Source organism: Panthera onca, chromosome B3 (assembly GCF_046562875.1).
Source record: "Panthera onca isolate mPanOnc1 chromosome B3, mPanOnc1 haplotype 2, whole genome shotgun sequence".
In the NCBI taxonomy this organism is placed as follows: Eukaryota; Metazoa; Chordata; class Mammalia; order Carnivora; family Felidae; genus Panthera; species Panthera onca.
In genome coordinates this window covers 83,346,385-83,418,473 of record NC_138344.1, presented here as the reverse complement: position 1 = coordinate 83,418,473, position 72,089 = coordinate 83,346,385, and the positions used below count along the sequence as shown (strand labels likewise).

The 72,089-nt window shown below is 41.9% G+C and overlaps 1 protein-coding gene across 3 annotated transcripts; it reads right to left on the bottom strand.

Moving 5' to 3' along the window:
* Positions 1–32,457: 32,457 nt before the first annotated feature.
* SPTSSA (serine palmitoyltransferase small subunit A) lies at positions 32,458–53,392 on the bottom strand. Of its 3 annotated transcripts, none has more exons than XR_013556157.2 (3): positions 51,618–53,222; positions 44,595–51,344; positions 33,505–33,615 (listed from the first exon to the last, which is right to left on the bottom strand). XR_013556157.2 is itself a non-coding variant. In XM_078448330.1 (2 exons), exons 1-2 carry the CDS (start codon positions 53,329–53,331, stop codon positions 33,512–33,514), a joined length of 207 nt encoding a protein of 68 aa, XP_078304456.1. In that variant the 5' UTR covers positions 53,332–53,392; the 3' UTR covers positions 32,458–33,511. The 3 variants fall into 3 exon arrangements, 1 of the variants encoding a protein (XP_078304456.1); XR_013556158.2 differs by having other exon boundaries at positions 44,595–44,724; positions 51,618–53,218; XM_078448330.1 differs by lacking the exons at positions 44,595–51,344; positions 51,618–53,222 and adding an exon at positions 53,229–53,392 and having other exon boundaries at positions 32,458–33,615.
* Positions 53,393–72,089: the final 18,697 nt, after the last annotated feature.

The following is a 72,089-nucleotide window of genomic DNA, read 5'->3' as shown; positions in this document are numbered from 1 at the left end:
CCCATCTTTAAAAAAAAAAAAAAACCACCTCATCTTCATAAAGTACCCAAGTGCAAACATGGGATTTCATTCATTATTCCTTATAACAACCCTGTGAAAAAAAAGTCAGCACTGTGAAAATTCTATAATTAGGGAAACAGAAAACACAAGACTCTTGCCCAAATGTCCATGATAAACAGCTAAATGAGGATTAGAATGCTCTGTTCACATGTTTCTAGTCCATTTTCTCCTGCAGACTTTTTCTGAAAATTCTGTTCTCGTGTACCTGACCTTCTCTGGGCAGCTCACATCAATCATTAACCACCATTAAACCAATAAACTGCTGCTGCTTCCTCCCTGAGCCCAGCCTGCTCTTGGGAGAGTGTCGTTGTCAGAATTCAGTGCCTGATTCTGCTCTGAATACAGCCGCCTCTCTCTTGCAAGGATCCCCTCCTCAGGATCTCCCGGAATAAATTTCCTTTATCCTTTCTTTTAAGTCAGACAAACCCAAACATACTCTTCTAATTTGGTGAAAATCTATCCAGTGGTTTTCCTTTAATGAAATAAAGAACAGGCAGAGGGACACCTGGCTGTTGGCAGAGCATGTGACTCTTGATCTCAAGGTCTTAGGAGTACTCACATTGGGAGTAGAGATTACTTAAAAAATAATAATAAAATAAAGTGGGGCACCTAGCTGGCTCAGTCGGTAGAACACATGACTCTTAATCACAGCGTCAAGAGTTCAAGCCCCACATTGGGCGTGGAGCCTACTCTAAAAAAAAAAAAAAAAAATCAGTTAAAAAATAAAAGAACAGGAAGAAACTTTGTTGTATCCAAATGGCTGAGTAGTATCGTCCAAGATCGGGGGTAAACTCTGTAGCAGTCAATAATGCATGAGCTAGGGGGCGCCCGGCTGGCTCAGTGGGTTAAGCCTCTAACTCTTCATTTCAACTAAGGTCATAATCTCACAATTCATGGGATCAAGTCCCGAGTCAGTCTCCAAGCTGACAGTGTGGAGACTGCTTGGGATTCTCTCTCTCTCCACCTCTCTCTGTCCCTCCCCTGCTCGCTCTCTCTCTCTCTCTCTCTCAAAATAAATAAATGTTGAAAGAAAGAACAAAGGAACGAGAGAAAGAAAGAGCTAAGGTATTAAAACTGCTTGGGGTGTGGGGCACCTGGATGCCTCAGTGATTAAGAAGAGTCTGAGTCTTGATTTTAGCTCAGGTCATGATTTCACTGTTTGTGGGATAAAGCCCTCCATCAAGCTCTGTGCAGACAGTGCGGATCCTGCTTGGGATTCTCTCTCCCTCTCTCTCTCTGCCCCTGCCCTCCCCTGCCCCCCACTCTCTCTCTCTCTCAAAATAAATAAACATTTTTAAAAAATGCTTTGGTGTATGGTGCTGGTTAGAAGGCTGGATTATTATTTCTCCATCAGTGGTCTTAGAAAAGGGGACTTGTTCAAATGCAGATTCCTAGGTCCCAACCAAGACCTACTGAATCAGAGGCACTACTGTGATTCTTAGACGACCTGAAGTAAGAAAGCCCCAGGCTCACCTGGGACTTCTCAAACTAGACTGCATGCTCTTCGAGGGCAGGAACTGGTTTGTGTCCAAAATCTTTTACGTTAGAATTAGTTCGTGCATAGTGTGAAACAATTTCAATCTAAAATCCAACCAGAGGATATAAAACAGGGAGTCTCAGGGGCACCTGGGTGGCTCAGCTGGTTGAGCATCCGACTTCCGCTCAGGTCACGATCTCACGGCTTGTGGGTTCAAGCCCCGAGTCAGGCTCTGTGCTGACAGCTCAGAGCCTGGAGCCTGCTTCGGATCTGTGTCTCCTTCTCTCTCTGTCTCTCCCCTGCTCACGCTCTCTCTCTCTCTCTCTCTTTCAAAAATAAACATTAAAAAAATTAAAAACAAAATGACAGGGAGTCTCACAACAGTGCCCTCAGGAAGACAAAACTAAGAGTGATTCCCAGTAAATATCCGACTTACAGAAAATGGATAGGGCTGGAATTTTCTTAGCTGATTGGAGGTTGATCAGAGAGATTCTCTGTTAATCGACTGTGAGAAGTGTCACCAGAGGCATAAACTGGAGGCGACCGACCCAGGTCTGGTTGGTCCCGCAAAGTGGGCTGAATTCAGCTTTGTGTGTGGGACTGGACTGATTCTGTCTGCTCGGGAAATTTTTCAAGGCAGGTCTTTGTTTGCTTTTCGCTTTAACTGACTCTAACTGAACTTCCCCTTCTTCCGTTCCCTGCCCATAGATAGAGCCAGCCCCAGCCCTCAACAGACCCACCTGCAGCTTGCTTCAGTTTGCTTGTCCTGAATAGCGATCCCTTTGCCCTTCCTGAATAAGCTCATCTTTTTGAGCTTGACTCATTTTGCCTCTTTACTTAGGTCAACAATAGTTACTGAGGAAGAAGTGTAAACATTTATAAACCCTTTAAACTGATTTTTTGCTTTGTGCAATTCCCAGTGTGTGGAGTGCAGAACTGAATGAGCCAAAGGCAGGACTACCTCTGCAAATCCACCTGCAGACCTGCTCTTTCCCAGCCCGAGGCCCATAGATTCTCTAGTCACTCAGAAAATAAAAATCCTTCGGTCACTTCTAGGCAAAAAAAAAATTTGCTCAAACAGCTAATCTACAAACACTCTATGTCCCCAGTAGGAAAACCTGCTGGGGTTGGGGTGCATGGGGCCTCACCCACTCCCCCCATGCCTACCCTGCCCCTACCCTGTACCCTCTGCTGCTTCTGGCTCCTCCAGAGCGAGGGGAGGGCTGGGAGGGAAAACAGGTAGGGACACCAAAGTCCTATGCTGGTGGGGTTGTAATCTGAAATCAGGCCTCAGCGCAACAGATTAGCATTACTGGCTCTTCTTCCTCACAGGGACCCTCCTCCCCACTGAGGACCTTGATGTAGTCACCAGTATAGGTGGGAGCTCCTCCCACTGGTCACCGGTGCTGTCCCTCAGCTCTGGTTCCCCAGACTACCCACATCCGGCCTCTTTTTTTTACATTTTTTTATGTTTATTTATTTTGAGAGAGTGACAGAGACAGAGCACGAGCGGGGGAGGGGCAGAGACAGAGGGAGACAGAATCCAAAGCAGGCTCCTGGGCTGACAGCTCAGAGCCTGATGTGGGGCTTGAACTTGCTAACCATGAGATCATGACCTGAGCCAAAGTCGAACGCTTAACTGACTGGGCCACCCAGGCGCTCCCCCACCTCCAGCCTCTTAACGCTGGGTTCACCTTGCCCTCCAGGAGATTGTCCTTTTTGAGATAAGCCAAGTCCCACCTCCTTTTCCCTGGGGCCTCACCTGTTCAGACCTGTACTCCACTGCTGGGAGTACATTTTTTCCATCTTCACTTTCTTGCCTTACTCTGTGGGCTTTGGCCAGAAACACCTACCAATCCCTTCACCTGAATCTCTGAAGCCTCCCTCATTCGCCTTACAACCCCGGGAGGGTGGGCTCTCTCTTCTCCCCCAGTAAGGCACCTCGATGACTCTCTTCAAAGAATTCTCATTGCCCACGCCCATGGTGATTCTTCACCATCTGCACCCTCGCCTGGAGCACTTGAGGGGTGAATGCTGGCAACACCGGTTCTACAGTCTCTCAGCACGTCCTCCACAGGTGGTCGGACATTTCACGGAGGAAGTGGGGGCATTTGTCACCTGCCATACATAGCACCTGGGCAGACAACTAAAAAGTCATTCTAACGTCCTGTTACATTAGTGGGACTCTCAGTTACAAGAAAAAAAAAAAAAGGACTGACTCAATTCATCCTCATTAGTGGGGGTTTCAGATAAGAATACTCACAAAAATAAGAAACACTAAAATATTATGGCAGCTGTGCCCAGAACTCACAACGGCTGGAAGGCAGTTCAGAGGGTGAAACAGATAAAACGCCCAGGAAGTCCTGTCACCCCCTTAGCCAAGGAGTGCCCTGGCTCCCCCGAAAGGAGGACAGACCTGCCTCTCTGTTTCTGCGGCCATCCTTCCATTAGTTTCCACCCTCTGCTGCCAGCCTCTACTCTGAACTCTGTTCCATGGAACATGGTATTATAAAAGATGGTTAGAGGGGAGGGGCGCCTGGGTGGCTCAGTCGGTTAAGCATCCAACTCGACTCTTGATTTCGGCTCAGGTCATGATCTCACAGTCGTGGGTTCAAGCCCTGTGTTGGGCTCTGTGCTGACAGCAGAGAGCCCACTTGGGATACTCGCTCTCCCTCTCTCTCTTTGCCCCTCCCCACTCATGCACTCTTTCTCTCTCTCTCCCCCACACACACACAATAAATAAAGTGTACAAAAAAAATGTGTTAACAGGTAAGAGTTCTGTTGTCAGGTAGGTCTGAGAAACACTGAGTTAACATTAGACAAGCTTCTTACTTTCCCAAATGCACTGGCCTCGGAAATCCCATTCAAGGAACAGCTGCTACCGGCTGTGAGACACAGTTCAGGCTAGGTGGCTGGGGCTTATCCATGCCCCTCCTCTTCCTCTTGACCTCAGCTTCCTCACAGCTTTGAGGAAGCCGTGGCATCTGCAGACCTCCTTCTCTCAGTATTTTCAGCTCCCGCACCCACAACCAGTCAACTCTCTGTATCTTAATCCTCTTAAAGACAAAGACATTGCTCATTCCAGTGTGGTCACCATCAGAACAATCTGCTCTCTCTCTCAAAAATAAACATTAAGGGGTGCCTGGGTGGCTCAGTCGGTTAAGCGTCCGACTTCGGCTCAGGTCATGATCTCACAGTTCGTGAGTTCGAGCCCCATGTCGGGCTCTGTGCTGACAGCTCAGAGCCTGGAGCCTGCTTCACATTCTGTGTCTCCCTCTCTCTCTGCCCCTTCCCTGCTCATGCTGTGTCTCTCTCTGTCTCAAAAAATAAAATAAACATTTTTTTTTAAAAATAAACATTAAGGGGCGCCTGGGTGGCGCAGTCGGTTAAGCGTCCGACTTCAGCCAGGTCACGATCTCGCGGTCCGTGGGTTCAAGCCCCGCGTCAGGCTCTGGGCTGATGGCTCGGAGCCTGGAGCCTGTTTCCGATTCTGTGTCTCCCTCTCTCTCTGACCCTCCCCCGTTCATGCTCTGTCTCTCTCTGTCCCAAAAATAAATAAAAAACATTGAAAAAAAAAATTAAAAAAAAAAATTAAAAAAAAAATAAACATTAAAACAAACAAAAAAATTTAATGAGTCCCTCTCTATCAAAAGTAAATAAACATTAAAAAAAATTTTTTTAAAAAGAACAATTTAGGCAGATCCTGGGTATCAAGCCATCTTATAGGCCATTGATCAATTTGGAGCCTGACTCACCTTGGCCTAGGTGCTCACTTCTGAGTAGGAAAACTCAGGTGCTCACTTCTGAGTAGGAAAATCTCCTCCCTTACTGGGAGATGGCTAAGGGACACTACCATGATTGGCCAGCCTATAAAGAATTGCAGTCTTTCTAACCCTTTTGTGAGAGCCAGCCACTAATTGAAGGAGTATAACCAGGAGACTTAAGTTAAATAAATGTTTTTCAAGTACCTTGGCAGTCCCCCAACCTAGCAAAGTATACTGTAATCAAAATGAGACCAGGATCCATATAACACCTTCAAGTTTGGGATCCTGGGTGGCTCAGTCGGTTGAGCATCGACTTTGGTTTGGGTCATGATTTCACAGTTCATGAGTTCAAGCCCCACATCCGACTCTCTGCTGTCACCACAGACCCTGCTTCGGATCCTCTGTCTGCCCCCATTCTGTCCATCCCTCACTTCTGTGCACATGTGCTCTCTTGCTCTCTCTCTCTCTCAAAAATAAACATTAAAAAAAGAAAACCTCCAAGTTTCTTCGCCGAATATGTGAGCCACATTTTAAGTATAGACAACATTTTCAATGTGTGTATGTGTATGGTGTATGTTAAGTACTATATATATATAGTAAGTTTTAAGTATATCTAGTATATTTAAGTATACAACATTGACTCCTTCCCTTAAGCCACTATATAGCTCATATGTCAAGGCTAAATTATATTTCTGTGTTTTTGATTACTATTTACCCATATGTTTAAAGTCTTTAACAGCTAGTGGCAAACCAATAGCAAATGACTTTTTAAGTTAAGCAACCCAAAGTAAAAAGCCAGATGCAAACGTGTTTTGAGGGCTTCGATTTTTTTTAACGTTTATTTGCAACACTGAATTCAACGTCGGTAGATGGCTTTGGTCTTCCTGGAGGGGGCAGCCCTACTACTCTTAAACAGCTCAGCCCCCCTTATCTTCATCTCAGCGGGGTACATTCGGCCCCTGGTGGGAAAGTACCGGTTCATTAACCCCATTCCACAGACTGGATCATAAAAATGCACCTTCCACATTATGAAAACATAAGTTGGCCAATGTGACTGAAGGTCAATTATATAAGTCATGCACTCATCCAGCCACTCCTCCACAGGGTCATTTGTGAGCCGTAATTACTGGGCAATGGTGAGACAGAGGACTCCCCAGCCCAGAGAAGGCAGCGTGAGGTAAAGCACACACCTGGTGTCAGACAGGCTAGCTCCATGACTTCAAGCAAGAGCGTTAAACTGCCCAAGTGTCAGTTTCCTCTTCTTGAAAATGGTGTCATGTGTAATATTCAGAAATAACCTGTATACATAAAGGAACTGCCCTGTGCCTATAACACAGCAGGTGCTCGATAACGGTGGTGGTGGTCGTAATAGTGGTGGTGATGATAGCAGTATAGACATCACTTTGGCTACCTTTTTTTTTTTCTATCTGTCCAATAGGTTTTTTGTCCATATTCTAATAGTAGCACCCCTATTTCTTTGGGTAACTACCCCTCCAAGTCTATGTGGTTCTGGATGAATGCCAATCACATTGTCCCCCACCCTTGACGGTAGGGATGAGCTTCTGATCCAGCCCTTTGTAATCAGTGTCCCCCTTCCTCCTGGCCCCAGGGATTGGAGGGCAGGGGGTGAACTGAAGCAAGGACAAATTAGGAAACAGAACCAATTAGAGCATTTCCTCGGGATTTTATGGAGAGACATTGAGAGAAGCTCCCATTCCTCTGGGGTGGACAAGGGAGACATAAACTCGGAGCTGCCTGTGGCCCTGCTGCCCTTCACCTCCTACACCCAGGGAATACATCTTGAAATAGGAGAGAATGTAGCCAACACAGAGAGTAGCAACACAGAAAGGGAGAGAGAGAATAATAATATTTATATCCCTGGATCCAGCTCTACCCCTAGATTTACCAGTTCAATAAGTCAATAAATTCCCTTTTTAGGCTTAAGTTAATTTGAACTGAGTTTCTGCCCTTTGCATTAAAAGGTTCCTGTCTAGTCTACCTGGGTGGTGCAGTTAGTTGAGCATCTGACTCTTGATTTTGGCACAGGTCATGATCTCAGGGCTGTGGGATTGACCCACGTTGGGCTCTGCGCTGAGCATGGGGCCTGCTTGGGATTCTCTCTCTCTCTCTCTCTCTCTCTCTCTCTCTCTCTCTCTCTCTCTCCCCTCCCCCTACTCTCTATCATAAAATAAAATAAAATAAAATAAAATAAAATAAAATAAAATAAAATAGGTTCCTGTCTAATATAAGTATAATTTTTATGAAAGAGAGAGGAGAGAAAAGGAAGGGAGGGAGGGAGAGAGGAAGGGATTAGAGGCAAGAGGCCAGAAACAGTACCCAGAGGCATCCTCACACATTCATTCCAGCACAGAAAACAGAAGCCAGCGGGCCTGCATCAATGCTACCCTGCTGTGAGCAGTGGCTAAAGTTGCACAGCCACTAAATCAGAGGTAGGTAACCTGCTGGAAGGCATAGAAAACAATGTGGCATCACTGCAATTTCTTGCCTGCAGGTTAATCGGTGGAGGGAGGAGGTGAACCCTCGTCTTGTTTCCCTGGCCAGAGTTGCCCCCCGGTCTCACCGCAGGATAGAGAGACAGTGGCCAGCAAAGCTGGAGAAGTTAATAAAGACCATATCACAGTGGCCTCACTATGAAATAAAGGAGCTTGGATTTTCTCCAGTAAGCCATGGGAACCACTGAGAAGTTTTAAGAAGGAAAATGGCATGATTTTTGTGGTTTTGGAAGCTTTCTCTGGCCTAGAGAGGCTTCTTTGTTTAGAAGGTCAAATCTACAAGACTTGGTGATGGATTGTATGGGGTGAGGTGGGGACATGGAGGCAGGAAAAAGGAAGGAACCCAGGACCTGACTTCAGGGATCCAGAAAGGAGGTCTGAAGTGAGACGCAGAAGAAGGGAAGGCGTGCATGTTGGAACGTGCTCAGCGGGAGAATCCATGGGGACATCCAGGGAAGGGGTCCGGGAGAAAAGTAGGTCATTTGAGTCACAGGTTCTGTGATCATGGGCAGGCTACTTAAATTCTTAGAGCCTCAGTCTCCTTATTTGTCAAATGGGAATAATATTCTCTAATCAGAGATTTTAATTACCTTGTCCAAGTCCAGCCAGCATAAAACATTGTGCTTAAATAGAACTGGTAGAGGGTCCTAATTACTCTGAGGGGGTCACTGGTCCTGGGAGAGTACTCTGTTTGCGCCAGTCACCCATGCCCTAACTCCTGCCTTATCCTAGGGAAGCCCCAAGACTTGGGTAGCTTTGCCCTGAGTGCAACTCAGCCCATTTAAGGGTTTGGGCCCTCTTTTTGGCCTTTGCACCTGTTGTTCCTCCTGACTGGGACACCCTTCTTCCACTAGGTAGTGGTTAGTTCTTCCACTGGTTCTTCCACTGCCCAAGGAACTCCTTTTCATCCTTCCAGACTCACTTCCTATCACCAGCCCGGTGATGTCTTATCTGCCTCATCCCTCTGGAACATTTCACATGTCATGTGGCAACAAAGCATTCTTCCTTTAGTCACCAGATGGTCCCTTAAAAAATTGAAGTCTGTAGGCCTTACCTATGAGGCTGGCTGAGACAACATGAAACTATCTGAATTTAGAACTGCTGAGGTATGTGCCAATTACTATGCTGTATAGCCTCACATCTCCACACCCATCTTTGCTGCCCTGCCCTGTGGCACTGGGACCGGGACGCTGCAAACCACATTTCTGCTTGGCCAGCAGTCTCCCAGTTAGGCTCTGTTCTGCTAGAGGAGGACTGGGAGGCTGGAGGAAGGAGAAGGGACTCCTTCCCGTCTGTTTACAAGTCCTGTGAGCATCACACACACCAGCAACGCTTCTGCTCCCGTAGCAGCATTTAAATCCAGTTGGCAGGTTTTTTCCAATGCTTGCAGTACTAGTCTCATCCTGGCTGTTTTCTCCTTCCCGGAGGTCTGGTTCTCCAGCCCACGGGGTCCCCGCTCCAAGCTGAGACACTGTTTCCAGCAGAGCTATGCCCCTTCCCCAGAGGTGTAAACTCCATTCCATACGGCCCCTCCTCCAAGTTTCTAAATTTTAATAATCCCCGTCTTTATTCCCCAAACCCTGGAAGTATTAACTGCTTCCTGCAATTGCTAACTCTGTGATGCATTGATGCTCCTTTCTGTCCTTTAGGCTACCTAGTTAACAACAATCTAGACATTGAATTCTCCTTGTTCAAACAATTGGTATGGTCTCTGACTCTTGACTGGACAGCGATGGTACCAGGTTTTTTTAATATAATCATATAATTGGCTTAGATCCATTATTTTAGAAGGTTAATGAGTCATCGTTATCTAGGGAGCCCCAGCTCCTGAGTGTCTGGCCACCCTTAATGTGACTGTGTAGCCCGACTCCTAAATGCCTGGCCAACTGGATATAATCAGGCTGCCCAACCCACCTGCATTAATTCTTTCTGGATTCTGGACCCCACCAATTGACCCTATGCAAGGAATAGCCTGAGGCAATGGAACACACATGTGACTATGGTGCCAGCTGCAATGTGCTGACAGGGTCTTCTTTCCACAGGAAGATAAGAAATACCAGGCTTTGTCCAGTACTTATGGCCCGTTAGGACATCATCACTTTCCCTTTTTACTGTCAGTGTGGGTGGAACTTTGCCCTCTAAGGCTTTGTCCCTCTGCCTAGGGACCCTGCCCTTCCTTCTCCACTGAGTCTAGGAAGGTAAGGGACAGCATAGAAAGACAAATACCATATCATTTCACTCATATGTAGAACTTAAAAAATAAACGAGCAAAGGAAACAAAAATAATAAAGAGAGACAGTGGCAAACCAAGAAACAGAATCTTAACTGTAGAGAACAAACTGATGGTTACCAGAGGGGAGATGGGTAGGGGATGGGTAAAATAGGTGATGGGGATTAAGGAGTGTATTTGTTGTGAGTTGTGATGAGCACCAGGTGATGTATGGAATTGTTGAGTCTCTATATTGCACACCTGAAACTAATATCACACTGTATGTTAACTAACTGGAATTTAAATTAAAACTTTTTTTTTAAAAAAAAGAGGCAGCATAAAAATTTGCCTGTGTTTTACCCATTTTCCCTGCATATTATTGTCTCATCAGAAAGGTCCTCTTCTTTGGAGGGAAAAGACTAATCTGTTTCCCCTTCCACCTCTGGAACCAACCAATCCGTCCTGAACGAGACCAGCACAACTGGTTACTAAGACATGGGGCCCAACTTCAAGGAGCTTGAGTAGACTCGGGAAAACAGACAATCAGGTTGTAATTAGAATACAGGTTCAGCTGCATGAAGCAAAGGCCCAAAACTGCAGTGAGTCAAATAAGAATAAACCTATTTCTCTCTCATGAAACAGTGCAGATATAGGTGGAGGGTTGGTAGGCTTGCTCTATTCCATGAGATTGTCCAGAGAACAAGGCGAACTTGTTATACCACCACCCCTTGAGGGATGCCATTGTCCACAAGGTCTAAGATCTAAGATGCCTGGCTGTCAAGTTCACATCATACTCAGTGTGGCGGTATGCATGCCCTCTCCCTGGAAGCCACACATGTCACTTTCCTCACATCCCAACTGGCCAGAATGGAGTCACATGGTCATAACCAGCTGCAAATGATGCAGGGAAATATAGTCTTTATTCTCAAGGCAACCATGTATCCAGCCAAAAATTAGAAAGTTTATCTTTACAGAAGAAAGATAAAAATGACATTGACGGGAAATAGCCATCTGTATGATAACAGGCAACTATAATAGTGTGGCAGGCAGTTCATGTAGAAGATGGGCATAGCAAGGAGAGGGCCTGGGGAAGTTTGAAGGGATAGAACATGTCCCAGAGCTTAAGACTTCTAAGATGGAACATTTCCACATACTGACAACGTCCACATGTAGCGTGGGGTGAGTGGCTAGAGTAGTAAAGGGAAATCAATTAGACCTGAGACAAAGATTTTCAAGGTAACATGTTGAGTGATTGTTTACTTGGGCTTTGAAACTCACTGGAATAATGTTGTGCATTAGGATGGAAAGATCGTGTGGAAAGATCAAGAGCAGTTGACCAAACATAATAGAGGTGAGGAAAGAGTCAAAGACTTCTTTGAATATTCACTCTTGGGAAAAGATAGAATAAAAGTCCTACCCACAAAAATAAAATGTTGGGATGTTTCTATACATTTTCTATATATTACACGAAGTTAAAGTGGGATACCTGAGTACAACAATCCTCAGTCGATGACTGGAAACCCAGGTCACCCTGAGTCTAGAAAGCTGACTTACAAACCGTGCCCGTCTCTGAAAGTGACAACATCAACCATAAACCATTGTGCATAAGAGGGGACAGTGGTAGGTGGCCCAGTTTGAACCTACTTGGGAACTGCCAGAAATGTAGCCAAGTTGCCTAAAAGACTGACGTGCCTTCTCGGTGGGAGAAATCACGCTATGTTTTTGCTAAACTTTGCATAAATTTTTATTATGTCTCCTGAGCTGATGGAAGAACCAAACTGAAATTTATTTGGTAGGAGCCTGGGGATCCCTCCTGCAAGAAACTTTTCCTACAAGGAAAGCACTTGGCACCAGGAAGTAATGCAATAAATAAGCTTTGGTTATTAGAGGCTGGGGTGATGCTGAAAACAGTCATGTTTTAGTGATTAAGATAGGAGATTGGAGGTCAGGCTGTCAGTACTTACTCCGCTACTTGGGCAAGTAAATTAACTTCTGAAGCCTTGATTTCCTCCTCTGTAAAATGGAAATAATAATAGAACCTATATTAAAGGGCTTATCACATAGCTACACACATAGTAAATGCTCAATAATTGTTAACTATGTAGGCAAACCATAAGAGAATCTTAAATACAGAGAATAAAATGAGCGTTGCTGGAGGGGAGGTAAGCGGGGGATGGGCTAAATAGGTGATGGGCATTAAGGAGGGCACTTGTTGGGATGAGCACTGGGTGTTATATATGTAAGTGATGAATCACTAAACTCTATTCCTGATATCATTATTACACTCTATGTTAACCAACTTGGATTCCAATTTAAAAAAATTTTTTTTTAATTTTTTTTATATTTATTTATTTTTGAGAGACAGAGTGAGACAAAGTGAGAGTGGGGGAGGGGCAGAGAGAGAGGGAGACACAGGATTGGAAACAGGCTCCAGGCTCTGAGCCGTCAGCACAGAGCCTGATGCGGGGCTCGAACCCACAGACTGTGAGATCCTGACCTGAGCTGAAGTCGGACGCTCAACCGACTGAGCCACCCAGGTGCCCCTAAAAAATTTTTTAATAAAAAATAAAATGAAATAACAATATTATACCATGTTTACTACCAGGTTGGCAAAGCTTACAAACTGGAGATCCCAGATGCACACTGCTGATAAGCACACAGGCTGGCACGACTGTTTTGGATGGCATTTTCATAGTATCTATCTGAATTTCAAATATACTTACTTGTTGACCCAGCAATTCCATTTCTAGAAATCTGTCTTACAGACACATCACATAAGCGTGCACGATTGTATATCACAAGGTTATTTATGATAGCAGTGTTTGCAATAGTGAAAAAACTCAAATTATTCTAATTGTCATTCAATGAACAGTTATATATAAGACATAGTAAAAAATAATAATAATAATAATTGCTGACTATCTATAATAACAACCCCACCCCCACCCCCTTCCGGTGGATGCATACCTGGGACCTAAGATATACAGGTAACAGAAAAAGGAAACAGTTCTGGTGGTACGTTTGGGTAAGTCATGCCGTGCAGCCCCTCTGGCTGAGAGCAACCTCAGGCTCCGAAGTGAGAGGGCATTCTTTCCCACCTCACGGATGCCACACAGCTCTGGCTTGTGAAAGCCCAGGGACATCAGGACTCAGGACTCAGACATGGCACTGGGGCCCAGCGGGGGACAGCAGGACCCAAAGGGTACCCTGTGGAGGTGGCGAAGCTAGCAGCAGTGCAGGCTGGAGTGTGTTCATTCACGCGCACTTCAGACAAACCTCCCGGAGATGTCTAAAAATATTTTACAGGGCAAAGTCCTGTTGGAGTGGGTGGGATAAGACTCAATGTCATCTGGGTCATTAGGATTGACGTGATTCCATCTGGACTAATAGGTAGGTATCTTGGGTCACATGTGAGATGTTGCCTAAGAACCAATCATAATCATGCTGCAATCAATGTTGTCTTTGACGGTAAGAGGACTTACACTTAATATGACAACCAAAACACACTGCTTCACTTCAATATAAAGTGTCTTCATCTCCCTGAGCCCAAGAAAGGTTTAACACATGTGGTCTTATTTAGGCAACAAATCTGTACAAACACAAAAACAAACAGGAGTTTGGATGAAAAAAATTGAACTTCAGATACAAACTGAATTGAAATCAAGTACTACCAAGCCAAAGTCAGGGAAAAAATATATAAAAAGGTACCACTGTGGTAGGGCTGGATATCAGGACGTAAGATCACTTCCTGCCCCAGCTACTTGTACACGTTAATATTAAATCCGATATTATCCATGATTCAGTACTTTAAAGGGCATGCCAAGAGATTTTCACTTTTGGACAGGCCAGAAGCACAAAGACCTTGACCCTAAGGCTCCTCAAATTCATAAGTAATAACTTATTAAAAATTTTTTTTAACGTATATTTATTTTTGAGACCGAGAGAGACAAAGCATGAACGGGGGAGGGTCAGAGAGAGGGAGAGACACAGAATCTGAAACAGGCTCCAGGCCCTGAGCTGTCAGCACAGAGCCTGACGCGGGGCTTGAACTCACGGACTGCAAAATCATGACCTGAGCTGAAGACAGACATTTAACCACCTGAGCTCCCCAGGCGCCCCAATGATAACTTCTCTAAATGAGGGTATCCAGACTATTGCATCCTCATTTCTACTGATGACTAAGATATCCTTTGATCCTGGATCACGTAGAAAAATAAGTTTGGGTTTCTCCTTGCCCAGAGTGTCGGTCAGCTATGCCTGAAAGATGAAACAGTTTGAAGTATTCCACAGGATCACCAATAACAGTCATTTCTTTTTTTCTCTCAAATTCATTAAAAGGGAAACCAAATGTCTTGGCTGAGGAAAGAGATGACCCTTTACTAAATTTATAGAAGAAAACGCCTCTTGGCCATGCAGAGTTCCGTCAATCAAAGGGAAACGCAAGGCCACTGCTTTTGTAGATAACAAATTGGTTCAGTCACGGAAAGACTGTAGATCTGACAAGGAAAAAATGGCATGCTCAAGAGAAGATGAATTTTTACCATATTTCAGTCCAGAAGACCACAATGAAAGAAAAATGACTTCATCCACCCCAATTCTGGGAGCCCTGGTGAGGCTAAGGATAAAAGGGGAAAGCCCCTGGAACTGACTTCCTGTCATACAAGTTGCATCCATCAATTCAGGGCAGCTTCAGAGGGGCGCATGCAATCACAGCTGACAGTGGATAAATCACAATTATCAAGACCTTATTAGCTATTGCCCTAGAGTTAAAGAGGGTCATTTGCTTCTATCAGATAGCAATCGGTTGCTTTGTATGGGCTACAACTTATGAGGCGAAGGTCAAGGTATGGTGATGGAAAATTGGGTTAGATATCATAAATCCTCCAGCGCCAATCCTTCTTATCTGAACGAGAGTGCCATAAACTATTAACTCCGAAGATAGGTTTGTGGGAAATATAACAGAACCCAGAATCATAGCAAACTTTCTGATGGATAATACAGTATATCAGAAAAACTGAGGAAGGCTGAACTTTCTTCAGTTGATAAGAAGAAAAGAAATTGAATTCACCCTGCCTTGATGCACACGGTTAATTCTTCAGATCAGCAAGCACTCAGCAAAAGGGGTCAAAAGACACTTTATAGAGGAAAGATACTCCTCTTCTCTTGCTATGATCCAAGAGAACCCATGCCCTAAATGAATGGCTCATAAGTAGTCCATACCATGAGGCTGGCACTGAAGGAAGGTAGGGGATAATTCTGTTACAGTGTCTTTTTGTCTCTGTCACTAATCACCAAGAAACAAACTAACAAAAAAATGCAATTCTCATCTATCCAAATAAAAGATGCATTGTTACTTTTTAGAATTGTCAGAAAATACAATTCAGAAATCCAGGTAAAGGGCATATAGTGTTACTTGCACCATTCTTTCAACTTTTCTGACTCAAAATATTCCAATTAAGAAGTTGGGAAAAGATCTTATCATAGTTGGTACTAAAGTAAAAGTAGCTTTAACTCATAAAAATAATTTTATGTACTCTTTATCTTTCCGTTTTTCTTATAGTTACTTGCATTTTTATTGGCATAATAAATGGTATCTATTTTTGTTATACTGAAGGTTTTTTTTAAGTTTATTTATTTACTTTGAGAGAGGGAGAGACATCATGAGTGGGGGAGGGGCAGAGACAGAGGGAGAGAGAAAATCCCAAGCTGGGTCCGTGCTGTCAGCACAGAGCCCAATGGGGGGGGGTGGGGGGGGGGGCTGGAATTCACAAAACCATTAGATCATGACCTGAGCTGAAACCAACAGTCAGACGCTTAACCGACTGAGCCACCCAGGCAGCCCTATACTGAAGTTTTTATACCTAGCATTGTACCAGCTAGAAATACCCATAAATCAGCATTTTCATATTGATCACAACAAATGTTCAATCAATGAACTTACTTATGTCTTTGTACGGCAATTTCAAAAAACTTTGAAGAAGACAAAAAAGCAAAAATTAATGTTATCTCTGATAATGGTCTTTAACATTGGTGAATGAAGCAAGAAAAAAATGAATCAATTTCCTAAACTTTATCCTGCTGAAAAAGCATAAAGTTTTAGTAAGTCCATGAGAAATGACATAAATTTCTCAAATGAACTTTATTTACAAATGTCATTAGGGATTGTTCTTTAAAAACTAATGGGCAATGAGAATGAATCTGATAAATTCTCTAAGCCAAGGAAGGGAAACAAGAAAATGTAAATCCAAAGTTGCGTCTGGATTCCTATCCAGTTGAACAAACCTTGATACCGCAAGAAATTTTTCTTAAATCAAAACTGAATTTTTCTGTACATTTCTATAAAGGCAAAAGCAGAAAGCTCCAGAAGCAGATGGGCATGAAAACTTTCAAAGGTTCAAACTTTATTACCTTGCAATCTCCCATTGCTTTCTCTCACTGTTGTTGGACACTATTATCTCCCAAAATGATCTATAAAATGCTAGCTTTATCATGTTACTACGTCTCCAAGTCTCACTATGTATATTTCTAATTACTCAGTGACAATTTATGTCTGCTCTAGTAATCTTTCAGCTGTAAGTATAATTTTTTTAACCAGATTCTTGTGTTAAAAAATACTGTGAGTGGCACCTGACTGGCTTAGTCAGTTAAGCAGCCAACTCTTGATCTTGGCTTGGGTCTTGAGATCAGGGTCATGGGTTCAGGCCCCAAGTTCGGTTCTACACTGGGCATGAGGCCGAATTAAAAAAAAAAAAACAAAACAAAACAAAAAAAAAAACCCTCCATACCATGACAAGTTAAAAATAAAGCAAAACTCTGGTTGCACCAACTGTAAGTTCTAGATTTGGGGAAGGTGCTCATTTCGGCAGCACATATACTAAAAGTCAGAAGATTTGGGGAAGGTATAAAAGTTTCTTAGACTTAATTTTATTTTTACATTATGTATGTTGCAGCTTTAGTGAAAACACATAAGTATAAGGGAAAATTTGTCCTGGAAATGTAGTTTCTCCTGCTAACCAAACTTTAATGATAAATAACAAAGTGAGCTTTATCTTCCCAGGTGCCTAACTAAAAGACAAAAAGAGTGTTTCAGGAAAGACTCTTCTTAAAAAATGAGTATGAGAGATAGATAGCAGGAATGGAGAGTAAAGGCAAATCCCCAGAAACCCAAAAAGGTAGGCAGCTGATCTGTAAAGCAAGGAGAGGTACCCAATCACTACTCTGTAAACCTTAAACTAATAGAAAGGTAGATGTCAATTCTATCTCATTAAAACTGGAGGGGAGAAGCAAACATTACAGAACTACGCAGTATAGAAAGGGGAAGTCACCTAGAACCCACCCCTGGAGACTGCCCACTGCCAGCCATTTAGCACATCTTCCTGATGTTCTCTTCTACATATATACTAACATACATATGTAGTGAGGTTGCAAAATTTAATTTGCTACAATGCATACTTGCGGAGAACATGAATTTGACTGTGTTACATTTCTCAGGGACTAACTGCCCACACACTAACAGACAAACAAATATTTTACTAAACATCTACTGCAGCTTAAACATTTGGATCCAGTATTTTAAACAGTCTTTTCACTTTTGCTTTTAATTCCATTGCCCTTGGAGATGTGTCAAGTAAGAAATTGCTGCGGCTGAGGTCCGAAAGGTTTCTTTCCTGCTTTCTCCTCTAGGGTTTTGATGGTTTCCTGTCTCACATTCAGGTCCTTTATCCATTTTGAGTTTATTTTTGTGAATGGTGTGAGAAAGTGGTCTAGTTTCAACCTTCTGCATGTTGCTGTCCAGTTCTCCCAGCACCATTTGTTAAAGAGACTGTCTTTTTTCCATTGGATATTCTTTCCTGCTTTGTCAAAGATTAGTTGGCCATACTTTTGTGGGTCTAATTCTGGGGTTTCTATTCAATTCCATTGGTCTGTGTGTCTGTTTTTGTGCCAGTACCATGCTGTCTTGATGATGACAGCTTTGTAGTAGAGGCAAAAGTCTGGGATTGTGAAGCCTCCTGCTTTGGTCTTCTTCTTCAATATTGCTTTGGCTATTCGGGGTCTTTTGTGGTTCCATACAAATTTTAGGATTGCTTGTTGTAGCTTCAAGAAGAATGCTGGTGCAATTTTGATTGGGATTGCATTGAATGTGTATATTGCTTTGGGTAGTATTGACATTTTAATAATATTTATTCTTCCAACCCATGAGCCCGGATGTTTTTCCATTTCTTTATATCTTCTTCAATTTCCTTCATATGCTTTCTATAGTTTTCGCATGCAGATCTTTTACATCTTTGGTTAGGCTTATTCCTAGCTATTTTATGATTCTTGGTGCAATTGTGAATGGGATCAGTCTTTTTGTCTTTCCGTTGCTTCATGATTAGTGTATAAAAATGCAACTGATTTCTGTACATTAATGTTGTATCTTGCGACTACTGAATTCACGTATCAGTTCTAGCAGACTTGGTGGAGTCTATAGGGTTTTCCATGTATAATATGATGTCATCTGCAAAAAGTGAAAGCTTCACTTCATCTTTGCCAATTTTGATGCCTTTGATTTCCTTTTGTTGTCTGGTTGCTGATGCTAGAACTTCCAACACTGTATTAAACAACAGCGTTGAGAGTGGACATCCCTGTCATGTTCCTGATCTCAGGGGGAAAGCTCTCAGTTTTTCCCCATTGAGGATGATATTAGCTGTGGGCTTTTCATAAATGTCTTTTATGATGTTTAAGTATGTTCTTTCTATCCCGACTTAAAAGCAAAAATGAACTATTGGGACCTCATGAAGATAAAAAGCTTCTGCACTGCAAAGGAAACAATCAACAAAATAATCAACAATCAACCAACCGATGGATTGGGAAAAGATATTTGCAAATGACATATCAGACAAAGGGCTAGTATCCAAAATCTATAAAGAACTCACCAAACACCACACCCAAAAAACAAATAACCCAGTGAAGAAATGGGCAGAAAACATGAATAGACACTTGTCTAAAGAAGACATCCAGATGGCCAACAGGCACATGAAAAGATGTTCAACGTCACTCCTCATCAGGGAAATTCAAATCAAAACCACACTGAGATATCACCTCATGCCAGTCAGAAGGGCTAAAATGAACAAATCAGGAGACTACAGATGCTGGAGAGGATATGGAGAAACAGGAACCCTCTTGCACTGTCGGTGGGAATGCAAACTGGTGCAGCCACTCTGGACAACAATGTGGAGTTTCCTCAAAAAATTAAAAATATATCTACCCTATGACCCAGCAATAGCACTGCTAGGAATTTACCCAGGAGTGCTGAGGCATAGGGGCACTTGTACCCCAATGTTTATAGCAGCACTTTCAACAATAGCCAAATTAAGGAAAGAGCCTAAATGTCCATCTATTGATGAATAAAGAAGTTGTGGTTTATATATACAATGGAATACTACTTGGCAATGAGAAAGCATGAAATATGGCCTTTTGTAGCAACATGGATGGAACTGGAGAGCATGATGCTAAGTGAAATAAGTCATACAGAGAAAGACAGATACCATATGTTTTCACTCTTATGTGGATCCTGAGAAACTTAACAGAAGCCCGTGGGGGAGGGGAAGGAAAAAAAAAGAGAGGAAGGGAGCCAACCCATAAGAGACTCTTAAAAACTGAGAACAAACTGAGGGTTGATGGGGGGTGGGAGGGAGGGGAAAGTGGGTGATGGGTATTGAGGAGGTCTCCAGTTGGGATGAGCACTGGGTGTTGTATGGAAACCAATTTGACAATAAATTTCATATTTAAAAAGTAAAATAAAATAAAATAGTCTTTTCAGTCTTCTGTGTGAATAAAGATGCCCAGGATCTCAGAAGGCTTCCTCCCACTGAAATAGGCTTACACATCCTTGGAGAGTATCGGGAGGAAAGGGAGTTGCGGCCTTGTGCTGGTCCTTGGGTTTATATGCCTCCTGTGTCCTGAGCTTCAGGGTCACTCTCTTTGTCTGCTGGATGGCCCTTATACAACTTGTCTGCTGGCCTCCCCGAAGACTCCACATTCTGTTCTTTTTGGTTCACCCAATATTCTCAAGGATTATTAGCCAACTCTTTGTTGATTCAACCTCCTCTTAGTTTATGCTATCCCAATAGGCCTCTCTAATTTCTCACTGTGACCCCTACGAGGTCCTAGCCTGGAGGTGCCACTCCATAGCCCTCCTCCCTAACATACACAGATACTTCCCCCTGCCTTAGGAAGTCCCCTCTGACTCTCCAATCTGTCTCTTAGCAATTTCTGGGTCCAATCTAGACCCCAAGGGAACTAGAGCAGCCCAGAGAGATGCAAATTCAATGCCTTCCTTTGGCAATGTCCCAAGCTGGCAATGCACAGCCTGAGAGGTAGTCTTTTCTCAGATCCCTCCTGTCTTCAGTGCTCCCCTCACCTGATCACCATAGCTCCCCACCTCCAGTTACATAAAAGCCTCTGAGCCACTTCACTCTCGACTCCTCTCTTGTACAATCTGAGGCTCTCAAGCCTATCGTTTTGTTGCAGAAACTTCATTGCACTTCTAGACTTGCTCTTATGTCCAGGTATAGGGTTGGTTGTTTTTAGCGGGATGATTCTATAAATCTATTTTATAACTTTTTGGTTTTTGTTGTTGTTGTTGTTGTTTTCTGTTTCACAATATATCATGGACATCGTTTCAAGTCATTTCAGGGGAAGTTAGCTCACTCTTTTCAACAATTGTATGCCATTTCATTGCATAAATGTACCATTTACCTTCCAATCCTTACTAATGCACATTTGTGATGTTTCCAGTTTTTCACTATTAAAAACAATGTTGTAGGGGCGCATGATCTCATGGTTCGTGAGTTCAAGCCCCGCAACCAACTCCCTGCTATCCCAAGAGTCTGCTTGGGAATCTCTCTCTCTGCCCCTCCCTTGCATGTGTGCTCGCTCTCTCTCTCTCTCTCTCTCTCTCTCTCAAAATAAATATACTTTAAAAATGCTATAATTCTTATACATTGCTGGTAGGAGTATAAATTAGCACAGTAGAATGGATAGTGTATACTCACAAAATGGAATACTACATACAACAATGAAAATGAATGAATTACATGTAAGAACAGGATTAATTATACAAACATAAGCAAAAGAAACAAGATACAAAAGAATACATAAAGCATTTTCCACTTATATAAATTTTTAAAAATAGGTGAAACTACATTATTTTGTGGATGCATATACAAGTGGTAAAAATCTAAAGAAAAGAAAATTATTATCAAAAAGTCAAGACAGTGGTTACTTGTAGAGCTATGTTGTCCAATATAAACATAATATGAGCCACAGAAACAAACCATAAATGTAATTTTAAATTTTCTTTTTTCTTTTTTTTTTATTTTTTTAATGTTTGTGTTTATTTTTGAGAGACAGAGTGAGAGTGGGGGAGGGGCAGAGAGAGAGGGAGACATAGAATCTGAAATAGGCTCCAGGCTCTGAGCTGTCAGCACAGAGCCCAACATGGGGCTCGAACCCACAGATCACAAGATCATGACCTGAGCTGAAGTCAGACGCTTAACCAACTGAGCCACTCAGGTGCCCTTAAATTTTCTAATAGTCATATTAAATGAAGAGAAGGAAAAGAAGGTAAAAGTAATATATATTTTATTTAACCCGATATATTCAAAATATTGTCATTTCAGCATGTAATCAACGCTAAAACTTATTGATATGCTTTACATTCTTTTTCTGACACTAAATCTTCACAACCCAGGGTGAACTTTACACTTGCAGTACATCAGAATTCCAATTAGCCACATTTCAATGCTTACTTGCCACAGGTGGCTACTGGCCTACCACATTGGACAGCCCAGAGCTAGCAGACAGGAGAGTCGGGAAAGAAGTTAGCTCTATAGGAGAAAAGTAGGCCATAACTGGGAATGACATGTGGGAAATTCTGGGGAACCGGCATCGTTATTTTCCTTGAGATGAGTGCTGATCATATATTTGCGTTATATTTATTAAATCGGACATGTGAGTCTCATGAACTTTTTTGAATGTGTTTTGTTTTATCCCCCCCAAAAATGTTTCAAAAATACTAAATGTATATTCCTGTACGTGTATCATTATAAACGTGAGAAAGTACTTCTGAAGGATAAATTTATACCAAAAGATACAAACATTAGAACGTTCAATAGTACTAAATTACCTTCCATGTGCGTATACCAATTCTCACTTCGAACAGGACCAATGAATGAGAACTCCCATTTCTCTAAATACTTACCAACACTTTCATTTTAAGACATTTTTGACAGATGTAAGAAGATATTTGAAGAGTTAGAGTCACTCAGTGACCGTTTCAAGAAATTACAAAATATATTCCATTCGGGACAGGTTCTGCCCTACCATCCATAGACGCTAACAATCAGGTCCTTCCGGTGCCCCTGAAACAGATGGCGGGGGCGGAGGAGGGTGGGAGGTGGGGGGCTCGCGGTCCGGGATTGTCACTGCCCTACACCAGCAACTTCACCCTGTGGCTACATAGTATCTGAAATGGACTTGCCTTGAAAGAGCATACACCAACCTGCATTCTGACTGAGCGTTTCAGACTTTGACACCTCATTTCGGGGCTGTCCATGCTGTCCAGGGTTGGCTTGAGTGGTGGTAGCCAAATGCAAAGACTTCAAAGCCAAAGATGACCTTGATTTGACAGAATTATTTTAAAATCTTTTCATCTTGGCACTAGGCCAAACTTTCTCCTCTAGCATGGCATTTTGTTTCCTTTTATGTGACAATCTGAAACGTTTAAAATAAATGTTTGGGACTCCTCTAGTAAAACTGTCCTCGGAGATGGATTATCAGCCATATGAGAAAAATGAGATTTATTAGTCTATAATCACAAAATACTCCTTTATTTGTCAGATTCTTCTCTCTCCCTCTCTCCTTCTTTCTTCCTTCCCTTTCCTCTTCCTTCTCTCTCCCTTTTATTTCCCAATGTTGCCTGGCTTAATTCTGATCTCTCCTTCCTTGCTCTTCAACTTGAGCCCACGACCTAAGAATCCCAAGAGGTCACAGTCTACAGGCAAGATGCACCAGGATGAAAGGTGGGCAGCAGAGACGTACAGAACCCTGGAGATAAAATGAGACCTTAACCACAGAAGGACATGCCCAGGAGCATTAGCAGGCAGGTCTATGGAGGAGGGGCCCTACATTTAGTGCTTATGTGCTGACAGGAGTCAATAAGATGCACACAAACAACTTGGCAACTTCAGTGAAATGATCAGGTATTAAGTCAGGCGTGCTTGTACTTTTCTCTAAATTAAGAAAAGACTGTCTGGTATTATAGAACTATAACTGTAAGGGCACCCGGGTGACTCAGTCGGTTAAGCGTCTGACTTTGGCTCAGGTCATGATCTCACAGTTTGTGAGTTCGAGCCCTGTGTCGGACTCTGTGCTGACAGCTCAGCACATTCTGTGTCTCCCTCTTTCTCTGTCCCTTCCCTCCTCTCACTCTGTCTCTCCCTCTCTCTCTCTCTCTCAAGAATAAACATTAAAGGGGCGCCTGGGTGGCTCAGTCGGTTAAGCGTCCGACTTCGGCTCAGGTCACGATCTCGCGGTATGTGAGTTCGAGCCCCGCGTTGGGCTCTGTGCTGACTGCTCAGAGCCTGGAGCCTGTTTCAGATTCTGTGCCTCCCTCTCTCTCTGACCCTCCCCCGTTCATGCTCTATCTCTCTCTGTTTCAAAAATAAATAAACGTTAAAAAAAAAAAAAAACTTAAAAAAAAAAAGAATAAACATTAAAAAAATTAAAAGGAAAAGAAATATAAGTGTAGAACCACAGGACTGATTAGTACGGATTTGCAGGCTCAGTGGCAGATCTGAATCAAAACCATCAAGGATTATCATGCTGGTTAGGAACCACTTAACATTGGGAGACAGAGTTTCTAGCTTAATAGCCCTGGGCATAAATCCGCAGACATACACATACACAACACTTATTAGTATGTGACCTTTGGAAGTACTAATCTTGCTTTCCCTATCATAGGATAGAGATAATGCCTACCAGGCAGGACTATTTTAAGGACTCTGTAGGTAAAGCACTTGCACATAATAGATTCTCAACAGTAAGTACTGATGATAATAATGATGATTTTAACAAAATGAAAGCACCATCCAATTTTACTGAAATTTTGTACAATAAATTTCTTTTTTTTTTCAATGTTTATTTACTTTTGAGACAGACAGAGACAGAGCATGAACGGGGGAGGGTCAGAGAGAGAGGGAGACACAGAATCCGAAGCAGGCTCCAGGCTCCGAGCTGTCAGAACAGAGCTGGATGCGGGGCCTGAACTCACGGACTGTGAGATCATGACCTGACCTAAGCCAAAGTCTGACGCTCAACCGAATGAGCCACCCAGGAGCCCCTTGTACAATAAATTTCTACCATTGTTATACTTAGGGGAAAAAATAAAACTACTTCTATTTTTAATAGGTCTGGCTTTTTCAAAAGCATGGTCTTTAAGTATCCATTATTGAATCTGCTATTAAAATATTAAAGAGGAGGGGGAATGTGGGTCAGTTTCACAGAATAGGAACTAGGAGAAAAAGTACATTTCGTATCTTCAAAACATAAATTTTTTCATCCCATGTATATTTACAGACATTGAAATAGAAAAGAACAAAACAGACACAAGACCTACTCTCAAAGTTTTTACAGACTAGTAGGAAAGAGACAACTTATAACAGAAATCACTAAAAGTGTGCTAAGTGACGCTGTGTTGTGCACAGGGCCCTTCCCCTGGTCTGGAGTGTCACCGAGGTTTCCTGAAGAAGAGACAGCTGTACTGGGTAGACAAGAGAAAATCTACAAGCAGAGTGGGGAAACAGCCTCCAGGCTGAGGAAAGAGCCTAGCTAAATACACTGAGGTGGAAAGAAGGCTGGGGGTGACAGGCAGAGTTAGTTGAGAGTCTTAAGAAAAAGCTCGTGGAGCACAGAGAGGTGAAGCATGTAGGCCTTACGGGAATATTAAGGACTTGGGACTTGGTCCCAGATGCAGTAGAAAGCTATGGTGGGTTTCAGGTGGAAGTGATATAATCTAATCTGTTCTTTCATAGATCAGTCTAGGCGCTATGTGAAGAACTGAGATATTATCATATAATAAGAAATACATTTTTTGGTCTTCATCCTAGCACAGAGCTCCTAAAATCCTTGTAATTTACTTTAATAGTAAGTCCCTTTCAGCTATACCTGGGTTTAAGTTAATGAGGGACTCTTGGGGCACCTGGCTGACTCAGTCAGTAGAGTGTGCGACTCTTGATCTTAGGGTTATGAGTTTGAGCCTGGTGTGTGGTGCGGAGTTTACTTAAAATGAAAAATTAAAGGGGTGCCTGGGTGGCTTAGTCGATTGAGCATCTGACTCTTGATTTCGGCTCACGTCATGATCTCACAGTCGTGGGATCAAGCCCCACATCGAGCCCTGCATTGATCTTAGAGACTGCTTAAGATTTTCTCTCTCCCTCAGCCTCTCTACCTCTCTCTCTCTCAATAAAATAAAATAAAATAAAATGTGAAATATTTTTTTAAAAAATGAGGAACTCTTGATGGAAACTTAAATAGTCACAGGATGGGGTTGGAGGAAACAACCATGTGATTAGAGTGTTGGAACTTTCAGGCCCACCCCACCTCTTCACCTCCAGGGAGAAAAGGGGGGCTAGAGATTGAGTTTAATCACCAATAACCAATGACTTATCCAATCATGCCTATGAATTGCAATCTCCATAAAAATCCTACACAATGGGGTTGGGCAAGCTTCTGGGTTGGTGAACACACTGAAGTACTGGGAGGGTAGTACACCTACAGAGGGCATTGAAACTCCATGTCTCTTCCCACATACCTTGCCCTAAGCATCTCCTCCACTTGGCTGTTCCTGAGTATTCTTTATATTAGACCAGTAATAGTAAGCAAAGTGTTTTCTTGTGTTCTTGCAGATTATTGAACTTGAGGAGTGGGTCATGGGAACCCCCAATTTATAGCCAGCCAATAGGTCAGAGTATAGGAGTATCTGGGTTTTTCACTGGCATCTGAATCGGTAGCAGTCTTGTGGGACTGGACTGGCTGCTTAACCTATGGGATCTGATACTAACTCCAGATAGTGTTAGAATATAAATGAATTGTAGGACACCCAGTTGGCATTAGAATTGGTCATGGTGTTGCAAAAACTACCCACATACTCGGTATCAGAAGTGTTGTGAGTATAGGAAAAGAGTTTTATGGTAAGAATGAATTCAGGGAAGGTAGGAATGAACGGAGTACTGGCAGTGAAAGTAAAAAAAATAAAACTAGTGGGGTGCCTGGGTGGCTCAGTCAGTTAAGCACCCAACTTTGGTTTCGGTTCAGGTCATGATCTCACAGCTCATGAGATTGAGCCCCAAGTCAGGGTCTGTGTTGACTATGCAGAGCCTGCTTAGGATTCTCTCTCCATCTATCTCTGCCCCTCCCCCGACTCATGTGCCCTCTCTCTCTCAACATAAAAAAACTTAAAAATAAAATAAAGTGGAGAGTTCATACCAATTACATAGGAAGAATTACTAAAACTCACTGGTTGATCAGAAATGGCAAAGGCATGGGGCGCCTGGGTGGCTCAGTCGGTTGGGCGTCCGACTTCGGCTCAGGTCACGATCTCACGGTCTGTGAGTTCGAGCCCCGCGTCAGGCTCTGGGCTGATGGCTCAGAGCCTGGAGCCTGCTTCCCATTCTGTGTCTCCCTCTCTCTCTGCCCCTCCCCCGTTCATGCTGTGTCTCCCTCTGTCTCAAAAATAAATAAAACGTTAAAAAAATTTAAAAAAAAAAAAAAAAAAAAAAAAAAAAAAGAAATGGCAAAGGCAAAAAAGGGAAGCAATAAGGTAAATCCAAAGTTTCTGTCTTGGGTAACTGAGCTGAGAGGTACCATATATTGAGCTGGGGGACTCGGAAGCAGGATCAGGTCTAAGCCACGAAGAAGAGGAAATCAGATGTCCAATACATAGCAGGAAATACAAGGTAGGCACTCAGAAGCAAGGTCTGGACTGCATTATAAATTTCAGATGGTCAGCCCAGAGATGTGTAATCAGTATGGCCCCAGACCCCAGATCCTTTTACTCCAGAGTAAAGCTGCAAATTTGCTCCATCCTTTCCCAGGGCTCCCCTCCAGAAATATACAAAGGCTCTCAGGGCTGCTCATGCTAGCCCAGCTCCCCCACCCCGCATGTGTCTCTTGTGGCCACCACAGCAAGGGAAAAGGACTCAGATGTGTCCCTCCAAGCAGGTCTCCACCACCACTGACCTTGCTGTGGCCAGGTCTATGGGCCACCTCCAGCAGCTGCTCTCTGGATGGCAGACTCAGAGGCCAGTGTTACCACCAATGGAAGAATTGTTCCCACTCTCAATTTCCTTGACGAAAGATTTTCCTTCAATGCACTCCTGGCTTCTGTCTACCTGGGGAGATAATATGACAACCTGCTTGGAAGTTTGGCAAGAACTAGGAACGCAAGGCCCATATTCACATATCTTCTTGGGAATGAGCTAACCACAGGGAGCATGAATTTGGCTGTTCCTCTGGAGGCTGACTTCCCCCTCCATGCCCTGGCCCAGCAATGCCTGTGACTGAGAGGGAAATTGTGCCTTATTCTGGCTCTGAGATGAGCACGCCCATTTGAATAACAGATATAAAGTATATCATGCCCTTTGACAGTAAAAAGATGGTATTGGGGCTCACTGTGGTAGCTAATATGTACGCTTGTTATTTGCTATCTCTCCCTAGCAAAACCTAGATGTACATCACTTTTAAGGTTTGCTTAACAGTTCTCAGTATAGAGACACCATTACTTCACCACTACTGTAGTTAACCATAGTAACCATTACTAGGAACAGCCATTCTTCTTGTTACTTTTCTACTATTTATACCTTATCTCAATTAATATCCTTGAACAAATAATTTTATACAACTGTCTACAGCCTAAAAGAACTATATATATATATGTGTGTGTGTGTGTGTGTGTGTGTATACATATATACACACATATATATAATTTATTTATTGTGTTTTTTAAATATTGATACATCTGGTCTGAGACAATATACACTTCTACCACCATGAATGTATTAGTCTTCTATTGCTATATGACACATTGCCACAAACTTAAAAGCCTAACTTTCTATGGTTCCGGAGTGCAAGTACATCTTTTCTGTGTCCCCCACTCAGGGTTTCACAAGGTTGCAACCAACATTGTGGTTGGGCTGTGTTCTCATCTAGACACTCAACTAGAGAAGAATTCTTTTCCTTGTAGCTGTATGAATGGCTTCTTACTGGCTATCAGCTAGAGGCTGGCCACAGCTCTTAGAGGCCACCCATAGTTCCCTGGCACATGGCCCTCTCCATAGTAAGTTCAAGGCATGGTTATTTACTTCTTCTTGGCCAGCAAAACAATCTACCCAGTCTTATAAAATATAACATCATGCGACATCTCATCCTCGTGTCACAGAAGCAAATCACATCTCCTACCCACCCTCAAGGAGAGGGAATTCTAGAGAACATTAACACCAGGGGCAGAGATGAGGGGCCATCTCAGAATTCTGCTTCCCACAATGAGGGTGCCCAGCTCCCCATACTAGTCATAGGCTATCAACCTCTGCCAACCTCACAGGTAACAAAACATTTGCCAATGGACAGGCAACAAAAGATATCTTGTTTTTAACTGGTATTCTTTACCAGTGAAGTGAATATATCTTTACTGGCTATTTCCTATTTCTTCTTTTGTGACCTAGTCTGCCCTTTGCCCAGTGTTTTATTGAAATGTTAGTACAAGTCAACAATCTCTTATATACAATCCCCAAAATCAAAAATAATTCTGAAAATCTTAAATTGGTTACAATCCATTTGGTAGCATAATCTGGCTTGATCAGCATAAGCAAAACCTTTTCTGGAATGATGCAAAGCAATTAGTACAGATTTGTTTATCTCATTTAGTGTGATTATTCATATGTTTCAATGCAGAACTAAAATGTATTTGATTAACCACATACTGCCCTGGGCCTCACTGGGCATATTAAATAATATATACCACTTACCTTCCTAAAGACCCCCAAAAATGAAATATTTATAGTCCCAAGGGTTTTTGATAAGAGGCTACCTGTTTCTTACTGATTTCCAAAATGTTTTTGTAGATAGGAAAGTAAATCCTTTTTCATAGGTTTTGCCAGTTGTCCCCCATTTTGTCATGTTCCAATGTAGTTCCAATCTACTACTATAGATTTTTAAATTTCTAATTAATCATGCTCATTGCAAAAAATGCAAAGATAGATTGTAACATCTTAATCCTTTCAAGTCAATGATGACTTTGAAAGTCTGATTAAAGTGATGGGAAATCTCCTCAAAAAAATTACATATAATTTGGCATGTAATTTGAGGAGATTTAGTAGGCTTAGGCACCAGATGAACCTCTGCTTTCTATGCTCTTCCCAAGAACTTTCATCCTTTCCAAGGGATGATCCTTTTCGATTATCACCTACCCAAGACTAGCAAATATATACATGATACATATTCAAATCTCTATCTATTTATACATCTATACTTATATGTAGCTTCAGCACAGATCTATTTGATAATCTTATCTCCATATTCACCAGACTACTAAATATCTTCACTCAAATATTTCACTAACATCAAACTCAACGTATCAAAAACTAAAATAATTTTCTCCTATGCCAAACTCATTCATCTCTTTAATTATTAACTATTGGAATCACTAACCATTCAACTGAGTCAGCCAAAAATCAGGTCAGCAACCATGACTTCCATCTAATTTTCTCTTCTCAAATTGGTATCTCTCAATTTTATCTACTTCTCATCTCCACTGCAACAAACTTAGTTTTGATCACCATGCATTGCCTGAATTATTCTAACGGCTTCCTAAATAGTTTTCCTACCCGAGTCTTTATCCCCTCCAATCTATGTTCAACATCTGTAACCAGGGTAACCTGTCTAAAATGCAAATCTGATATCAATCCCCCACTTAAAACTTTCCAATCAGTCCCCCACTGCTCTAAGAATAAAGTCTATTCTCCTTAATATGGCTTACAAAGTCCCTTACCATCTACAACCCACTTAATTCCTACATGACCACCCTATAGCTGATCCCTCTCCCCCAGTCACTGTATTAGTGAATGTCACCATTTACCAAGTTGCTCAAGACAGAAGCCTGGACGCTTTCCTTCCCATCAACTTTTGTATCTAATCAGTCACCACATCCTGTGGTTTCTACCTCCAGTGCCACCACCCTGGTCCATGTCACCATATTTCTCTACTAACCCAGCCTTCTCTCATTGACAGAATACAACAGATGGTTCTCATGAATAACCAACTAGCCTTAATCATCTTTCTCCTTAATGAAACTGAAGTCAGGGTAGAAGTGAAGGGAGAAGGGCACACAGAGCAAGAGCAGCTCTAAGCCAATGAGCAAGGCTTTGCATTCAATTTCAGTAGCTGCTCATTCATGGCTCACCTGAATGAACATCTAAAGTTTGCGGGTCTATATTAAATAACATGCCTCTCGGGCACCTGGGTGGTTCAGTCGGTTCAGCATCAGACTTCGGCTCAGGTCATGATCTCGTGGTTTGTGGGTTCAAGCCCCACATTGGGCTCTGTGCTGATAGCTCAGAGCCTAGAGCCTGCTTCGGATTCTGTGCCTCCCTCTCTCTCTGTTCCTCTCTCTCTCTCTCTCAAAAATAAAGATTTTAATTTTTAAATAAATAAATAACATGCCTCTCACTGCTGATGCCATCAATTTTTGAGATTCTTTTGCTTAGCAGCCACAGCCACACTGACTTTAGAGTTGTCCAATTATCCTAAGATTCCTTCTTCAACCTGCCCAGAGGAGAGTGACCAACAACTAACGCACCCTTTAGGCAGTTTCTTTCAATCCTACCTCTCACTGCTCAGCCTCTAATCATTAATTAACAAGCAGGATAGCGGGGGACCCTTATTCCCATAACCCACCCAATACTTGGGAAAGAGCATTTATTACTGGATCACAGGGAATTGTCTCAACCTTCAGTCTGGCCTGTGGGGCCATTACCCTTCCTCTTCTGGAAGACCATGTCTCTGTGGGCCTCCCATATTCATCTCCAAAACTCAAGAACTCTGAAGCGTCTGAGACTTTACCCTACTTGCAAGCTAACAAGTTAGTCTGGCACGGTTTTGTGGGTCCTGGCAGAAGACTTGAGATTCTAGGGTTGGATACAAAAGACTTTATTACTCACAGCAATAGCCAAAGTATCACTGTCTTGCTCTGGCTCCCAAGTTCCAATTCCAACAGGACAATGAAAGGAAAAGCCAGGTGATATGTATACATGCAGAGGGGTGTGTTATAGGGAGGAACCCTGAGCATAGGGAACCCAAATCTTTCATAGTGTCCTTTGCTCCAGAGACACTATCTTCTAAGGCTGTAAGTAATTTTTCCTTTGTTCCAGAGGGAGACATTATCACTGTTCTATCTTCTCCCTATCATACAAGCGTCCTTGAAAAATATTCCAGAAAAAATATTCAGTACCTCTGTCTGGAAGACATACAGAAATGTAAGAAACTCATGGTGCACTGTCTAATAAGTACCTTCTTGTAAACAGATAAAGTAGAATGATTTCCCAATTCATTATTTACTAACAAATAGACCAGACTTGCTTCAGTTGGTGGAGAGAATGCTGCTCTGATTACCTCTCAACGGACCCATTCCTATTTCTCTTTCTGGCTCTCCTCAAGATCCTCTGTAAAGCTAAACTTCTCTTCCATCTATCTCACAGGCCAGTGTAGTCATGTAAATCGTAACAATCACCAGCTACACAACAGCAATTTAATGGATTTTGGAGAAGATCAAGGATGAATTAAATATTTCTGAGCAGAGGGCTGGGATAAGTCATCTGTATACCCATCTAAACTAGTCATTTTCAACTTTCCCTGTCTTCAACTCACCAGAGATACAGATATTAGACATCCACTTGTCAATGGTTCTCTACGAGGCATCAACAGAGGAAAGCCAAATTTGAGCATTAATTGAACAAATCCAAAGTTAAATCCTCATATTCATCAATTTGAGACAGTATGAATACTGAAACTAAATAATTACATATTATCTTCACCATCCCTATTTAACAGTGACGATATAAATGGACTCTTTGAAGACACTAAACTCCATACCTCTAGGCTAGAAAACACTTCAAAAGTCTAGTCTTTAAAACTGAGAGCCAAAAATACTTACATTGTTTTAAATAGTGAAACTATTATGGGAGGCATGTTAAAATGTCTATTCCTAATTAGCATTACTTTTATGTTGAGAAACATTTTAAGATATACTTACTGCTTACTTGTCCACAACAATCAATTCAGAAAAATGTAAGTACTAGATCAATATTTAACAACTGGAGAAAAATATACTGCTACATCAGCTGATTTTTCCTTGAATTTAATGAGTTACATCAAAAAATTAGGTAGTCATTTTACATTTAAGGAATAAAAATCTTAAAAAAAATACAAAGAGTGAAAGGATTTTAACCAAGTTGACATTTCTTTTTGCTAGTTTTTAACAATTCATCTCATCATATCTTATTGCAATGTGCAAATGCATTTGCAGCACCCAGTACAATCATGAAACTAAATTTAAGCAAGTACATTGTTAATAATAACCCTCAGAGGAAACTGATTTACTTTCTACTAAAAACTCTATGGTATATAAGCATTACATAATAATGCTATTAATGCTATTTAATGCTTTTGTCACAAGAATCATCACCAAAGTTTTCTGGAAATGAGTCCACATAAAAATTAAATATTTAAAAGGTGAAATGTTCCTTATTTTAACTTTAGCAAGATCTTTCTTTTTCATTATTAAGAAATACTTTAATAGTTTTAAAGCAAAAGCTGTTAAGAGTAGAGTCTAGATAGCTAAAACTGTACTCCTGAGTTCAAACTTACAGATTAAGTCTTTTGTAAATAGTTCTCAATAAAATATCCTCCCTCCCCATCCCCCTGCCCCAAATCTTGTATTGTTTCTTACAAAACTTTGGTCAAGAGTAGAAATATATCCAGGCAGATGTATGTGCCATACAATAGCAAGAACAGTAAAGCCCAACTAATGACTTTGGGTTTTAGAAATAGAAGGCAATTAAAATGTACTCAAAGTTACATTAAGAAAAGCTTCCACAGGGTAATATTGAAACAGTCACAAAGGTTAAGAAAATACTGATATCAAAGTACAAATGACTACAATGTTAAAATACACAAAAACTACTATACAAGAGCCTCTTTTAAAATTAAAAATAAAGAACACAACACATGAGTCAGGATTATTTTCCTGTTCTACTCATGAATTTTAGTCTTTATATTCATAGGGTTAGTTATGTTGACATCTAGTAGAGTTTCTTAGGACATCTGATGAAGTTTCATCCCAACTTCAGAAGGTGGATCTTCCCCAAGGAACCGCTCAATTCTGGTCATGTCTTGGTCATTGTACAATTTCAAAGTAGTGCAATATCGCCATGATGTGCTGAGGCATAAAGACATATCCTGTGTACAGGGCCATCCCCACGATGGAAACCAGCATGGAATCTGAGTCATAGTTAAGGAAACAATTTACTTTTTCTTAATTTATTCAAAAGTAAATCCCAAAAGTTTTTTCAATTGTTTTATGTTGAAGTACCCATTCACTCACTTAGTGCTTTCTCATATATGTCAAGAACTAACCATTCTAGCCACTAATATTAACGCACCTGGCACTATTCTAAGTTTTCTAGCTCACTTAATCTTCACCATCACCTTCCAAGATAGTACTGTTATTCCCCCTATTTATGCTTCAAAACATCAGACTGCTTCAACTGAAGCAGAAAGTGACGCTGTTCAACCTAAGAAACAGAAATGTACAGGAATAAAATTGCATTTCATTACTTCAAAAGGTCTACCAACTTTAATAATAAGAACGTCTGATCCAAGAATTTTAGAACTATTTAGACTATTTGGTTAAAAGTGCTGGCTTTAGAGCCTCAGCTAAGATCAATCATATATACCTAACGACACATAAGGTGACAGAAGCAGCTACTGTTAAACATTTATCATCATCACTAAACTTTGCAACATCCAATAAAAGTCATCTTGATAACCAAAACAAACATCTGTTTTGTGTTCCTTTGTCCTCATTCCAAAGGAACTGAAACGTATATGTTCAAAACAACGAGGGGCCCTCCTCTTGGGCCACACAAAATACTGCTAACAGAAATTATGTCAAATCTAAGAGATTTTTGCTTTGCTGTCATGTAACCATGTTAAAAGGAACAACTGCTTCTGAATTGGGACCACATTTTATGAATTCATTCATTCATATTCTCTCTCTCCCCTGCCCCCACTCTTGTCTTTCACATCTTTCAGTTCTACATAATAGTAGTTCTATAATACCTTACATTCTTGCACAAGAAGATAGAGTTTAAATAAACAACATGCTTACCTACCAACTAATATTTGTATAACAGTTCAGTTGACAAACCTCTTTTATATATTATCTTGCTTGCTCTAACAGCTTTCTTGTGAAATGTTTATCATGACTGTTACTCATCAGAGCCTGACAAAACACAGGGCCCTACAAAAAGCTGTCTTTTGGGGTGCCTGGTGGCTCAGTCAATTAAGCGCCCAACTTCAGCTCAGGTCATGATCTCATGGTTTGTGGGTTTGAGCCCCACATTGGACTCTGTGCTGACAGCTCAGAGCCTGGAGCCTTCTTCAGATTCTGTGTCTCCCTCTCTCTGCCCCTCCCCCACTCGTGCTCAGTCTAAAATTGAATAAACCTTAAAAAAAATTTTTTTTTAACTGTCTTTTGAGCCAGAGCACAAACTGAAGCTATCCAACTCAAACCCTAAACTCATTCTCCTCATCAACATGGATGAAAGTCTCCCATAATCATTTTTTTAATTTAATTCTTAGCCTCTCTTAATCCAGTTCTTTCTTAAGCTACCACTTTCTATATACCCTTTAATTTCTTAAAATAAAAAAAAAAAATGCTTATTGCTTTCATACCATTACCCATCACCCACACAACCATATAAATTCTACCCCTGCAGGCTACAGACACAGTTCTCAGGTCCCCAATGGCCACCTATCAAATCCAATGGCTATTTGAATGGACAATTTCAGTCCTTTCTCTTCAAAACTCTTCCCACTCTGAGCTAAGAAGGTGCTTTTCTCCAGGACTCTCCTCCCATTTCTCTCACCATTTTCCTATGTCGCTGGCTCTTTTTCCCTATCTGTCCCTCATATGTAAGATAATTAGAGTGAATTTTGTGCTTTTCTCCCAAACATACACTCCACCACTACTCTTAGAATGGCAGTCACATTCTCTGGATGGGCCTAACCTTTCCCATCTCCAGCCCTGACTGATCTTAACCAACTAGAAAACCCATCTCTTTGGGGCGCCTGGGTGGCTCAACTGCTTAGCCGTCAGACTCTTTATTTTGGCTCAGGTCACAATCTCATGGTTCATGGGATCAAGCTCCGCATAAGCTCTGTGCTGATAGCGAGGAGCCTGCTTGGGATTCCCCCTCTCCCTCTCTCTGCCCCTACCCCACTCACGTGGGCTCACACTCACATGCACTCTCTCTCTCAAAATAAATAAACATTAAAAAAAGAAATTATCTTTGTAATAATTCCCACTCTCAAAACTGATCAGCCAGCTCAAAGTTTAGGACTTCTACCAGGAATTAAGGAACACAGATTCATTCTCTCTCTCTCTCTCCTTATGGAATATGCAGTTTGTTGATGGAATCCTGGAATCACTGGAGTCACTTTGCCTCCATGAGAAAAGCACAACTCAGAACAAAGCTGCCACATTATTATTGCAACAAAAATAATCACAGGAAAATGGAGCCAGAAACCTCATCAAAACACCTGAAGCTTACCTCACCAGTGGATTTTTAGATATAGAAGCCAATAAAGTCTCTTTACTCTTGAACAAGTTGTAAAATGTCTGTTATACTTATAGCTGAAAACATTCTTAATGACAAAATAGAATCCCTAATGTTTTGTCTTGGACCCTACAAACTCTTATGGCCTGAACAATCACCTTAATGTTGCTGACCTGAACCTACCTTCTGTACTGCAGACAGGGATTTCCTACAACTTGCTAAACATTTTCACCTATGAAATTTCTGAGGTACTTCCTAAGTTCAACAGAGCCAAAACTGAACTCAATAACTTTCTCCAAAACTACCTCTTTCTAGGAGTGTCTTATTTTTTTTAACTATTTGAAATAGTTGACATAATTATTAACAATTTGCCTAGTCACTACATCCAGAAATTTGATTCCTCCTCCCCAGATTCAAATTATCTAAGACTTCTCAGTTCTTCCCAACCCCTACAAATGACTTTTATATCTCATGTTCCCTTACCCTAATCGATAATAAATGACTGAGGTATTTATCATTCCTTAATCATGCCAAAGCTCTGATTCTAGGCTGTTAGCCACTTTCCATGCCACTCTTTACTAAAGTGATCCTTTCAAAATACATTAGGCTTCCAGGGGCTCCTGGGTAGCTCAGTCAGTTAAGCATCTGACTTCAACTTAGGTCATGATCTCACAGTTCGTGAGTTTGAGCCACTGTCGGGCTCTCTGCTGTCAGCGCAGATAGGCTTCCCGGTGTTACAGGACAGCATGTGTATTTGTAAGCCGAAACATGCAAGGACTTTCCAATCTAGTCCAAAGTATCTGTCTTAGGTTGGAGTCCATAGAAGTAGACAGAAATTGAGAGATTGGGACAGAGATTCTTGTACAAGTTATTCTTGAGGGAGTTTTAGCATAAAGGAGTGAGTAGAGCAAAACAGAGCAGGGAGAAAAAGCTAAGTAGGTTCAGGGGCTCAGCTCCCACAGGATGCTCTGGAGCATGAATTGGTCATGTTTTGCTTTGAGGCAAGAGGCCTGACTTTTTCTGTCCCTTTATCTGTCAATCATTGGCTGCAGAACTGGGTGAGAAAAACCCACCTGGATAAGACAGCTGCCTTGGCGAAGGCCAATACTCTGAAGAACGGGACAGGTAGAAGACAAAAGAGGAGGGACACATCAGCCAGTAGAGGGGGTCGAGGTGAAGACCAGCAGCACCACCTACTATACTACTTTTCCCTTGTGCCTTCCAACACTCCAAATAATTCCCCTGACAAACATATCCTACTCACAGCCATATTACGTGAGTCTCAGAAAACAATGCTGTATATTTTCATACTGCTCTGCTTCTGCTTATGGTTTAATAATAACAGGAGTCAGGATAATAGTGTGGTAATAGCAGCTTTTATTCTGTGAATGTCTAGTGTGCGCCCAACACTGTGTTAAATCCTCCAGCAAGTTCAAGTAACCCTGAATTTCAAAATCAGAGGAAGCAATGGAACCAATTCCAAACCAAATCAGTCACACTCCAAAAATCTGTGTTCTTAACCACTATGAAAACCTTCGTATATATGAAAAATCCTACTCCTTCTGGTAAAACCCAATCATTCTTAGAGCTTGGGTAGTTACCCTCTCTCCTATGAGGCTTTCTCTAGCATTCATATTTTTCCCATTCTTACTCCCAACCTCCTGGCCCTACTGCTCATAAAGCTCTTTATTCATATAATTCAACACTTATCACTTGACATTACCTATTTTTTTTTAATGTATTTATCTCATCCATATTATCAACTCCTTGAGCACAGGAACAATGTCTTATTATTTTTGTATCTCCAACATCTAACGTAACACACACTCAATAAATATTTGATGAATAATGAAATTGCTCAAGAAACATTGATTCTAGATTCATTGCAGTGCTTTCTACATATTCCACATATTACTGTGGTGAAAAACTTTATAGTGACTACAGAAAAAATAAAAGTCCATTTCTAGGCAATACCGTATTTTCAAAATGTTTTTTTAGATTTTTACAGCTTTTATTTAAGTGTACATACCAAGTAAAGGAAATGGCAAAGATCTTCAGGTCACTGGCTCAAATTCAATCAAGTAGGAAATGATTACTAAAAACAGTCATTTGAATGATTATATTACATACTCTTTATATTATAAATTTAATTATAATTCTTTAATTTAGTATGGAGAATATCAGTTAAGAAGCATGCACAAATTACCTTAACAGGTAACTACTCTAAGAATCTGAAACTTAAACTCTATTTGTGAACACTAAAGTGTCAAAACTCTAAATTCTTCTACACATATGTTTTGCAGGGCACCTGGGTGGTTTCGTCAGTTAAGCGTCCAACTTCGGCTCAGGTCATGATCTCACATTTTGCAAGTTCAAGCCCCATATCGGGCTCTGAGCTGACAGTGAGGAGCCTGCTCAGATCCTATCTCCCTCTCTGCCCCTCCCCCACTCGTGCTCGCGCGCTCTCTCTCTCTCTCTCTCTCACAAAAATAAACATTAAAAAATGTTATGTCTTGCCAGTGAAATAAGAACTTACCAAACTTGAAAAGTTTTTTTTTTTGCCTGATTAAAATATAAGATACTAGAGTTCATGATCTTATATAGCATTATGCTGTGATGCATATACATATGGAGTAAAAGCAATAGGAAATAAATAATGATTATATATGCTAAATTCAGGATGGCTACTTGGTAAGGTGAAATGGGGAGAGGAAGGAAGGAGAAACAACTTAGAAAGGGTATAAATGGAGCTTCAAATGTATTAGTAACGTTTTTCTTCGCCTAGTTGGTAGTAAATGCACATTCACTATATTATTCTTTATGGAGTTTTTGTATGCCTGAAATAGTCAATAACTTTTTTTAATAAGAACTGTAAAGGAAAATGAAGCTACATGCAGTACTAGACTAAAAACTGTTCTGTGTGAAGGATTCTCCTCCCTTACAAAATTTGAGTTAGACATCATTGGGCCTACTTTGCCATTAGGAAATAGAAAGTCTTAGCTCTCAGAAATCAACAATTCTCAATTCTGGCCATGATAAACAGAAAAGTACTGAAAGTCACTTGAGCCTAGATGCAAAAATGCCAATTTATAAGCTGCTCAAAGAATTATTTAATAAAAAAAAAAAAAAAAAAACTTAACCTAACCTTTCACTCATAGCCACTTATTAAATTTAACTTTTATCCTGTGTCTCCCCCCAAATGTTTCTATATTCTGATCCTATTTCTAATTATTTCCAGAATCACAGCAACTAAATAAGCTTTAACAGTAAGTTTTCTGTACCATTAAATGTCAAAATTATTCCCAAAAATTATCTTAAAGCTCTCAAACATAAGAAAATATTTAAAACCAACTTAACTAAACCATGACTACACAATTCACACTAGGTGAATAAGTAGACAATGGGTCCATGAGGAACTTTTACGACTCTTAATAATCACCTTGCAAAAAATGCAGAAAGAATGCCCCTTTTATGAGTAGCTTTCTACAAATGCCTATTTAAGCAATGTAGTTGAAATAGCTCCAGTGTAACTGAGTTGAACATTCCCTGAGATTATGCTTGACACCATTTAAAATGGTAGTTTTACTGAGTACTGGTTTTATTGTGACATTTGCAAGGTTAGGGAATGTGTGATGTTCATCTCCTTAGAAGTTTCCTCACACAGAGTATACTACCTATAATTTGTTATCTGGCATTTGATCAGATTTCTCAATCCATCGCATTCTTGAATACACCTCTCAAAGTTTAAAGTGTACTCCATACACTCCATACACTGTGAAGCACAAGAAATGAGTTCTGGAAACACCATGACACTGGAGAAAACCTAGGTTTGAGCTGTAACACTGCCAATTCCTGATTGTGTCAAAAACTCTGTGATCACCAGTCTCCTTATCTATAAAATAAGGACACACATCACCTACCTTTCAGGGTTCATGTGAGAATTTTGAATCAAATCTATTCTGCAACAAAAGGCAATACAATCCTTATTAAAATTATTATTTGAGGGGCACCTGGGTGGCTCAGTGAGTTAACTACTCTAAGAATCTAAAACTGAAACTCTATTTGTGAACACTAAAGTGTCAAAACTTTTTTAATTTTTTTTTTTAACGTTTATTTATTTTTGAGACAGAGAGAGACAGAGCATGAACGGGGGAGGGGCAGAGAGACACGGAGACACAGAATCGGAAGCAGGCTCCAGGCTCTGAGCCATCAGCCCAGAGCCCGACGCGGGGCTCGAACTCACGAACCGCGAGATCGTGACCTGAGCTGAAGTTGGAGGCTTAACCGACTAAGCCACCCAGGCGCCCCTAAAGTGTCAAAACTTTAAATTCTTCTATGCATATCTGACTTCAGCTCAGGTCATGATCTCACATTTGTGGGTTCAAGCCCCGCATCGGGCTCTGGGCTGAAAGCTCAGAGCCTGGAGCCGGCTTCAGATTCTGCGTCTCCCTCCCTTTTTGCCCCTCCCCAATTTGCGCTGTCTCTCTCTCTCAAACATTTTAAAAATAAAAAAAAAAAAAAATACTATTGTTTGAGGCCATAGGCATTTAGCATCATGACTTACACAATGTTTGGGAACTTCCCAAGATCACCCTGCTACCAATTTGTTATTAATTTACAGTACAATTCTGAGACATCACAATCCCTCTGGAACAGTTTCTTCTCCATAAAAAGAGGCCACTTCCTGCATTAACATCTTAGGATACCACCTGCATGGAGAGGGCACTTAGGCAACTCTCATCCACCCCTGATGTAATCTTGTTTCACATACACACAGAGAAAAAATGTAAATAATCAATGTTTCATAACACGCATACATTGGAAGGCAATACTCAAAATGACAGAATAATCTAAGAAAACCCTTACTGTTGTCTGAAAGATATACATACCAGTAGCAGTACACTAATTAACTGGGTTGACATTCTAGAGGGGGGCTATATGATTCGAGAAGTATAAAGCTAGCAAAATCTGGAATATAAAAAAAAAAAAAACTCAAAAACTAAAAAAAAAAAAAAAAAATGTGTGTGTTTGTAACTGCCTCTACCACTGAATTTTAAGTGCTCAAGGGCCAGAGTACATTGGCTCAGCCGCCCCTTGGCTTGCAGCTGTAATGCATTGCTAGATAAAGCAGGTGCTTCATAAATCATTCAAGAACTGAGCAGATAATGTGCCAGGATATGTGCAGGCGCTGAAGATAAATGTTTGTTCAAGGACTGAATGAACAATCAGGTTATTTATAACCCGGATATAACATAAATGTTTTATGGGTTCAGTGGATTTAAAAGCAAATAGATGTGAAACCATATATCTGTATGTTGTTTGCTGTTCTTTAACAGGAAACCCCAACTAATCATCAGCTGATAAGTTTCCAGCTAGATAGGAAAAAAAAAAAGATTTCTTTTGCTCATATAAGGGCCATACCCAACCCTTTTCCTAGAGACTTAAAATAAAAAAAATAAAAATAAAAAAAATCCTGATAACAAAGAGAGGAAATGCTTTGAAGGTAAGTACAGTACATCAGAAGCAAGACCACAGCAACTAACACTTTCCGTCCCAGCCAGTAACCGCACTATCACCGCCTACCTTAGTAACCTATTCACAAGACTTTGGAGAAATCAAAAGTAGTTTCTCATTGGGAAAAGGCCAGGGACCTCTGTTCCAGCAGGTACAACTCATACCTCTTCACAAATCTAAATAATTTCAATGCACTGATTCTTGCCATTTGCAACATGGATAGAGCTAGAGAGTATAATGCTAAGAGAGACAAGCCAATCAGAGAAAGACAAACACCATATAATTTCATTCATATGTATAATTTAAGAAACAAAACAAACAAGCAAAGGAGAGAAACAAACAAGGAGACAGAAACAAACCAAAAAACAGACTCTTAATTGGAGAGAACAAACTGCTGGTCAGCAGAGGGGAGTTGGGTAGGAAGATGGGTGAAATAGGTGATGGGGATTAAGAGCATACTTATCATGATGAGTAATGAGTAATGTAGAGAATTACTGATTCACTATATTGCACACCCAAAACTCATATAGCACTGTATATTAACTATATTCAAATCAAAATAAAAAAAAAAAAAAAAACACCTGGAGATCATCACCAAGAGAAATGTTAAGAAAGTGCATTTTTACCAAATATATCAACTATCTCTTGATACTTTTCTGGTTACCTTAAAATAAAAGCAAGTAGAAGATACTGATACTGTTACAGTCCCGTGTAGGTTAGTCAATTTGATATCCATGGGTCATTTTAAAGGACATCACATTAGCATCAGAAGTTAGTATTTAGCAGGGTGCCTTGGTGGCTCAATCGGTTAAGCATGCGACTTCGGTTCAGGTCAAGATCTTGCGGTTTGTGAGTTCAAGCCCCGAATCAGGCTCTGTGCTGACAGTTCAGAGCCTGCAGCCTGCTTCAGATTTTGTGTTTCCCTCTCTCTCTGCCCCTCCCCCACTCATGGTCGGTCTCTCTCTCTCAAAAATAAACGTCAAAAAAAAAATTTTTTTTTAAGTATTTAGCAAGCAAAACACATTCTCTAAACTTCGCGTAGTATGATTACATCAAAGGATGGAAATTGATTTTAGAAACTACAACTTGATGACAAACTAAAGAAACAAAAAATCATACTGCTGAAACCACCAATGATCATGTTCAACTCTGAACTGAAGTCCTGGAAATGGTTTGCAGCTCTGAGCCCAGAGACACCCAGGCTGTGTATCATTGTGCACCTTTGTAATTAAAGCTTCTAATTTCATGCAGATTTGAAGTCCCAGGATCAAGGGGACAAAACCCCCAGCCTGCTCTGAAATATAATCTGTTCTGCTGTGATACATTCCTGGAATATCAGCTAGCTCACACATGACTAGCATAACATAGGAGCTGTACTGTTTCATACGGGATTCTTCATAAATTAGGGGAGCCAGATTAAGTGAGAGAAGAATTATAACCTTCAGCAAGAAACATCCTTTAGCTTAGATGCTGCACAGGCAAGAATCCTTTGAGCCCTATTTTAAGAAACTTAAAAGTGGGGCACCTGGGTGGCTCAGTTGGTTAAGCGGCCAACTTTGGCTCAGGTCATGATCTCGTGGTCCGTGAGTTCGAGCCCCGCATCAGGCTCTGTGCTGACAGCTCAGAGCCTGGATCCTGTTTCAGATTCTGTGTCTCCCTCTCTCTGACCCTCCCCCCATTCATGCTCTGTCTCTCTCTGTCTCAAAAATAAATAAACATTAAAAAAAATTAAAGAAAAAAAAAAAAAGAAAATTAAAAGTTAGTATCTGCACCCAGACTCCCTCTCCAGAAAAGCACACCTCCAGGCTAGCACAATTCTTAGCTAGTGGCAGGTTGAACTCCTTCCTGTACCTCTTCAATGGCAGCCCACACCATCTACACTACTTAGCATTTCCAGTCAATTCTGCCCATGCATTTTTAATGTCCTCTGAGGCAGCCCCCAGCGTGCCTGCCTGGGCTATCCAAGTTATCCCCCCAAGATGTCAATTATTGTTTTAGTTAGTGCTTGCTTACTAAGTTGTATAGATTTTGAGTGCTCTAGTGCTATTTTCCCATAAGCCCTATAACTTGGGGATTTTTTCAGGAACACATGTGATGGCCAAAATTTTTTTATTAGTAATTATTTTTTTTTTAATGTTTTATTTATTTTGAGAGAAGGACAGAGAGACAGAGCATAAGTGGAGGAGGGGCAGAGAGAGAGGGAGACACAGACTCTGAAGTAGGCTCCAGGCTCTGAGCTGTCAGCACAGAGCCCCACTCGGGGCTCAAACTCACAAGCAGTGAGATCATGACCTGAGCCGGTCAGACGCTCAACCGACTGAGAATTAGAAAAGTAATTCTACTTTTCATAGCTATTGATCATAAATACTATCTTTCTATCATTTCATAACTACTATTTTTTAAGCATTCCAGTTTATGAAAAGTATATATGCTCTATTAAGTAGATCTTCTGGAACATATAGTTTTAACTATTAAATTTGAGCATTGGGGTTTTTTTTTTTTTGTTTTTTAACAAAAGAATCCATCTTATCTTTGCTCCTAAGTACCATAAATGTTAAAGCCTAGGGGGTGGGTCACAAAGTCTTTAAAAATTTGTAGTGGATGGGATGCCCATCTGGCTCAGTCTGTAGAGCATGTAACTCAATCTCAGGGTCATAAGTGTACACACACACACACACACACACACACAGTTCTTGTGTAATACAGTTTTCTTCATCTTCCATCTTTCCTGAGAGCTATTAAAGAAAAAATTGTAATATCCAAAGAAGTATAGATAAGGGATATTCTAACATTTTCACTTAGCCAACCCAACATCAAGGCAGGGTAAAACAGGCTAGAGCAGCTGTCTTTGAACTAAAGCACAGGAGCCTTGGAGATACAAGAAGACTTTCCAGAAGGTTAGGATCTGTTAAAGGGAAGGGTTTACAGATCTTCAGCTGCCACTGACTCTCCTAAAGCCTGATCTGAGCATTATCATGATCTGCTATTATTCATGATCTGCTAGTTCTCCTTCCCATCCCCCCTTGCAACTTCATTTCTACCACTTTACTTCCTGAACCCAAAATTATGCATTTCCCCAGGGTATAAAATAATTTTTGGGACAGCAAACAAAGGAAGAGTAACTACCTTGAGTTGTACTTTATTTCAACTCGGTAACAAACTCCTGGCACAGCTACAAGCTTCATCGATCTATCCATTTAATAATTTCAATCCAGAAGTGAGACAGCTTCCCAGCCTGGGCCTGACAGAATGGCTCCTACAAAGGATGGTGAGAAGGGCCTTTCTGCCATCAACGAGGTAGTGACCAGATAATACAATGTCAGCACTTAAAAGCACACCCATGGAGTAGGCTTCAAGAAGCATGCCAAAAGTCTGGAAATTTGCCATGAAGAGACGGGAAGCCCAGATGTGCACACTGACACCAGGCTCCACAAAGCTGTCTGAGTCAAAGGAATGAGGAATGGCCCAGGGCATACCCATGTGTGGTTGTCCAGAAAACATTAGGATGAAGATTCACCAAACAAGCTTTAATACATTGGTTATCTATGGACCTGTCACCACTTTCAAAAATCTATAGTCAGGGGCGCCTGAGTGGCTCAGTCAGTTGAGCATCCGACTTCAGCTCTGGTCATGAGCTCATGGTTCATGAGTTTGAGCCCCACGTCGGGCTCTGGGCTGACAGCTCAGAGCCTGGAGCCCACTTCGGATTCTGTGTCTCCCTCTGTCTGTCCCTCCACTGCTTGCACTCTGTCTCTCACATTGTCTCAAAAGTAAATAAACATTAAAAAAAATTTTTTTTAATCTACAGTCAATATCGATGAGAAATAAGCACTGGTTGTCAAAGTCATAAAATTTAAAAAAAAAAGGCAAGAGGGGTAAAAGTGTTTATGTAACAATTGCTTGAGCAGAAAAATGGCACTGAGCTTTTTCTGACAGAAATTAAGGTTGATTTTGCCTATTTAGCTTCACAATAAGGACTGGTGTTTCCAAATAGGTTATGCGATAAACATTTTCTATGAATTATACAAGAAAAAATATAGTTTTAAGGTTTTAACAAAAATATACAATCATAGGGGCACCTGGGTGGCTCAGTCAGTTGAGCGTCTGACTCTTGATTTTGACTCAGGTCACGATCCCAGGGTCATGGGATCAAGCCCCACATCAGGCTTCATGCTGAGCATGGAACTTGCTTAGGATTCTCTATCTCTCTGCCCCTCTCCCCTACTTGCACTTTCTAATACACATAAAATAATAAAATACATATGAAAAGCAAGGAATTAAATCCATTGTAACTGTTTAAATTTACTATGAAATGTTTCAAATGTCAACTTAAATGAACAAGATAATACCCATTACTTTTTGTTCTTGTAGGGGCTACACAAAAAGTCTAAATACCACTGGGGTGGAGGCTTGGAAGCATTAATTTATCAGTTACAACTATTCTTACCTCTGCTTCCCCCTCTTCAGCCCTCCCTTGTAACAGAGAGCTGCATTCATTTCTACAAAAGGAATCTCAAAAGAAAATGGCATGAAATGTAAAAGACTGAAGACTAGTGGGAAGAAATTCTTTTTCTCCTTAAGTCTGAAGGCAATGTTTGGGCTATTTCAACATTATTCTGAAATCACATTTTGTTTGAAGACACCTTGATAAATCTTTCTAAAAGGCATTAAACTGATTTACTAAATATCTTTCTAGAAGTAACTTTCTCTGATATTAACAATTTTGCCTAGGTGGCTCAGTCAGTTAAGTGTCTGACTTCTGCTCAGACCATGATCTCTCAGTTCATAAGCTCAAGCCCTGAATCAGTCTCTCTGCAGTCAGCACAGAGCCTACTTTGGATCCTCAGTCCCCCTCTCCCACGGTGCCCCTCCCCCACTCATGCTCTTTCTCTTTCAAAAATAAATAAACATTAAAAAAATATACTTTTTTTGCCTAATCATCAAACCACATGCTGATTTTTACTGGAACTCTATTTAAAGTATCAAAGGATTTTGTACATACAAACATTTTCTTCAAAAGAGGTACTCATTAAGAAGAAAGTTCTAGTAGAAGACTCTGGTGAATTGGGGTTTTAATGATAATACCTTCTATTGAATAGCTCAGAGGAAGCTCTGCCAAAGACAGAGACACTGAGCTAAAGCTCCCCCCTGGCCAAAATACAGTGTTTCTTTGTCAATTTTGTTTTGTTTGTTGTGTTTATTTACAAAAATATGTTACACAGGAAATACACAGAAAAAAATACTAACTTAATTATTAGTGACTCCAAAAATGGCAAGGCAAAATATACACCTCAAACACCTCTCTCCTGGCTTATAAAAGCCTTGATTTTACCAAACCAGGAGCTATTAAAAACAGCTTAAGTGCATTTTCCAGGTTTTCACAGAATACTTCAGGAGTGATACACAGGAAACTGGTAACATGGGTTGTCCTGAGGTGGCTGGGTGGAAAGAAGACTTTTACCACCTACCTTTTTGGTGCCTTTTGAGTTTTGAACCATGAGGATATATGATCTATTTTTATTTACAATTTAAAAATTCATATTTTCTAAACTCTCAAATACTTTAGTATATTGAGATGCAAAGAAAAATTCTTCTCAATTCTAGCTGTTAGCATTTGAGGATACAGCAAAAATCTACAAAAATAAATTAACTTAGCTGCTACTGACACAGCATACACCTTTAAATTTTTAATGTTCTCTTTTTCATTATCATGCAAAGCCTACCCCAATCCAAAATACCTACCTTTGCTTCTACCCTTGCCTCCCCTCATGGCCCTTAATCTTTCCCAAACCCTGTAGCTAAAGTAAACCTTTTCAAACTTAGTCAGACTGGATCACTCCTCTCAAAAACCTTCTAAGAGCATCCTTTTCAACTAAGATTAAAAGCCAAAATCCTTACCATGACCTCCAGGATCTCCATGGACTCTGCCCTCTCCCCCGTGGTCACTCTGCTCCAGCCACACCTGCCTCGGTGATGGCCTTCATATGTGCCAGGCAGGCTCTGGACTCAGGGACTTGCCCTGGCTGTTCCCTCTGCCAGCTATGTTCTTCCCTTAGATTTCTACTCTCTAACTCCATCACTTTCTTTATGTTTTTATGCAAATGCTGCTCAGGGAAGCCTCTCCTGATATCCTCTTTAGAAACAACTCCATCCCATCTGCACATTTATCCCACTGACCTACTTCTCTGTCTTCCACAATGCTTACCACCTAGCATACTATGTAATTCAATTATAAACGTTCCACAAGGAAGGGATCTTTGTCTCATTTGCTCAGATGTATCACAAGCACCTAAGCCAGCATCTTGTACAAGGTATGCACCCAGAAGTATCTGGTAAATTAATAAATGGCCCTAACCTGCTTTCTCAACTTCACTTGCCACTTCTTCTGCCTTAAAGAATCCCTGTTCTCGGGTCGCCTGGGTGGCTCAGTCGGTTAAGCATCCGACTTCAGCTCAGGTCACGATCTCGCGGTCCGCGAGTTCGAGCCCCGCGTCGGGCTCTGTGCTGACAGCTCAGAGCCTGGAGCCTGTTTTGGATTCTGTGTCTCCCTCTCTCTCTGACCCTCCCCTGTTCATGCTCTGTCTCTGTCTCAAAAATAAACGTTAAAAAAATTTTTTTTTTTTTAAAATCTTTCCAAATGCCCTTCCTGACCACTCTAGCTAAAATTGAAAAACACTCCTTCCTACTTCCTATCCTCTTCTGTTATGTTTTTCTCTAGAAGAGCTATAACAATTTAATAGTCTATATTTTTTATTTAGTAGCATTAGAATAAATATTTTTATCTGTTTTGTTCAGTCATACCCCCACTACCTAAATAGTATCTGGCAATTAGGAAGTACTTAATTCTTGTGAAATGCAGAATTCAGCAAACATACATATTTTACAAATGAATATATATAAGTAAATTTTGTTAACATTTTTTAAAATAAATCAAAGAAGTTCTTTCACTCTATAGTATTTTTTGCTTCTTTTAATTTGAATTCTCTCCAAGAACTGAATTTTTTTCACCAGCAACAGCCAAGCTCCAAAGCTACCCAAATCTGCTTTAAAATCAGGTCTCTTTTACCATTCCTAAGTACTTCTGCAATTCCTTTGAAATGACAAATCAATATACAAACAAATGTTTCTCAAGCACTATCTATGTGCCCAGCACTGTGGTTTAAAAAAATTTCTTTTCTTGATGGAACACAGATTGTCTTTCAGGGTAAATCTAATTCCTAACATAAACCAAAAAACTGCCCACATTTTGCCTAAAATAAATAGAAGTATAAAATGTCATGGAAACATAAGAAGTCATAGAAAGATGGCAAATATAGCTCAGTGATTACAGAATAAAGTCCTTTTTTATCTTAAAAAAAAGCTAAATAACTTTTACTTATTCTTCAAATTATTTTAACAAGGTATTTGTAATTTTTCCATACCTCTCAGCAGCATGGTTACAATGTTTTTCAGTGAGACACTACAGGGAGTGCCTCGCTGGTTACAAAACTTGCCTTAGTTACAAAACCTGGTGTTTTCCTTTCCCACTGATGGCTGCCAGTAGGGAAAGGGGGCTTTTGAAACATGTTAAAACTTCTACTTTGGAGATGGAGCTCAATGAATTACAGTCTGCAGGCTCTGCTGTAGTATTCATTGTAATACTACTCTGCCCTTATTCCATTCACTTGATTGTTACCTTCTGTTTTAATCAGGTGTCACGTCCCCTTCTCGTGTAGGACAGATACCATGTCTGCACATGGAAAATGTTCAAGTACTGGTTGACAAACAAAAAGCTAATTATCGTTTCAAATATGGTAACAGAAAGCAGATGATAAGAGAAAATTTAGGGGGCGCCTGGGTGGCTCAGTCAGTTGAGCATCTGACTTTGGCTCAGGTCATGGTCTCACGGTTTGTGGGTTCGAGCCCCATGTCGGGCTCTGTACTGACAGCTCGGAGCCTGAAGCCTGCTTTGGATTCTCTTTCTGCCCCTCCCTTATTCACGTTCTGTCTCTCTCTCAAAAATAAGCATTAAAAAAAAATTTTTTTAAAGTAAGAGAAAATTTAGGATACGGGCCCTAGCATGGTACAATTACAAAACGGGTTTTTAAACCTTATTCTTTCAAGAACAATTTGCAGTGGGCCTGACTTGACACAGATGCATTTCCTTTTTTTTTTTTTTAATTTTTTTTTTTTTTAACGTTTATTTATCTTTGAGACAGAGAGAGACACAGCATGAACAGGGGAGGGGCAGAGAGAGAGGGAAACACAGAATCTGAAACAGGCTCCAGGCTCTGAGCCGTCAGCACAGAGCCCGACGCGGGGCTCGAACTCACGGACTGTGAGATCATGACCTGAGTCGAAGTCGGAAGCTTAACCGACCGAGCCACCCAGGCGCCCCCAGATGCATTTCCTTAAAAAACATATTTAAAATTATTTTTTGTGACAATTTCCTTACTTAGATAATTTCAAAAACCCTCATATTCAACTGGGATTCACCTTCCAATTTACAACAACCATTAACTTCTAGCTATTTCATTTCGGAGAAATAGAGAAGCAAATTCAGATGTTTAAGGATGCCTCTAGAAAAATGTACAGAAGTAGTTAATAGAAGGCTATCAGTTTCCCTAAAACAGGGACAACTTCAATTTATTAAAGGAATTACAGCAGTGACATGTAAACTAGTGAAATTACCTTCTTCTAGAGTCTTTAGTTAGGACTTCTAACTCAGAGACCATTTTTCAAACAGCCAGACAAATTTCTTACATGAAATTTTAGTTTGCTAGCAGCAATGACTGGATTCAATGCAATTTTTAAGAAAGTATGTCTCTTTTCAAAACCATGTAACTGGCTACAAAACTGTTCTATATGAAACTTACTAATTATTGATGAACTTATGAAATTCAAACTACTTCATAGTAATTAAAGCTCCTAATAACTGGGGGGAAATCCAGCTTCCTCATTCAGTTTCTTCCTCCGCCCTAGAATGAAGATTCAATTTCAAATCAATGTTCCAAAATCGTATACAATAATTAAATGCCTGACTTTAAGTCTAGAAGTTCAACTGGAATAGAAGCACAACAGCTGATAGTAATTTAAGACTGGCATATGTCAAAACTATTACATTGCCACCTTGGTTAATTCAATAATGTGAACTTTGAAATAGTATCTTTTTAGTCTTAGATTTAAAGCCATAGTGTTCTACAGCCCCGATGCTAGTTTGTTGCAGTTCTCACTAGTTTTTTTAAAACAAAACACTTGGTCACAAAAACCAATGAGAAGTCAAAAATCTACAGACGCATTATATTTCATTTCATAATTTATGCCACCACCCCCCTCCCAAAGAGCCATCATCTGGTTTATTTACAGGACACTATTACTATTGCAATATAAGAGGAAAACCTTAATACCATTGACACTGTAGCATGTATCCAAGCAAAAGCTTTTAAGAGTAAAACTTTTGATGGACTCTGACAGTGAGCTCTACATTCAACCTCCTACTTAAAGAGTGTTGATTTAGTGCAACATTGTTTAAATTCACTTTTTTTTAAATGTTTATTTTGAGAGAGAGAGAAAGAGAGTATGTCAAGGAGGCTCACCACTGTCAACACAGAGCTCAACACGGGGGTTCAATCGAACAAACCAGTGAGATCAGGATATGAGCTGCAATCAAGAGTGGGGCCCTTAACCGACTGAGCCACTCAAGTAATCCTAAATTCACTTTTAAATTGATTTTAACTGAGGGGCACCTCTATTTTTCTAGAGGCATCCTTAAACATCTGAATTTGCTTCTCTATTTCTCCGAAATGAAATAGCTAGAAGTTAATGGTTGTTGTAAATTGGAAGGTGAATCCCAGTTGAATATGAGGGTTTTTGAAATTATCTAAGTAAGGAAACTAGCTGCTCAGTTCGAAGAGGATGTGACTTTTTAAAAAAAAAAATTATTTAATGTCTATTTATTTTTGAGAGAGATAGAGACAGAATGCGAGTGGGTTAGGAGCAGAGAGAGAGGGAGACACAGAATCTAAAGCAGGCTCCAGGCTCTGAGCTGTCAGCACAGAGCCTGACGCAGGGCTCGAACTCACAAGCTGTGAGATCATGACCTGAGCGAAGTCAGACGCTCAACCCACTGAGCCACCCAGGAGCCCCTGATTTTAACTGAGGGGCACCTACCTGACTCAGTTGGAAGAGAATGTGGCTCTTGATCTCAGGGTGTGAGTTCAAGCCCCATGTTGGATGTAGACATTACTTAAGTAAATAAAACATAAACCTTAAAAATTAAAAAAAAAAAAAATTAAAAAAAGATGATTTTAACCGAGTCAAGAAGTCTGTGCTTCTATACTTAGTATACCTTTTACACGGGTGACTTGATCTCTAACCTATAGAACTTAGAGTAAGACTAAACTGCAGCTACAAATAAATGGTGCAGGAAATCAGAGCACACTTTACATTCAGACTTTAAATCCAAAAACATGGTTCTTAAGTGCTGGAAAGCTTTGGAAAGAAACAATAATAAAAATAAATAATTTTTCTTGTAAGCAGCTTAAAAGTCCTCCAAAGTGTTGAAACAAAAAACAGCTCTGAGTACAACCTTATGCTAGTTCAACACAAATAAGCACACTTATTAATGCTTGGAAGGAAATGATCTCAGTCACTCCACCAGAATGCAACAATGCATTTGCAATGCTGTTCTCAAGCTATTCCAAACTAAACCACATTGAAAAGGAGCCCGTGTAATATACAGTTGTCAAATCACTATGTTGTACACATAAAACTAGTGTAGCGTTGTGTTAACTATACTTCAATTAAAAAAAAGAGAAACCCCGTATGAAGTACATGTTATGTGAAATATTTTTTATATTTGGCCCCCAAATTTAAAACAAAAACAAAAAAAAAAGTTACAGCTCATTATTACTATATTCTGCAAATGAAAACACAAACATCACAGGCTTCAGAAAGCCTATTTACACACAACTTTGCTTATTAAGTGAGGTTGTTATGAAAGTTAGATGGGTTAAGATACAGGCAAACGCTCAGCACAGTTGCTTGGCTCCAAGTGACCATTCAATAGTCTTTAACAAGTATTTATTAGCTATCTATGAAAACACAGTTTCAAACACTATTTACAACTAACCACAAATTCCTTTCTGGGCTCGACTTCTATGGACTGTGAAAACAGCAACTTAATGAATAAAACACACTTTTTAAACTCCCCATCCTGGAGACCAAAAAGCTACAACAAACTGCTTTTAAAAAACTATTGGGGTGTCACAAACACAAACTCACATGATTTTAAAAGTCTAGTAAACTGGTTAGCATTCTCATTAGGACCAAAGTCAGCTAACTCAGGGACAGATAAAGGTCAAAGGCGTCCAAAGCCAGGAGCGATTTGCTCCACTAGCATGGTCCCTGCCTCCCAAAGCAAAGGGGACGAAACCAAAGGCAGGCGCGGCCGAAGTGCCGGCGAGGACGCACCAGGTTAGACATCGCCCTAGGGGATTTCCTCCAGTAATAAAGCCGCTTCTACCTCGGCAAAGCGACTCACCGGCGACCCCGGATCAAGGGATGTAGCCCCCCCCCCCCCCCTCTCCAGCCGCACGCCCGCCGCCCTTGGGCCCCGAGACCTCCGCCCCGCTCGCCCGCAGCGAAGAAGCGAGTCCGCGCGCGCGCCGTCCCCGCACAGCCGCCTCTCCGCCCCCACCCCGGCGCCTGGGCCCAGGAGGATGCCGCCCGGCTCCGCTCCCCCGCCCCCCGGCCCCCGCGCCCGCGGCCTGGGCAGGATACTGAACACAGTCCGCTCCCAGGGCTCCAGCATGTAGAGCGCCGTGACCAGCAGATACTGGTAGTAGAACCAGGACATTTGCTTCCAGGCCCGCGCCAGCGCCATCCCCGCCACGCGCCTTCCTCGTTGAAGCCGAACGTCAGTCTGTCCGGCCGGCCTCCGGCTAGCGTCCTACAGCCCCCGGCCGCGAGGCCCGCCCGCCCGCCACCGCGAGCCTATTGGCCCGGCCGGCCAGGCGCGTCACCCGCTGGCACGCCCAGCCCCGCGCGCGCCCAGGCAGCCGGCGGCGAGCCCCGCCCGGCCGGCGCTCATTGGCCCAGCCGTGGCCACGCGTCACCCCGCTCCCTCCCCGGTTTCCCCCTCTCCTACCCCGGCCGCGCCCACGCGAGCGGGAGAACCCTCCCAGCGAGAGCGCCCCGCCGCGCGCCGCCGGCCGCGCCCTACCCCGCCCCGCCTGGCCCGGCCGCTGGTGGGCGGGGAGTTAGTCCTCGGTGGGGTAGCGGTAGGCCGACCGGGGGTGGTCGGCAGCCCCAGTTCGCCCCAGAAACGTTTGTCGAAGACCTGTTCGTAGAATGCCTGTGATGCTTCAGGCATCCTACTGGGCATCCCACGGGGGTTAACAGGATCGTGATGGGTTCCTTGCCTCGAGCAGTTTCCTATCTAGCAGGAGAGACGGGCATTAACCACATAAATGCAACAGCTGTGACCCGTGCAGAGAGGGAGAATAAGGTGCTCTGAGGGTGGGGAGGCTAACGTCACCTAACCAAAGAGGTCAGGGAAGGCGTCTCTGAAGAAGTGATGCACACATTGCCTCCTCCCTCCTCCGCGCACACACAAACACATACACATATAGACCAACACATCCCCCTGCATTCCTTAACCTAAAGACAAAAGAGATTACCTTAACAATGAATATCTGCATACCTCTTTTAGTGGCTACAGGTACCCTACAGGTCAAGGCCAGGAAATGGACCCTGATCTGGTGAGCTCTGTAGATGACAGGCTGCTTGAGATCCCTCTGTGGGTTGGTGATACCTCCTGGAGATGCACTTTTAAATGCCCATATCTTCCCACTGGCAAATGGGCCAGCAAGATTGCACTCACTTCCGGGAACAAGGTGAATGGCTAGCACGTGAAATGACCATTAAATGGCCTGCTGTTTAAATGTTAAAAAGTTTCTTTTAGGGGCGCCTGGGTGGCTCAGTCGGTTGGGCGTCCGACTTCAGCTCAGGTCACGATCTCGCGGTCCGTGTTCATGCTCTGTCTCTCTCTGTCTCAAAAATAAATAAACGTTAAAAAAAAATTTTTAAAAAAGTTTCTTTTAAATATCCTACTGCTTAAACTTTAAAACTTTCATGGTTGATAACTTTTTATTTATTCATTTGGAAATATCAACTGCTGTTTATGAGCTAAATATTGGGGATAGAAAGCCATCTACGCTGAAATCTACCTTCCTAACATAACCAGTCTGCTAAGGCAGAGAGGTGAGTTAACTGACTACAGTGAGATGTGGAAAAGGTGGGGGTTTTTTTGTTTGTTTGTTTGTTTATTTGTTTGTTTTATGTGTAGAATGCCATGATAGGTCAGAGAAAATCAGATTGGGGTTATAAAAGGCTTCTGAGATGGTGCTTGAGGGAAAAGTAGAAGTGGCAGAATGAATGAGTTTAGGGAGGAGAGGGTAAGACAGATATTCCAAAAGGCACATGGAACCGCTATATGAAGGTGTGATGCTTTTAAAGGGCTGGAAAAACTTTCATGTGGCTGAAGCAAAAAGACTGTGTAGTCAGGAGCAAGAGATGGGGCTACATGGTAAATGGGGACCATATCCTGAAGGGCCTTGTGTAAGAAGCAAAGGAATTTTTACCTTAACATACAAAAGTTAAAAGAGACAACAGCTTGATAAGATGAAACAAGAGTTGGGGGTGCGCAGTAGCCTAGAGGATACTAAGAAAAAGAAGATCAGGTTGGAGGTAGAACCTGTAAATGAAATGAACATCTATAACCCATACTCATTCAGGGGCTTCTTACCCTTGAGAAATTGAAGTCCACTTGGCCCTCCCATTTCCAAGTCTTACTGTGTTGGGCTTCTCTCTGTCCCCATTCCTCTCTGAAGTATTTCTTTTCAGATCTGTTTGGGTACGTTCCAGCTTTGTTCCTTTTTCTTCCAGAGCTCCAAATACCTCAGCACCTACTGATGCTCAGTTAAGGTTACCCAGGATTGGAAGCATCACCCATAGCTACCCTTCCCTCACTGGGCCAGCTCCCAAAATGCCATTCCTACCACCTGGTTCTCTCCATTGTATGTAGCTCCTCAATCTGCTGCTTCTCCTTGGGCGTACAGCCCTATCAAGCCAATCTGCATCCCTCAACTTCTCTGGGATTCTAGGGAACAAAAATTCCCTCATCTTGCTATTCTTCATAACTGACTAGAAATGGGGGAAAGAAGCTGGGATCCTGGATGATGACAATATTCACAAAGAATCCAGGGGAAGACATCTGACTGAAAAGACATGAATTCTGTTAAGGTGAGGCTGAGGCTGAGGTACCTGAGGGACATTTAAGTGGAGTTGTCCAGAGGCATGTAGGCCTATGGGCCCAGAAGTCAGAAGAGAAGTCTGAACAGGCATGTGAATGTTCAATAAGTCCCTAGTAACTGCAGCTGTGGTTGTAGATGAGGTCACCCAGGGAAAGCACAGAGAATGGGAAGAACAGAGTACAGAATAAACCCAGGGACTCTGGCATTTAGGGGATGAGTCCAAAGGGAGCCAATAAAGGGCACTCAAGAGGAGCTGAGATTTGATAGTAAGGAGGGAAGACCTGTGTGAGAAGCCAAGAAAAGAAGGGACAGCCAGGAGATCAAGTGGCTCAGGGAGATCAACCAAACGTTGGAAGGGAAGTGCCAATTTGTTTTGTCCACATGGGGCTCAACTGATGACCCATTCATTGTGGAGTGATAAGGGCAAAAACCGGATTAGAGAGGGAGTAGGGAGGTAAGAAGAGAAGTGAGCTAATCAGATTTATCTTTGCAGGAAGCTTGTGAAGAGAAAGAGATAGGATAGTAGCAAGGGGTTTTGTTTGGTTTGATTTTCAGATGGGACAGGTGTGAGCCAAGTTTATGAGCTTAAAGATACAGGTGAAGACAGTCAGCTGGGGGATCAGATCTAAAGCCTTGGGGCGCCTGGGTGGCGCAGTCGGTTAAGCGTCCGACTTCAGCCAGGTCACGATCTCGCGGTCTGTGAGTTCGAGCCCCGTGTCAGGCTCTGGGCTGATGGCTCGGAGCCTGGAGCCTGTTTCCGATTCTGTGTCTCCCTCTCTCTCTGCCCCTCCCCCGTTCATGCTCTGTCTCTCTCTGTCCCAAAAATAAATAAAAAACGTTGAAAAAAAAAAAAAATTTAAAGCCTTAATAAACAGCAGCCATGGGGCCCCTGGGCGGCTCAGTCAGTTAAGCATCCGACTTTGGCTGAGATCATGATCTCATGATTTGCATGTTCAAGTCCCCCATTGGGCTCTCTGCTCTCAGCCTAGAGTCTGCTTCAAATCCTGTCCCCTTCTCTCTCAGCCCCTCCTCCCTCTCAAAAATAAATAAACATTAAAGAAAAGAATATATCTAAGTATAATTAAACTCATAATAAAGGTTATCATTAACATAATTGTCTAGTCCTTCCCTTTTCAAATTTCAAAGTGCTTTCACATCATCTCATTTCCTCAGAAAGAGCAAGCATAACCCCTATTTAATAATTATGGACGCTGGAGTTCAGAGACATATTCAAGCCCAAACTAATCATGCACCTTCTTTCTTATCTCACATTCTTCTCTCTGTTAATGGCAAAAAGCACTTCAATCTCCAGCCCAGAAACCTTGAACCAGTTTTAATTCCTTTCTCATCTCCCCACCCCCGAATTCCATCCCTAAGTAATATGGAGTCACTCTTCCAAGTATCTCAGGTCTGCTTTTTTTTGGTAAGATCTGCCATTTTAAAAATCCATACACAACTTCACTCTATCAATATAACAAGCTGACTATTGTCACCGCAGCTTGGCTTACCAGCAACCACTGGCTATTCCTGCTTATTAATCATGTATTTGAGTTCCAAGAAAGCTTTCGTCCTGAAAATACTTTTATTTTCCAAGACAACTTTCGTCCTGAAAGTGCTTTTATTTATTTTTTTTAACATTTATTTTTGAGAGACAGAGCATGAGCAGGGGAGGGGCAAAGAGAGAGGGCAAACACAGAATTCGATGCAGGTTCCAGGCGCTGAGCTGTCAACACAGACCCTGATGCAGGGCTCAAACCCATGGACCGTGAGATCATGGCCCGAGCTGAAGTCAGACGCTTAACCGCTTAACCGACTGAGCCACCCAAGTGCCCCTGAAAATACTTTTAATTTATGAGAAAAGAATGACAGGCTTTCAGGAAACTATCCCATGTATGTTGTTTACCTCCTGTAAATTGTCACTTAATCATCTCTTCAGTTGGAATGAGCCAGTGGTTCACCAATCCATTCACTTACCTCCCACTACTCTATGCCCACAATATGCTGGCTACACCAGTGCTGGGTTACAGAAAGACCAATATGACATGACCTCTGCCCTCGGAGTTTATGGTCTAATAAGAAACATGTCCTTATGTCCCTTGGAAAGAATGTTATAATAAAGTTTAACTGTAGTAAGTATGTCTCCCTTTGCCAGGGGCCCTGGGAGTGGTAGGGCGGGTCACACAGAGCCAGCACTTAAGGAGTTCCTGGCCCAGGCAAGGAGACAAGAAAACACATAATGGCCCACTAGGTTTTTGTGATATGCATGGACCAGCAGCCACAGTAACCTTGGGGTTCTTTGCCCAAGTCTCTCCTGCAGGGGCTGGGCAGAGCCTTTGAAGTCTGAGCTATTCCAGGAGGAACGAAGAGGATGTTTGTGGGTGAAGGAGAAAGACAAGGTGAAAAGCAGATTGGCTCTGGTAGCAGGGTTGAGATCTTGTTCCTAGGGTAGAGAAAGTGCTCATACAGTGGCTTGGTTTTGGAGGAAAGGACCCGACCAAGGCTAGTCAATTTGAGTACATAAACTAAGGAAAACCCTCTGAACATGTCACGCAATGTCTCAAAACACAGTAAATGCTTGGTAAAACTTTTGTGCATTTTTAAAAGTTAGTTTATTTTGAGGGAGAGAGAGACAGGGAGAGGGAGAAAGGAAGAGAGAGAATCCTAAGCAGGTTCCGTGCCGTCAGCGCGGAGCCCAATGCAGGGCTTGATGCCATGAATCTTCTGGCCTCCCAGCTCCATATTAAATGAGGTTTCCTTTATTCTGTTTCACAAGGTAAATACACCTTATCAATTTGTTAAAATATGACTATGGCAAGTAACTTTTTTAAGTTTAATTTTATTTATTTTGAAAGAGAGCGTACTTGCAAACATGAGTGGGGGAGGGGCAGAAAGAGGAAGAGAGAGACTCTCAAGCAGGCTCCTTGCTGTCAGTGCAGAGCCTGGTGTGGGGCTTGAACTCACAAACCATGAGATCATGACCTGAGCTGAAATCAAGAATCAGAGGCTTAACCAACTGAGCCACCCAAGTGCCCCTAAATATGTCAAGTATTGTAATTTGATTCCAAATAAAGGAGCTACAGAAGAGTCGATCTAACCCCTGTATTCATTCATACATGCACGTAACAAATCCTTATTGAATGGTTACTAAGTGCTAGGCACTGAGGCCTGCTTTCTAATACTCCCATTGTGTTTGGCACCAGGTGACTGACTATTAAGAAACTTCTGGGAAATGCAAAAAGCAAGTGAGGTGGCATTGGTAGATCAGGAACCCTGATATTGGCCGACATGTAGTCCAGATGCCAGTGGTATCAGTAGTTTCCTGGGAGATATGGAAGGAAGTGAATTTTCCCCACCACACTTTATTGTCAGCACCATCAGTCCCCACTCTGACCTCAGGTCCTCAGAAATGAAAACTTGCTCCCCCTTGCAAAGGTATGCCCCCCACATGCAGATCCACAGACCTGTGGACTAGAAAGGTGGCATGATCTTGCTCCCCTCCCATCAGAAGTAAATGAACAGAGTTCATCCATATGACCAGAGCAGCCGAGGAAGGGGGCTTGGGGCGGGAGATGCAGAATGAAAGGAGATGAGAACTGAGGAAGCTGAGTGTTGAGAACGCCAAAGCTGAGTATGCAAGGAAACAAGGAGGCAACAAGGCTGGGCTGTGGAGAAGGCTGAGGAGGCTGAGGTCCCAAAGCTGCTGTGAAGAGAGGAAGGCAGGGAGCAGTGTCTGGCTGGAAGGGTGGGATCCTACAGGTAGACCGAAGGACAAGGGCCAAATGTACCCTTCTGGAGGTCATTGTTTGCCAACCTTCCTGTCCCATTAGCAAATGCATATAAACAAGAGGACCCACTTAAACAAGTCTCACGTCAACAGATCCCACCTCCTCTAACTCATTCTGCCTAATTTCCAAGTACAAACACAATAGTGATTTCATCCTTAGTCTCCTTTAAATCTCAAGCAAATAGCAGGCCATTCCTGCTGTAGCATTCTTTGTAGCCTTTAAAATAACCTCCGAGGGAGCAAATATAGAATACAAAATAACATAACTAAAAACTTTGCTGTTCAATGAATCATTTTGATACGTGTTCAACAGTTTTAGGATGCTATACTTTTAAAGTGTAAAATTCCTCTGCAGGAGATTTGGCTACTTAGGAAGATATTTGAACTGATCAATAGTTCACCTATGAGACAAGATTGAACAGAATAATCAATTAGTAAAGTAAAATAACTTCCCTTCTGTGACTCTGAATATTGTATCAGATAGGCTTTGGACTGTGCTATTCATTACTGAGCATTATAAAGATATTAAGTCATACTTAATGCAAAGTTAGAAACAGTGAAAATCCTCCCAAATTAAAAAATAATCAAGAATCATGTATTCTAGAAATAGTTGGCTTAGTCAACTCCATTTAAGTATTGCTACAAGTATTGCTACAGTCTCTGTCTTGAATTAATGTTTTAAATTATATAAAGTCTATTTATATACAGACCATTTAATACTGTATGTACGTATATGTATATGTATATATATATACATATATACATATATACATATATGTACATATATACAACTATTTAATATATATACTGTATATATATATATATATATACAGTATACTCTCTCTATATATATATGTGTATATATATATGTGTATATATATTTACATATATATATACTGCTATTTAATACAAACATGATAAACAAGCTAGAAGAGCTTGTCCAAAACTGGACAAGGTGGATGTGGTTTCCAACTATTTGCTTAAAATGCACATCTGCTCATTAAAGCTAATTGGTGTTTTCTGTCATTAACACTAGAATTCTGAGCTTCCGCCTGCTGAATTTCAATCCCATTTGGAACATATATCACATAGGCCAGGGATTTAGAAGCAGCTGCCTTGTATTATTATATCACATTATATGTTATTTCATTATAATTTTATAAATTATTTGTACAATATAAGCTGGATTATCTGACATCTCTCTAAGAAGTTCTAGGAATCTTTGGTATCCCTGATATGCTGCCAAAATAAATATTTATGCTGGTTGACTATTAATACAGAAATTCAACCAGTATTAACACATTCTGAAGACATGTCAGAGTCATCTCAAAGTCTTTATATAAGCAGAGGAATGGAAAAAAATAAAGCTTTCTCACAAACTTCAAAAATAAGAAGAGCTTAAGAGATTGATAAGATATTCCTTTTTTAAAGAAATAAAATGTGATGTAGGATACAGGGCTGTTGGATTTTATGCAGGGTATGTGTTCCTAAAGACTTTATATAATTTAAAACATTAATTCAAGACAGACTGTAGCAATACTTAAATGGAGTTGACTAAGCCAACTTTTTCTAGAATATATGATTCTTGATTATTTTTTAATTTGGGAGGATTTTCATTGTTTCAAACTTTGCATATTAAGTATGACTTAATATCTTTGTAATGCTCGATTTCAAATACAAATAATTGAAAAATACATTAAACGTGATTACATTACAGAAGAAACTGGAGGAAGTTATAGAAAAGAAACGAAGGCTGAAGCCTGCTTCAGATTCTGTGTCTCCCCCTATCTCTCCGCCCCTCCCCTGCTCGCACTTTGTCTCTCTCTCAAATATAAATAAACATTTAAAAAATTATTTTAAAATGTTTTTAATAAAAGATAAACTATATTTTTTAAAACAGCAAAAGAAAAAGCATTTCACAGAAGAAATAGAACCTATTAACATTAAAAGATGCTTGACATCAGCAACAATTAAAGAAATTCAAATTAAAGCAATGATTAGATGCCATTTTCACTCTCCCAGAGTGACAAAAGTCAAAAAGACTGATAAATAGCCATTGTTATCATGGGTCAGGGTTGGGGGGGGGGCGGTGAGAGATGAATTGTTACAACCTTCAAAAGAGGGTGATTTGGCAACCTATGTGAGAACCAGAAATTTCACACGTGGGAATTTGGCCTAAGGAAATAAAGCCACAAGGAGGGGCAAATGTCCATAAGCATCGTTTACGGGACACAGCATGTGCCTGCCAGCCTGACTGAGGTTCCACAGGTGCCAGCTAAGACACCAGCCCACCCAGCAGCTTCCACCAGGAATCCAGCCAGGCACACAGAGAACACAGGGACTTTTGTAGCTGCTCTGAGGTAGGCAAGAAGGTAGGTGGGATGTCACATCTCTCAGTGGCATTTCGCCCAAAAACTGCTTCACAAAGAGCTGCCTCTTCACTTGGGCCTCGGGCCAACCCTGTGGCTCCTCCCAGGTCACCACTATTCAGGAAATCTGGTGGCCCTTTTTAAAAAGCCAGGCCCAGGGCTTGGCATCCAACCTACAGTCATGGCTTACCAGACCATCTTTGCCTAGGAGGAGGGGTGGCTCACAGTAGCCGCTAAGAACATGAAAATATCCCCATTATTATGTTTGTAACAGTGAAAAACTAGGTCACAAGTGTAAATATGCTCATATAGAAGATTAGACAAATTATGACACATTCATACAATGGACTAGCTTTTGAAAGGAATGAGTCAGTCCGTTTTGGACCAAAATGGAATGATGCCTAAGAGGTACAAGTAAGGAGAAAGGCTTGCAGAACAGGATACATGCCTGATTGGACATAGAGGTACCCTAATGCCTGGAACAATGTCTCAAACAAAGGAGGTGCTCGAATATTTGTTGAATGGATGCATGTTTGTAAAGGGAAAAATCTAGAAAGCCTACAACCTTGTCTACTATGTTCCCTGCAGTCTCCCAGAAGCTGGAAAATTACCTGGTAGCCCAAGTAGTCCCAGAGTGTGTCCTTAAAAAATACACAACAATTACAGCAGCTAACCCTGACAGAAGGAAGACTTCAGGGAGAAGGGAGAGGCTACTTTTTACTTCTGTTGATTCTATATTCTTTAGCTTTCCTGACAAGCAGGTAACGCTATTGTGATCATTTATATAGTAGAGGAAGAGGGCAGAAAGCTTGACGTTTTTAGAAAAATAAGAGTAAAGTAAGTAGGGGCGCCTGGGTGGCGCAGTCGGTTGAGCGTCCGACTTCAGCCAGGTCACGATCTCGCGGTCCGTGAGTTCGAGCCCCGCGTCAGGCTCTGGGCTGATGGCTCGGAGCCTGGAGCCTGTTTCCGATTCTGTGTCTCCCTCTCTCTCTGCCCCTCCCCCGTTCATGCTATGTCTCTCTCTGTCCCAAAAATAAATAAAAAGTTGAAAAAAAAAAATTTAAAAAAAAAAAAAAAAAAAAGAGTAAAGTAAGTATATGTCCTTCAGATTATTCTCATTTTAACTACTTCACTCCAGCCATTTTGTTCTAAGTCTCTAAGTAATCTGGGAAAAACCTCAAAGTTAGCATCCATGTGACTCCTTGGCTACACCTGTTTACACAAACAATCCTTCCCACATCTACTTCTAGGTCCACATGTGTAAGTCTTGAGTAACAGGAATTTGGGATACCTAAAAACTTCCATTCCTCTAACACAAGAAGTGTTTTAATGTGAAAACGACACCAGTAGGTGATTTCGGAAGTGGAGAGTTTCCTCTTCTTCCTTTCAGTGGAGTGCCCCCCCCAATGACAGCGGGAGAAAAGCTGACACAAAATAGGGAGGGATTCCTAGTCCTGTTGCCCAGTCAGTGCCAGCCGCTGACCTTCGGGCGTGGCCATCCCAAGTCTGTGAGGCTCCTTAACTCTCCCAGCAGCCCATGAAGAAAGTCTCACAGGCCCTCCCAACCTTCACTACTGAGGTGCCCATGAGGTGCAGGGCAACAAGTTCTCCCTAGAGGTGAGGGAGGGATCAGCCAGAACAACTGGCACAACATTTATTTGAAACCTCATTCTAAATGTGCATTCTACCCCAAGGCTGTATAGCTGCATTTGTTTCCATATAAAAGTATTTTCCCCCCAAATCTCCCAAATAAATCCTATGTTCCAGGAAGATGGGAACTGTGTATATGGTGGTTTCGCACACACCAACTAAGATTTGAGTTGCCTCGGCTCTCACTTGATTATCTAAGTCTCCTGGCAATTCCAGGACACCAGGACTCCCAGGCTTCAATCAACCACTCACACCATCTCCCCAACACATGGCTGTCCTCATCACTCTTGTTTCTGCTCAGAAAGCATAGGGGTCCTCTTCTTTCCTTCTGTATTTGGCGCAGACTCCTTTGCCACGCTTTCCTGAATTTCCATAGTTGGACTGCACCGTCCTGGGTCCTGTAGCCCCCACACCTGCTGCTGGTCCCACACTCACAAATGGCCTCTCCATTTATAAACACTACATGCTTGTTACCACCCTCCTGCCTGAAATTTCTTTCCCACTTACCTCTAAATGTCCAAATCATGTTCTTCTAGGCCCAGCTTAAGTTTTCCTTCTCAAATGTAATGATTCCCTGTTCTTCAACAATGTAGTGACAGCTGCAGTCTGTGCTAACAATTTGGCTGGTCGCTTGATTTTTTTCTCACATTTTGGGTAATGCCTTAGCTCTGGTCCCTAAGTCTCCTCCTAAGCCATCCCAGTGGCCCCTTTTTTCTCACCCTCCCCCAGCTCCATGCCAAATCCCTGTCTTGGTCCCTGCCTATGTTGTCCCTCCAGGCCTTCCAATAGTCCTGGCCCTGAACCCCAGGCCCATCCTGCTTTCCTGTCAGTCCTCCCTGATGTCCACCTATTGCTACTGCCAGGTGCCAGGGGTCCTGCCCCCAGGTTGGGCACCCTCATGTAGCCTCCTCAGGGTGGGCTCTGGGTTCCAACCTTCCCAGGCAGATAGAACACTGGTCAATACATTTCTGAGTTCTGTACACCTTAAATGAATGAATGTTATGCTGTATGCAGGTATGTGAATAATGGCAACTGAGGCAGACTAGTCTCTCCTTTGTGCTGTCCTGCCCACTGCTCCCTTGCAGCGTATTCAATAAACTTCTATCTCCAGGGCACATGGGTGGCTCAGTCGGTTGAAGTCCGACTTCAGCTCAGGTCATGATCTCACAGCTCGTGAGTTTGAGCCCCGCATCTGGCTCTGTGCCGACAGCCCAGAGCCTGGAGCCTGCTTCAGATTCTGTGTCTCCCTCTCTCTCTGCCCCTCTCCCACTCATGCTCTGTCTCTCTCTCTCTGTCAAAAGTAAACATTATAGTTTTTTTAAAAAACCTGTATCTCCTTTCAATAAAAATAAAAAAAATTAATAATAATAATAATGGCAACTCAAAGATGGGCATGTGGAGCCTCTGTTAAAAGGGCACACAGTCAACTGGAGAAAACAGTCCAGAAGAGGCAGTTTTCCCTGCCTGCAATGTGAGGGTGCCAAGAAGGCAGAAGGGACAATATTTGGCCTGGGCCTCAAAGAGTATATTGTATTCCCCAGCCTGAAGTTGGAAATGGGAAGGAGGGAAACATGTGGAGACATTACAGACAGAAGAAAGTGCCTGAACCAGAGGTTTTAAAAACACAAAAGGCCCAAGCCTCTTCAAAATACCAAACATACTAGCTCAGTTAAAGACTGAGTTGGCACCAAATTTTTTCCAACTATGAAATGTTTTCCTAGTTCCAGATAAAAGCAAACATTTTAAAGAAGAGGGCAGAACTTGGGCATGTTCTCTTGTAAACCCTTACTGGGGGGTAAACTTTATCCTTTGAAAGTAGATCCTTTTTTGTAAATATCCCAAAGTCAATTAAAGGATAATCTAATGATTCACGTAGGTTACCAAACTGGTTCTTGCGTTATGGAATGAGTAAAAGAGAAGACCAAATGACTCATTTTTCATGCTCTGTAGACTGAGTAAAAAAGGAATGACAGTGACCTTGGCCCATGAAAGGTCTCAGAAGGCAATTTTAAAATTTTTGTTTTAACATCTATTTATTTTTGAGAGAAAGAGACAGAGGGTGAGAGGGAGAGGGACAGAGAGAGAGTGAGGCACAGATTCTGAAGCAGGCTCCCGGTTCTGAGCTGTCAGCGCAGAGCCCGACGCAGGGCTCAAACCCACTAGCAGTGAGATCATGACCTGAGCTGAAGTCAGATGCTCAACCAACTGAGCCACCCAGGCTCCCCAGAAGGCAATTTTAAAAGTTAGTGACAAAGCAAGGAATATAGGAATTACCTAGATACTCCCTCTGCCTCTACCTTCACCTGAACAAGATCTATAATCTTCTCCCTAACCATTGAATGATCCCAGTGTCCTTGCTAACTCATTCCTTTCCTTCCCAGTCCCTAACTTAGGTTACCCATTGATTATCACCTGGATGAACCAAAGGTGTAACACAACTAAACAAGTTTGGTGGAAGGTGGGGGAAGTCAGGTTATCATCTTCTACCTTGAAAAACGTTGGGGCACCTGGCTAGCTCAGTCAGTGGAGCATGTGACTCTTGATCTCGGGGTTGTGAGTTCAAACCCCATGCTGGATGCAGAGGTTACTTAAAAATAAATAAATAAATAAAAAATTAATGGACAATTCCCCAACCAAGGTCAATACTCCTTTAGGATGCATTCTGAAAAAAATGGGATGTAAATTACTTTGGGGCCAAAATAAAATTAATGCATTCTTCTACAACCAGGGGAGTCTTGCTTGGTCGGACAATATTGGAGTATGAGAAATTGGGGAAGACCAGGTCAGCTCTCAGAGGTAGAGTCAAGCCTGGGTAACAGTGACTACTCCCAGCACCTCACAAGACTACCAGGGCTTTTGGCTACCAGTCGCATAGCCAGCCAAAACGCAGGGCCAGGAGATGAGGTTTCTCCTGGCCAGTTATAGGAAATTGAGATAAGGGACGCCTTTTCCTTCTTCTTCCTATAAATGGGTAACTCCCCAACAAAGGCCAGTACTCCTCTGAAATGCATTGTGATCTACAAACCCTAAAGAAAAAGTGACTCATTTTCTTTTGCACAAAGGCTTGGCCCCAGTACAAGCTGGCGGAGGAAATGTGGCCGCCAGAGGGAAATGTCAATTATAATATTATCCTACAATTGGACTTTTTTTGCAAATTTGAGGGGAAATGGGGAGAAGTCCCCTATGTTCAGTGTTTTGGGCCTTAAGAAAAAAAATCAAGATATATATAAGCAATGTAAGGTCAATCCGGATTTAATGACAACGCTTTCTAAAACCCAGCAATCAAGCAGGGAAACAATTAAGGGCCCCTTATCTGTATCCAAAGAAAGCAGACCTAGAGAAGGAGGAAGAGAAGTCTCCACCTCAACCTCCTCCTCCTCGGGGTCGTCAATCTATATAAAAAGTGCAATTCAGCTTCCTGCTGCCCACCTTATCCAAGCCCTCCCATAATGTAACAGGCATGCTTCCCTTACGAGAAGCTAGAATGCCAGAAGGAGAGACCTTTTACTTTACAAGATTTAAGTACCTTTTTCATGACAAGATTTAAAACAGATAAAAGGAGATCTAGGTAAATTTTTTGATCCAGATAAGTATATAGAGGCTTTTCAGAATATTACATATGTTTTTGAGTTGACCTGGAAAGATATAATGCTTTTGTTGAATCAGACTCTTAATGAGACAGAAATGTGGGGTTCTGGCAGTGGCTGAGAGGTATGGAGATGAGCAACTCATTAATTACCATGCGACTGGAGGTCCTATAGGGAACTTCCAGCTCCCTACTGGAGCTCAGGCAGTTCTACCCCAAGATCCTAACTGGGACTATGACCGTCCCATTGGGGAATGGTATCACTGCCACTTCCAAGCTTATGTTTTGGAAAAATTAAGGAGGTCTAGGGTTAAACCTTTACATGACACTAAATTAGCCACTATCTTACAGACACAGGATGAAACCCCGGTGGCCTTCCTGGAAAGGTTAAAGGAGGCTCTCATTAAATATATGGCTATCTCCCCTAACATCCCTGAGGGTGAGACGATTCTGAAAGACAAATTTATCACTTGATTGGCCCCAGATATTTGGAGAAAACTGCAAAAATTGGTTGTTGGCCCTGAAGGGACCCTGGGGGAGCTCTTACGAGTTGCCAGTTGGGTATATTACAACCAAGATCAAGAGGAGAGTAAGGAACAGGAAAGGAGGTTTAAGAAAAAAATCTGAGGCCTTAGTTGCTGCCCTACATACTATGTCAGACCGGACTTCCCGAGGTCCTGGCACTAAGTGCCATTTCTACGGCCCTTAAGAACACTGGAAATGAGAACGTCCTCAGAGGGGACAAATGAAGTGGAAACCCCGTGAACTATGCCTCTCGTGTGGAGACAATCACTAGACATCTGAATGCCCTCAGGGACCTCTATCTTTTTTTTTTTTAATATGAAATTTATTGTCAAATTGGTTTCCATACAACACCCAGTGCTCATCCCAAAAGGTGCCCTCCTCAGTACCCATCACCCACCCATGGAAAGAGGCTCAATGTCCATCAGCTGATGTATGGATAAAGAAATTGTGGTTTAGGGGCGCCTGGGTGGCTCAGTCGGTTAAGTGTCCGACTTTGGCTCAGGTCACGATCTCACAGTCCGTGAGTTCAAGCCCCGCGTCGGGCTCTGGGCTGATGGCTCAGAGCCTGGAGCCTGCTTCCGATTCTGTGTCTCCCTCTCTCTCTGCCCCGCCCCCGTTCATGCTGTGTCTCTCTCTGTCTCAAAAATAAATAAACGTTAAAAAAAATTAAAAAAAAAAAAAGAAATTGTGGTTTATATACACAATGGAATACTATGTGGCAATGAGAAAGAATGAAATATGGCCCTTTGCAGGGACCTCTATCTTTGAGGGCTTAGATAACTAATGTCCCCTGGGACTGACAGGGCCCAGGACTCTTTACAGGGGCTCCCCTAAATCAACTGTCTATCAGAAACCCAGAACCTCATGTAACTCTGGATTTAGAAGGAAAACCGGTTGATTTCCTTAACACCAGAGCCACCTTTTCTGCACTCCTTTCCACTCCTGGCCAACTATCCAAACGCAACCTAACAGCTAGAGGTGTCTCCAGAAAACTTATGACTAGATGTTTCTCTCAGCCACTGGGGTGCGTATGGGGAGACTTGATTATCTTTCGCGTCCTTTTTTGATAATGCCAGAGAGCCACACTCCCTTGCTAAGAAGGGACATTATGACCAAATTAGGGACTATAGTGCTACTAGCTCCAGGACAGATAAACAGCTGACTAAACTTGTAGTAATCTGGATATCAAAGATCAATCTTTCCTTGAGGTAAAGTGAAATAAGCCTCACGAATTGTTCATATGGAAACTGGTTGGCCAAAGGAGGAATTGAGGATTAAGGACCATGAACTAGTTTAGGTGTTTAGTTATTCTAACCAACAGTATCACCAGATCCAAATAATATGGAAGAGGGAGGAAAAACTATAGTTAAATTGATTTAAAAAATATGACCAGGCACGCCAGGGATTTTTTTTTGATGGCTACAATGTGCCTTCCCTTCCTATGGTGTGGCCTCCTCCCTAGGAGGCATTGTTTTGGAATATTAATGCTTGTTGGTCTAATATTCTTCTTGTATGTCATTTGTAGAAGCTGTCACATATGCCAGAAAAATAAGACATCCAAGAAAATTCTGCTAGCCCCGATGTTCCAAACACCCTCCCATTATATCAGACCTCTGGATGGACCTCTGAACCTGCCCTGACTGCCCTATCATCAACCCCCTTCAGTAAATAGCAGTTAAGATTGGTCGTCATCCTGGTTCCTAATGGAGGTTAGGAGTCACATGTTCAGAGGTGGAAGTATGATAGGTGAAGATCAGATTCAGTAGGCAGAGAGAGAAAGATTAGGGCCTGAGGTCCCTGGGTGGGGAAAAACACCTATTTTGGAACAATGCTGGGAGTGTCTCACTGACCCCCTAAGCAAACTTCCTCAGGCATAAGGTTCCTCTTAGGTATATAACAGACCCCATCTATTCCCCCTCAGGTTTTCCCTCAGGAATTTGACAAAAGACCTAAGTAGGGCCTGAGACCAACCTTCATACATTGGAAACAAGCCAATCAGGAATGGACAACCCAACACCTAGAGCTATCAAGCCAATAAGGGTAGAACCTGAGAAGGAACAAGGGAGAAGGGGAAGAGGAGGGCTGACCAGAAGCTTATAAAACAAGGACCCTCACCTATAGTTCTTGGGCATTCACTTCCGGATGTCCCCTTGCTGTAAAGAGAGGTTTCCTACCATTTTTCCTAATTTTATATTCTAATAAATTTTGCCTGCTGCTCAACAACAACAACAAAATCTTTAAAAGGAAAAAGGTTTACTGTCATGTTCTTGCAGGACACATGGAACTGTGGGCTACATTTTACCATGTACAGAAACAGTTCACATACTAGATACTTCTAACACGTTTCTCAGGGTCAGAAAAGTATTTCACCTCCCGCTAGGAATCTAGGGGCAGTGCACATTCCCTCGGGCACCTCTCACAGTGCCCCCCAATTCTGTGCAGAGCAGCAGTAGCCTCCATACCTCATCTTCCTGTCTTGCCCCCAAACCCAGTCCTTCCTTCTCGATACTGTCAGCGCATACTTTCCAAGAACCTTTCCCTGATTATTGTCTCAGCATGATGGGCAAGCTCTGCTCTGCCCTGTCTCCCCCCCACACATTGAAGGATTACTAATCTCTGTGGAACACACTTGGTCACTCCCTTGTGCCTACAGGAAAGAACTGTCATTCTCTGCCAGAAAGCATGTGAGTCCCCACTCCTGCGCATCCTGGTGAACTCTAGCTCACCTTTCAAGAGTCAGCTCCAGGGGCGTCTGGGTGGCTCAGTCGGTTAAGCGTCCGACTTAGGCTCAGGTCGTGATCTCTCAGTCCGTGAGTTCGAGCCCCGTGTTGGGCTCTGTGCTGACAGCTCAGAGCCTGGAGCCTGTTTCGGATTCTGTGTCTCCCTCTCTCACTGCCCCCACTCGCATTCTGTTTCCCTCTGTCTCAAAAATAAATAAACATTAAAAAAAAATTTAATAAAAAAAAAAAAAGAATAAAATTGGGGCACCTGGGTGCCTCAGTCAGTTAAGCGGCTACTGGTTTCGGCTTAGGTCATGATCTCACAGTTTGTGAGTTCGAGCCACACATTGGGCTCCATGCTGACAGTGCAGAGCCTGCTTAGGATTCTCTCTCCCCTTCTCCCTGCCCCTCCCCCACTCACTCTCTGTGTCTCTCTCTCTCTCCAAAATAAATAAGTAACCTTAAAAACTTTTTTTAAGAATAAAATTAACTTTGGGGTGCCTGGGTGGCTCAGTCGGCTAAGTGTCTGACTCTTGATTTCTGCTCGGGTCATGATGTTGGGGTTTGTGAGTTCCAGCCCCACATCAGCTCTGTGCTGGCAGCACAGAGCCTGCTTGGGTTTCTCTCTCTCTATCTCCCTCTCTCTCTGCCCCTGCCTTGCTTGTACTGTATCTCATTCTCTCAAAATAAATAAACATTAAAATTTTTCATAAAGAAGAAAGTTAACTTTTAACAATAGTGGCATTTTATGCTTACACTGGATCTTACAGGGGGAAAGTCATATTTTTTAATATAAAGGTTTCACTGATATCATCCCCTGACTTAAAAAATATTAAAAACGTGCCATACTTAAACATCTAATAGTCATGACTAATCAAGCCACAAATTAGCACCTTCTTCTTCCTGTTCCAGCCTGGGATAAAGATAGAAATCAGAAGGTACAAATATCTGATGACTAACAAGGAGTTGTTTGGAAGAAAAAAAAAAGCAACGGTCTGATTTACTGATATCATTCTAAGTACTTAATAGGACATGCAACAAACCAACAAACTAGAAGATTTTCGCCTTCTCTGTTGGCAAAGCCCAGCTAGGAGCTCATTTAACGAAATTTGTCAATGTGCTGGGCAGGCACCGTAACAGTAAGACTTGCCCAGACCCTGAAGAGCACTCAGTCTAGTCTGAGAGACATTTCCTGGATGTGACTGCTCTGATTAAGGGTTCCTTGGGAGCCACCGGATACCAGATGGGAGGCACCCACCCAGCGAGGGGTACCACCCATTCCCCAAGGAGCTCCTTTTGTCCCTTTATTTCATCAGCAGGTTGCCCTTGACCTTCATACTTATGACTTCCACAGAACTTGCATTTTTCAAACATAGATTGATGCCCCCAAACAACCCTTTATGAAGAGAATTCAGCTCTCTTTTCTCCAGTTTGACCAACATCCCATCCTAGCACTTCCCATTCTAACCATGAGACTCTCGCCATTTCCTAAGCAGGATTCACTCATTTCCAAATTAGTGCCTCTCTAAATGCCATTCTCTATAAACCTTCTCCCTTAGGCAATCCAGTTTATTCTCCTCCTATAACTTAGTGGTTCTCAACTAGGGGTGATTTTGCTCCCCAGGGAAGATTTGACAATATCTGGAGACATCTTGGGTTGTCAGGACTAAGGACTGCTACTGGCATCTAGTTG

Excerpts from the sequence above, each read along its gene's own strand:
- SPTSSA (XM_078448330.1), bottom strand. The coding sequence starts at position 53,331 with ATGGCGCTGGCGCGGGCCTGGAAGCAAATGTCCTGGTTCTACTACCAG. Across the intron at positions 33,616-53,228 it reads CTGGGAGCGGACTGTGTTCA|ATTCCATGCTGGTTTCCATC; the intron begins GTATCCTGCCCA and ends ACTATGACTCAG.